The sequence below is a fragment of the Schistocerca americana genome, chromosome 6 (assembly GCF_021461395.2).
Source record: "Schistocerca americana isolate TAMUIC-IGC-003095 chromosome 6, iqSchAmer2.1, whole genome shotgun sequence".
Classification (NCBI taxonomy): Eukaryota; Metazoa; Arthropoda; class Insecta; order Orthoptera; family Acrididae; genus Schistocerca; species Schistocerca americana.
In genome coordinates this window covers 352,768,016-352,840,104 of record NC_060124.1, presented here as the reverse complement: position 1 = coordinate 352,840,104, position 72,089 = coordinate 352,768,016, and the positions used below count along the sequence as shown (strand labels likewise).

At 41.8% G+C, this 72,089-nt stretch overlaps 1 non-coding gene across 1 annotated transcript; it reads left to right on the top strand.

Moving 5' to 3' along the window:
- Window positions 1–45,297: 45,297 nt before the first annotated feature.
- On the top strand, window positions 45,298–45,372 carry Trnat-ugu. The gene has a single exon. It is a non-coding gene; the product is annotated as a tRNA-Thr (tRNA).
- The last annotated feature ends 26,717 nt before the right edge of the window (window positions 45,373–72,089 follow it).

Here is a 72,089-nt window from a genome sequence, read left to right as displayed (position 1 = left end):
TGTCCTGTTTGACACAGGGAAGCAATTTAAATATCTGGGCATAACGTTGCAAAGCCATATGTAATGGGACAATTATGTGAGAACTATGGTAGGTAAGGCGAATGATCAGCTACGGTTTATTGGGAGCATTTTAGGAAAGAGTGGTTCATCTGTAAAGGAGACCACATATAGGACACAGGTGCTATCTATTCTTGAGTACTGCTCGAGTGTTTGGGATCCGTACCAAATCAGAGTAAAGGAAGACATCGAAGCAATTCAGAGATGGGTTGATGGATTTATTACCAGTAGGTTTCAACAACATGTGTAACGGAGATGCTTCAGGAACTCAAATGGGAGTCCCTGGAGGGAAGGTGACGTTCTTTTCGAGAAATACTATTGAGAAAATTTAGAGAACCGGCATTTTAAGCTGACTGCCGAACGATTCTACTGCCACCAACATACAGTGCGTGTAATGACCAAGGAGGTAGGAAATTAGGGCTTATACGGAAGCATAAATACGGTCGTTTTTCCGTCGCTCTATTTGTGAGCGGAACAGAAAAGGAAATGACAAGTATTGGTACAGGGAACCGACCGCCACGCACCGTAAATGGCTTCTGGAGTATCCATGTAGATGTAGTAGTCTCATACTGACATGTGTGACAATAAAATAGAAAGGGGTCCTTTCAAGACATCCCCCTACATCTCCTCCCGTTTTTTCAGTCCGGCAGCACCTTCTGTGCATTTGCCCACCTAAAGAATGGAAAAGAATAGAGACAAACTCTGACGACTCAGTGTCGAAGGGGTTGCCTGTCTGCAAGCACATACAACTCTGACGAAGTTGTAGGTGCTTGCAGACAGGCAACCCCTTCGACACTGAGTCGAGATGGCCTTCTACCATGTCCAAGGGGAGCAGCGTAGCCTGTCTCCAGGCACCTAGAACTCTCATCTGTCTGTACTGTACATTTTTAAGGTGCTCAACAAAGGTGGTCAGTTGGCACCGACGGTGTTGCCAAGTTGCGTGGTCTTAGAGGGATCCTTTGCCGTTTTATTCACACGTGTGTCAGTACCGCACTCATATGTCGTCCCACCACAGGAGAGCGCGAAACACGAGAGCTCAGGAAGCATAAACACCCTTTGTTATTCCTGATCACATTCAAATTTGGTCTAATGGTTTTGAAAGGTGCGTAATGTTTCCAACCTGTTCACCAGAGCAAAAATTGTTGTCGTACTGCATTCCGAATGCGTGTGATAGCTTTCAGTGAAGTTGATGTCCAACGATGCCCTTAGAGAGGGGGTGTCAGCAGTGTCGAACTATATCAAGAATGTCGCCTTGTAGCCCATCGCCCTGCGAATTGTCATTTTCGACAACTAAATGCCCCATGGGTAGGAGTGGTTCCATAAACGCTCTTCATATCATCCCCCAATTCCTTTTCACGCTGATTTTGAGCGTCAGTGTGTGTGAAATGTTTTTCTCGGCCACCCATTAGGAAAAACGCGTGATTTAAACTTTAGTCGTTGCTGCTCGGAGCTCCATCGCAGAGCTGTCAAAACAAGGGATGAAATACGGGTGAGAGGGGGTGTGACGTCCTTCCCATCGTGTGATAGGTCCTCGTGGCGCTGAGTACTGTTGTGGTTAAAATTAGTGCCAAAGTGACATCACTAACCAACTTTACACCTCTGAGCTCTCGTCATTTTTTTCCTCGGTGTTGAAGCCTCTCCAAACCGGAATGTGACGTCTTAAGGCGCCAGACTTTTGCACCATCACAGAGGAAGTTTGTAGACACACCCTTGAGACAACTATCAAACTTACATGTTGAGTACGATTAAGGCTAAAAATGGCTCTGAGCACTATGGGACTTAACATCTATGGTCATCAGTCCCCTAGAACTAAGAACTACTTAAACCTAACTAACCTAAGGACAGCACACAACACTCAGCCATCACGAGGCAGAGAAAATCCCTGACCCCGCCGGGAATCGAACCCGGGAACCCGAGTACGATTAAGGTGTTTCCGAAAAACTGATCCTTCGTGTTGCGCAGTGGATACACAGATAGAAAAAGAACCTGCACCAAGAAGGAGCTGTACGTCGTAAGTGAAAGTTGGTATACCTTTTTCTACGTATGAAAAATAATGTCTACTCAAATTTCGCCCCAGTCGCATAAAAGCGACACTAGTAGCGCCGCTACCACGATGCAAACCAGGTTGACTTTAAATGCACGCTGTAACGCTCGTGATAAACTTCAGTTACCTTTGAGAATGAACGTGCGGAGTTGATGGTAGTCAAGAATGCCTTTAAGGCTACAAAGACGCCTTTGTCAAAGTACCAGAGAGTTGAACGAGGTCGATTAATAGGGCTACGAGAAGTTTTTATTTTCCCTCTGCAATACTATAGAAAGCCTTGGCAGGAATGCTGCCACTGTACATGATTGTTGGCATGGTCACGTGAATGTACCCTGGCTGCAAGACCGGGCTCGGGACGTCCAAGTGGCACTACCGATAGGGAAGACCTTCGTGTTCGGCGTGTGGCTCTGGCGCATCGAACTGAATGTACAGCAGCAGTGTGAGCAGCAGTTGGCACCACAGTGACACAACCAACTGTTACAAATCGGTTAAATCAAGGACAGCTCCGAGCCAGATGCCCTGTAGCGTGCATTCCACTAACTCCAAACCACCACCATCTGCGGCTTCAGTGTTGTCAAGAGAGGGCTCATTGGAGTGTAGTGTGGAGGTCTGTTGTATTTCCTGATGAAAGCTGGTTCTGCCTCTGTGACGGTAATGACCTTGCATTGTTTAGGAGGAGGCCACTCGAGTTCTGCAACATACCTATCTGTGTGCCGGCACATTGAACTTATACCTGGAGTTGTGGTCTCAGGTGCGATTTCGTATGACAGCAAGAGCACCATCGCAGTTATCCCTCCCAAAATTGTGCCGGCCGCTGTGGCCGAGCGGTTCTAAGCGCTTCAGCCCGAACTCACACTGCTGCTACGGTCGCAGGTTCGAATCCAGCCTCGGGCATGGATGTGTGTGATGTCCTTAGGTTAGTTAGGTTTAAGTAGTTCTAAGTTCTAGGGGACTGATGACCTCAGATGTTAAGTCCCATAGTGCTTAGAGCCATTTGCACCCAAAATTGTACGTCAGTCTGGTGATTCGACCTGTTGTTCTGCGATTCATAAACAGCATTGCAGTGGGTGTTTTCCAACAGGATAACGCTCGCCCATTACGGCTGTGGTAACCCAACTTGCTCTACAGTCTGGCGACGTGTTTCCTTGGCATGTTCGATCACCACATCTGTCCGAAATCGAGTATATATGGGACATTATCGGTTGGCACCTTGAACGACATCAACAACCAACATTAACCGTTCTTGTATTGCCTACCAAGCGCTCTAGTAGGGAGCTCCATCTCACAAACAGACATCCGGCACCTGTACAATACAAATCATTGACGTTTACACGCTTTCAGTCTGTGTTCTAGTGGTTACAACGGTTATTAATGTACCAGCATTTCACATTAACATTTTCATCATGCGCGGTGTATCGTGAACTTTAACTATCACCATCTACGCAGAGTTGAACAATATTCGAGTACAGCACTTCAGCAAATTTTACTGTATGTTTTCAACTTATTTATCCGCCCTGGAAAATTGCTATAATTTGTCATGTACTTAGTTATTCAACGTGTCACATATTTTATCTAATCTAAATTTTCTGCGTCGCATTTACACTGAAATAATCCTTTTCGTTTTAGTCCTAAATGAAAGACTTAGAACTGCCATCATCGGATACCAACTGACGTACTGCGTAGTTGTACGATTTTAAATATTTCCTTTCACCAAAATTTCACAGTCACACATATTTGTCTTTGTATCTGACGAAGGCGTAACAGCTGAAAACCGTTTGTAAGATAATAAATATTGTAGAACATTACAACATTGTTGTTTCATCCGTAATGATCATCTTTACTGTACCAATTACTATAGACTATGGACGGTGCAGTCCACGTTTTAGGTATGTTTTCCTAGTGTCAGTAGACGAGTAATTTTACCAGAAGCTGTGTGAATTCGAAGTGTGTTTTCCCCCAATCTCATAAACGTTAATTAATTACACGAATGCGAATTGTTTGTGGAGCAGGACTACATGGCTGACAGTGTCACGGTTGAACAGGTACGTGATTACAGCGATCCAACAACAGCAGTTTCTACCATACTCGCAGCCCGGGCGTATAATTTCCCGTGAAAATATATACGTAACTTGGAATTCCTGCGCCTGTAGAGAATGGACGACTGCCAAGTTAACTGAGGTGAGCAGCAGATAAGCTTCACTGTCAAGTGTGTGACATGTAATTGCTAATGAGATGGCTTTCAGGTACTGTTTACATATGTGGACCAACACACAAGCGGTTCCTATGAAAGTTAGCTGCAGTTACGCTACATTGACTTCATTCCACTTCGTTAAAAGGTTTCCTTTATTGTGAGATAGGTTACATTATTCATTCTCATATTTAATTTTTTGCGAAAATGTACTGACGCAATTCACTGGAAAGAGTGCGTGAGTGGGTGTTTCATTTACATATTGTTGTCTAATAGCAAGCCGTGTTGAGCTGTGGGCGTCATTACCTGCATTGTATTGAACTGTGTAGCATATATCAGTTTTAGTTTCTACAGTGTGGGTGTTGTCTGTGATATTATTGGATTTCAGACATTTTGCATATGAGAAAAGGATAGCCACCGAGCTGTAGTTTGAAATAATACTAAGCATGACAACGCGAGAGTAAAGAAACGAAATCTGTTTATAACGTGCGCTTATACCAAGACGCGCGGCCAGCGTTTAAAAGGTACTTTTAAACACTATGACTCGCTGGGCGCAGATATTTAAAATCATTGCCGCAGCGCTTGATAGCAAGAAGCTGCGAAACAGAAGAAAGAACAATTTATCATTTGTTAGGAAAATTCTAGAGTCTTTATAGTTAGTTGTACTTCTGGCCGCCGATATGTTAACATGTACTTCATTACCTTTGATGTTTGGTCGCCGACTTGTTAAGACGTGTTGCGTAGCACCGCTACAAGTTATATTTCATTTAGTGTGAAAAACCACGCTATCACCAAGAAAAACAAAACCGTTTTTGTAAACCTCGTGACGATAAAAAATACTTACGCGCACGCCATGACATTTAATTTTTACAAAATATCACACATACAAAAGCAGCGATTGTTGGACTGCTCCATGAATGAGAAATACATAAAAATGTAAGTTTTGTGTTCATTGTAAATTTGTTATTGTTTGTAGTTTAACGCCTTTGTTCTTTGAGAATATATTGAGGCTTCACTGTACAGAAAATCTATGCTTATTCTTTTCTTTAAATTAACCACAAATAATGTTTATGTTTAAATGAACTTTGTTACAGGTTCGCTCTTTATCGCGGTGTCTCGATTGTATTTGGGAGACCATTAATGTGTTCAATTTCCGATCTGACAATTTTTTTACAAAATTTCACTGTTTTGCATTTTTTTTATATTATTCAAATAGGTCCCTTAGGTAATTTCATTGAAGAGTCTGATTGCGCGAAAGCAATCCGGGTTAAGAGGTCATTTGAGAAACTATTTTCACGCAGTCAATCTGTACGTCTCCTGAACACAATCGAGAACCGACGCATCGTCGATCATTCATTAATTTTTTTCTCTTTCCTAGTCGTACAAAAAAAAAAAAAAAAAAAAAAAAAAAAAACCGGCCAAGGAGAACTGCCGTGAGTACGCAATCCAGTGTTAAAAGGTTGCATTCTTTATCTTGTCGGCAAACATTGCCATAAATTATCATCATCAATGTTATATTTGGTTAAATACAAAAAGCCAAAAAAACCTTTTAACGCTAGATGTCTTACGATAAAGGGATGATTTTTTCTAAATACGTCCATGGGATACGATCTAATTCATCGTGTCAGACAAACTGTTTTATTTAATGAAACTAGCTTAGCGCTTGTTGCTTTGCCCGCGTAGACTGCATGGTCTGCCCAGATTTTTTTTTTAAATAGAGTTTCTACACTCCTGGAAATGGAAAAAAGAACACATTGACACCGGTGTGTCAGACCCACCATACTTGCTCCGGACACTGCGAGAGGGCTGTACAAGCAATGATCACACGCACGGCACAGCGGACACACCAGGAACCGCGGTGTTGGCCGTCGAATGGCGCTAGCTGCGCAGCATTTGTGCACCGCCGCCGTCAGTGTCAGCCAGTTTGCCGTGGCATACGGAGCTCCATCGCAGTCTTTAACACTGGTAGCATGCCGCGACAGCGTGGACGTGAACCGTATGTGCAGTTGACGGACTTTGAGCGAGGGCGTATAGTGGGCATGCGGGAGGCCGGGTGGACGTACCGCCGAATTGCTCAACACGTGGGGCGTGAGGTCTCCACACTATATATCGATGTTGTCGCCAGTGGTCGGCGGAAGGTGCACGTGCCCGTCGACCTGGGACCGGACCGCAGCGACGCACGGATGCACGCCAAGACCGTAGGATCCTACGCAGTGCCGTAGGGGACCGCACCGCCACTTCCCAGCAAATTAAGGACATTGTTGCTCCTGGGGTATCGGCGAGGACCATTCGCAACCGTCTCCATGAAGCTGGGCTACGGTCCCGCACACCGTTAGGCCGTCTTCCGCTCACGCCCCAACATCGTGCAGCCCGCCTCCAGTGGTGTCGCGACAGGCGTGAATGGAGGGACGAATGGAGACGTGTCGTCTTCAGCGATGAGAGTCGCTTCTGCCTTGGTGCCAATGATGGTCGTATGCGTGTTTGGCGCCGTGCAGGTGAGCGCCACAATCAGGACTGCATACGACCGAGGCACACAGGGCCAAAACCCGGCATCATGGTGTGGGGAGCGATCTCCTACACTGGCCGTACACCACTGGTGATCGTCGAGGGGACACTGAATAGTGCACGGTACATCCAAACCGTCATCGAACCCATCGTTCTACCATTCCTAGACCGGCAAGGGAACTTGCTGTTCCAACAGGACAATGCACGTCCGCATGTATCCCGTGCCACCCAACGTGCTCTAGAAGGTGTAAGTCAACTACCCTGGCCAGCAAGATCTCCGGATCTGTCCCCCATTGAGCATGTTTGGGACTGGATGAAGCGTCGTCTCACGCGATCTGCACGTCCAGCACGAACGCTGGTCCAACTGAGGCGCCAGGTGGAAATGGCATGGCAAGCCGTTCCACAGGACTACATCCAGCATCTCTACGATCGTCTCCATGGGAGAATAGCAGCCTGCATTGCTGCGAAAGGTGGATATATACTGTACTAGTGCCGACATTGTGCATGCTCTGTTGCCTGTGTCTATGTGCCTGTGGTTCTGTCAGTGTGATCATGTGATGTATCTGACCCCAGGAATGTGTCAATAAAGTTTCCCCTTCCTGGGACAATGAATTCACGGTGTTCTTATTTCAATTTGCAGGAGTGTATGTTACGAACATTCTTCATGCATGAATCTACACAATGTAAAAGAGTTAGAGACCGTTTATATGTGCATAATTAAAGTGTCCCACCGGGTTTAATTTGATTTCATGTAGAGAGTTAAGAAAAGAAAGATACAAATCGGGTAAGTGATTCTGTTATTATTAGCGCAAATCTTACAGCCGTTACAGAATTCCGTCATCTCCAACGTATATTCCTGTGCATGGTATCCCATTTAAACGTGGTGTCTGTTTTGTATTCAGTAATAACTAACTTGCGTAGTAATTACAACAAAAATAATTGTATGAAAAATTAATATATTGAAGATTGATATCTTCTTCTACGCAATTCTGAGAAAGCCGATTTGTCGTGGTAATTGTTAAATATCTTTCCTTGATTTAGTTCACAAATGTCAAAGTCTTCTAAATTTTTCGCAATAATTAAGATCATAGAAACAAGGATTTTCCGAATGTATTTCTGACTAAAATGCGATTCTGCCTTCATAATGAAATTTTATAATGAAACATTTCATCCCCTGTTTCACCACTTTATGGGTTGAATTCCGATACACAATGAAACAAGTATTTATTATTGCTACCTGACAAGTGATATACCAATTTTCATAAATGTAGCGTCAAGTATACTTTAGGACTTCTTTAACAATTTATTTTTAAAAAAAAGTCACCTAGCGTTTCCCCCTTTGAGAGTGGAATTGAAGAAAATGGTCAACCACGTATTTTTGTATTTCTGACCGAGGAACCAAATGATAATTTTCGTCGTTCTAACTTCAAATCTAACTTCAAAACTGCTTCAATAGCGACATATTTTCAAAGAAAAACCTGTTGCCTTCTATTTGATCACGTACGGGTGGAATTTCGAAAATTCCTCTTAAACGATACCTAAAGTATAAAATCAATAACCTCTCCTAATTTCTCCATGAAGCTAGCCCAAAAAACTATCTTACTGCAATAACAATGTAAGTTACCAATCACATTGTGTTCAAAAGCTGTCATAAAAGTTTCTGATAGGCAGTGTGAAAGCGGCGAGCCTATTGCAAAGCCACGTCTTTTTACGTATTTGTTATCACCAAATTTAAAATAATAACTTCAGTAAGATGGGTTTTTAGTCCGGGTCCGTGGATGACATTTTCTAATATAACGGTTCCTTTGAGAATTGCAATGACTTTTTGCGGGAAATGAATAAAATGCATGATAATAGCCAATTCATCATGGAAGAGAGGATTCAAAAAAAAAATGGCTCTGAGCACTATGGGACTCAACTGCTGAGGTCATTAGTCCCCTAGAACTTAGAACTAGTTAAACCTAACTAACCTAAGGACATCACAAACATCCATGCCCGAGGCAGGATTCGAACCTGCGACCGTAGCGGTCTTGCGGTTCCAGACTGCCGCGCCTTTAACCGCACGGCCACTTCGGCCGGCCGGAAGAGAGGATTGGCGTGGTTGTTCCCGTTTTGGAGTTGTCCATCAGGATTAATAGTAATACAATTACCAGTACTATTTACAGGAAGCCAACTACTTCCAACTTAGTAATTCATAGCTCTGACTCCAACAATGTGAAGCTCATGACCGAGAATTTAGGAATTCCGACTTTTTCCACAGTATTGAGAGGAAAGTGTTGACGAACATGAATGTACGGAGTAATAATGTGGGTAACTCTGCTTCGTCTAGTACATCAGTTACGCTGATCCAAACAAGAAACAGGTCCTACTGTCATAATGCATATTATATGATACGTTATTACGGTGATATTTCTAGTAAGATTATAAGCGTCTAATCTCTAAGACGTTTCCTAGGACTTCGCCTCAAACAATTATGGCCTAAATTTACGCAAACGGAGGAGACATAGCGGGAAAACATTAAGTCACCATGTGTGTAGTGCATCACGTGTGATGATTGTGCCATAGGCCAGATGGGAAGATGCTTTGAGGTTCGTTAGAGAGAGCATCGAAACAACTCTGACTCAGGGTCAGTTTTAAGCACGCATTTGCATGAAACAAGCCGTTAAATTGCTAACATCCATTCAAATCTACAGGATTTGCACTATAAAAACGACGGTAGTATACTCAATATTCTATACGACGTCATTAAACAAGTTCCCCGTAATTACTCTTAAAGCGCAAAACGAGATGCGCCACAAAGCTCTGCTATCCTGTGTTGATTGTATAGCCAGCTAATATTTAGCCTCCCCATAAACACACTGCCGAATCAGTAGAGGCCGTTGTTATTCTTACGACGCCATGTTGCAGTGCCTGTGTTATTCTGAATTACGACGCGTAGTCTTTGGACGTGCACGATGGATAAAGGAACTTCGCATAGTAATGTAGAGCAACACAGGGCACTGCAGTATCGTATTTATCCGCCAATACCGGTCGAGCGGCTTTCAAGTAAAATATCTCACCTGTACGGCAATACAGGGTGGTGCACTGATCGTAACCGATCCAAATATCTCACGAAATAAGAATCAAACGAAAAAACTACAGAAAACGGAACTTGTCTAGCTGGAAGGGGTAAACCAGATGGCGCTATGGTTGACCCGCTAGATGGCGCTGCCATAGGTCAAACGGATATCAACTGCGTTTTTTAAAAATAGGAATCCCTTATTTTTATTACATATTCTACATCTACATCTACATTTATACTCCGCAAGCCACCCAACGGTGTGTGGCGGAGGGCACTTTACGTGCCACTGTCATTACCTCCCTTTCCTGTTCCAGTCGCGTACGGTTCGCGGGAAGAACGACTGTCTGAAAGCCTCCGTGCGCGCTCTAATCCCTCTAATTTTACATTCGTGATCTCATCTGGAGGTATAAGTAGGGGGAAGCAATATATTCGATACCTCATCCAGAAACGCACCCTCTCGAAACCTGGCGAGCAAGCTACACCGCGATGCAGAGCGCCTCTCTTGCAGAGTCTGCCACTTGAGTTTAGTAAACATCTCCGTAACGCTATCACGGTTACCAAATAACCCTGTGACGAAACGCGCCGCTCTTCTTTGGATCTTCTCTATCTCCTTCGTCAGACCGATCTGGTACGGATCCCACACTGATGAGCAATACTCAAGTATAGGTCGAACGAGTGTTTTGTAAGCCACCTCCTTTGTTGATGGGCTACTTTTTCTAAGCACTCTCCCAATGAATCTCAACCTGGTACCCGCCTAACCAACAATTAATTTTATATGATCATTCCACTTCAAATCGTTCCGTACGCATACTCCCAGATATTTTACAGAAGTAACTGCTACCAGTGTTTGTTCCGCTATCATATAATCATACAATAAAGGATCCTCCTTTCTATGTATTCGCAATACATTACATTTGTCTATGTTAAGGGTCAGTTGCCACTCGCTGTACCAAGTGCCTATCCGCTGCAGATCTTCCTGCATTTCGCTACAATTTTCTAATGCTGCAACTTCTCTGTATACTACAGCATCATCCGCGAAAAACCGCATGGAACTTCCGACACTATCTACTAGGTCATTTATATATATTGTGAAAAGCAATGGTTCCATAACACTCCCCTGTGGCACGCCAGTGGTTACTTTAACGTCTGTAGACGTCTCTCCATTGATAACAACATGCTGTGTTCTGTTTGCTAAAAACTCTTCAATCCAGCCATACAGCTGGTCTGATATTCCGTAGGCTCTTACTTTGTTTATCAGGCGACAGTGCGGAACTGTATCGAACGCCTTCCGGATGTCAAGAAGAATAGCATCTACCTGGGAGCCTGTATCTAATATTTTCTGGGTCTCATGAACAAATAAAGCGAGTTGGGTCTCACACGATCGCTGTTTCCGGAATCCATGTTGATTCCTACATAGTAGATTCTGGGTTTCCAAAAACGACATTATACTCGAGCAAAAAACATGTTCTAAAATTCTACAACAGATCGACGTCAGAGATATAGGTCTATAGTTTTGCGCATCTGCTCGACGACCCTTCTTGAAGACTGGGACTATCTGTGTTCTTTTCCAAACATTTGGAACCCTCCGTCCCTCTAGAGACTTGCGGTACACGGCTGTTAGAAGGGGGGCAAGTTCTTTCGCGTACTCTGTGTAGAATCGAATTGGTATCCCGTCAGGTCCAGTGGACTTTCCTCTATTGAGTGATTCCAGTTGGTTTTCTATTCCTAGGACACTTATTTCGATGTCAGCCATTTTTTCGTTTGCGCGAGGATTTAGAGAAGGAACTGCAGTGCGGTCTTCCTCTCGTGTAGTACGAAAAGAAATACGAGTGTTTTAGTTGGACCACTTTCTTCGCTTTGTGATAGATGGTGCTGTAATAGCCGCAAACGTATAAGCACGTGATATCACGTAACATTCCGCAGTGCGGACGGTATTTGCTTTGTTATACATTACCCGTGTTGAAATGGACCGTTTACCAATTGCGGAAAAGGTCGATATCGTGTTGATGTATGGCTATTGTGATCAAAATGCCCAACGGGCGTGTGCTATGTATGCTGCTCTGTATCCTGGACGACATCATCCAAGTGTCCGGGCCGTTCGCCGGCTAGTTACGTTATTTAAGGAACCAGGAGGTGTTCAGCCACATGTTACGCGTCAACCACGACATGCAACAAATGATGATACCCAAGTAGGTGTTTTAGCTGCTGTCGCGGCTAATCCGCACATCAGTAGCAGACAAATTGCTCGAGAATCGGGAATCTCAAAAACGTCGGTGTTGAGAATGCTAAATTAACATCGGTTGCACCCGTACCATATTTCTATGCACCACTAATTGCATGGCGACGACGCCGAACGTCGTGTACAGTTCTCCTACTGGGCACAAGAGAAATTACGGGACGATGACAGATTTTTTGAACGTTCTAATTAGCGACGAAGTGTCATTCACCAACAGCGGTAACGTAAACCAGCATAATATGCACTATTGGGCAACAGAAAATCCACGATGGCTGCGAAAAGTGGAACATAAGCGACCTTGGCGGGTTAATGTATGGTGCTCCATTATGGGTGGATGAATTATTGGCCCCCATTTTATCGATGAAAATCTAAATTGTGCAATGTATGCTGATTTCCTACGTAATGTTCTACCTGTGTTACTACAAGATGTTTCACTCCATGACAGAATGGCGATGTACTTCCAACATGATGGATGTCCGGCACATAGCTGGCGTGCGGTTGAAGCGGCATCGAAGAGCATATTTCGTGACGATTGGTCGTCGAAGCACCGTACTATGGCCCGCACGTTCACCGCATCTGAAGTTCCCGGATTTCTTTCTGTGGGGAAAGTTGAAGGATATTTGCTATCGTGATCCAACGACAACGCCTGACAACATGCGTCAGCGCATTGTCAATGCATGTGCGAACATTACGGAAGGCGAACTACTCGCTGTTGAGAGGAATGTCGTTACACGTATTGCCAAATGCACTGAGGTTGCGGACATAATTTTGAGCATTTATTGAATTAATGTGGTATTTACAGGTAATCACGCTGTAACAGCATGCATTCTCAGAAATGGGAAGTTCACAAAGGTACATGTATCACATGGAACAACCGAAATATAATGTTCAAACGTACGTACGTTCTGTATTTTAATTTAAAAAACCTACCTGTTACCAACAGTTCGTCTAAAATTGTGAGCCATATGATTTGTGACTATTACAGCGCCATCTATCACAAACCGAAAAGTGTGGTCCAACTAAAACATTCATATTTCTTTACGTACTACACGCATATGTAATAAAAAATGGGGGTTCCTATTTATAAAAAAATGCAGTTGATATCCGTCTGACGTATGGCAGTGCGACCTAGCGTGCCAACCTTAGCGCCATCTGGTTTCCTCCTTCAAGCTAGACGAGTTTCATTCTTTGTAATTTTTTCGTTTGACGCTTATTTAGTGAAATATTTGGCCCGGGCACGATCAATAGACCACCCTACGACGTATGGAAGTTTGGTTCTGGCCATCAGTCGTGCACGGGCAGAGAAATGGTAAGGCGACCGCTCGCTCTAAGCGGGAAATCTGAGTTCGAGCCCCGTTCCCGCACAAATTTTCACTCTCGTCATTCCCTTCCACAGCTCATGGTGGTCCATAGTCGCAACTGCGAATACATTAAAAGTGTTCTGTACAGCGTGATTGAGGCAACATCTGTGCTGACCTGAGCAGTGCGGCAGCCGCTTACGTGTTCGGTGTTAGAGAAATTTTCACATCGTCAGTGGCGACACTTACAATTATTTCTCACGAGTTCACTGTGGAAATAGAATAATTCTGCACTAGTCAGGACTCTGATGTAATTCTTTCAGCACCTAGGGAGAACTTGTAATTTTTGATGGCAAGAGGTTTGGGACTCTGATTTTGTACGCGGATGATGGACTTTGCCTCGGTTTGCCAGTGAGGGATTTTGTTTCTACTACTAATCGGCACTTAGGCCATGGCATTGTGTGTGTGTTAGTCTCTGATTATGTGCCAGTTAGTATGAGATTTAGCTTCAGTTAGCGCTGTCTGTATTTTCCAGCTTTCTTTAATTTGTTTTCTATAGAGGTTCCATAATCACTATATTGAGGGCTCGAGTCATTTTCACAAGGTAGCAAATTCATGTGTGAAAAAAATACTTTTATTAGTGAAAATTGAAATATAGTTATTTATATCACGTGCAGCCTAGTAACCATTTAACTCTCTGATCAGCTACATCAGGCGTGAATTTATTTATTTATATAATATGTGACTCACAAAAGAGACGAAATATCATAGACAAACAGGGCCGTTTCGTCATAATTATTTAATTTACTGCCATTTCTGTGGCAACTGTTTGCAAATCAAAAGAGCCGGCAGCATACATGGGAAAGGAAAAGCAGGAAGTTGTCGTCTGCATTCCACCATCGCCAGGCAGAGGCTGTGAAATCACATGTTGGAGTACCTACGAACAGGTACAGACCGAGTTCAAAATACTGCAGTGAAGAGGAGTGAGCTGCTGTTTAGTAAGGGAGTGGGACGCTGAAGTACTGAGAAATGAAGATGTGTGTTTGGTCTCAGAGGCTATAGGTACGTCGGTGTCCATTACCACAGCAACGGTGTTCAGTTAAGAAACGGACATCTCTAGAATGGGATATCGAAGAAGTTAAGCAGACAGCTGTAGGTACGAGACAGGTAGCAGCCAAGAAACCTGGGCTAACACAAGAACTACTTCAATTGAGCTACACTAGATGGGAAAAACAAAAATGTTCAGGAAAATACAATAATAACAGAAGTCAATTTGGAGGAATTACAAGGGCTGTTAAAGGATATGAGTATTATAATGAGCAGAGAAAATGAACTGAGATTGATCGAGAGAAAAACGGAAGTAATGTGGTGCGTGAAACATGAGTATTCAAGAAAGTTGGAGATTTCAAACGGTCGTTGTTCACTGTACAATATTTCAACTCGGTACCTGACAGGCGTTCTTAACGGAGTCACAAAAAATTAAAATTAATAAGAAGAAATGACGTCAGCGATAAGGCAATCATCAAAATTGTTCATCATGTACACGAAGTGAAGAATTCTGCAAAATAGGGTATGACAGAAGATAAGGAAGTAGGATATACGTAGCAGACCAGCAGAGGAAAAGAGAGTTTTCCTCGCTAAAACGAAACCAGTAGTAAACGTAGTCCACAGTTAGAAATTCTACGTCTGCAGCACACAACTGAAAGAAAATGAATCACAGCGCGAAGGGGAAACCAAACAAGAAGTTACTCGAAGCATTTAACGTGTGGCATTATTAGGGGCAGTCAAATACGAACAAGACAGACGGTAAAAAGTAAGCAAACTTTATTATTTCGAAAGTAGTGACCGTAACTGTTAATATATTTATCCTTATGTGAGACAAGAGCGTCAATACCTTCATAGAAAAATGTTTGCAGATGTCTACGGAATTATGATTGTACCCATTCTTGTACCTCTTCGTCCGAAAGAAATCGACGATCTCGAAATCTTTCTCCATTTCTCCAAAAATACGGAAATAGTACGCAGAGATATCGGCACTGAATGGAGAATTTGTAAGGGCCTCCCATACTAAAGGTCTGCAGTGCAGTCGAGACAACAGGAACGCTAGCTTCCGAGATGCCAAGATGACCTTTTTCTTTGACTTAACGGGACAACCGCTCCTTGACTTTCTGGAAAACGGATACACAATTAACGCACACCGGTATGTGCATACTTTGGAAATACTGAAGTGCGTCATCGAGCCGAAACGCCCTGCAACTTCAACGGACGGCATCATTCTGTTGCAGGATAATGCCCGCCCACATATTGCCTAGGTTGTGTCGACTAAGCTAAAGACGTTTCGCTTGGAAGCATCAGCCGTACATTACCAATTCCTCCTCCCACCCCCCGCCCTCCCCCCCCCCCCCCCCCCCCCCAGCCGGCCGCGGTGGTCTCGCGGTTCTAGGCGCTCAGTCCGGAGCCGCGCGACTGCTACGGTCGCAGGTTCGAATCCTGCCTCGGGCATGGATGTGTGTGATGTCCTTCGGTTAGTTTGGTATAAGTAGTTCTAAGTTCTAGGGGACTGATGACCACAGATGTTAAGTCCCATAGTGCTCAGAGTTTGAACCATAGCCAATCCTCCCCCCCCCCCCCCCCCATGGAATTTACATATTTTCGGAGCCTTGCAGAAAGACGTGGACGTCGATTCCATTCGGATGACGAAATCGCATGTCAGAGTACAACTATCGTTCCGTAGGTAGCCGCAAACATTTTTCGATGAAGTCACTGACCACCTTGTTTCACAGTAGGATAAATTTGTAGGATGTGTGTTATGACATCATAGAGCAAATCCCAGGGTACGAGAAGGAGCCAGAGAAAATAAAAACTACTACCTATGTAACAGTTAGTTATTCTGACAAGGGAATGGTCAATCCGAGATGCTGAAATCCACTGTTATATTTTGATCACAGGAAGAATACACCAAAAGAAATGCACTTCCAAAATTTTCGCTGCTAAGGCGCACTGAAAGTAATTTTTTAAAAAAATGTTTAAGCTACTGCTTTTTGCCGCACTGAGAACCGCCCACAACAGCAAGTTGTACAGCCATGTGCGCGAATCGGCGAATAAGCAGCCGTGACAAGAGGATGTAGAGTCGCGTAGTGCGAAGTCCAAAGTGCACAAACGTGATTTTCAATCATTTAAACCATACCAAAAGTCATTAATTATTTTAATAATTCGCAGTTCATATTGACAGCAACCTGTTGCACAGATTCGATTGTTACACAAGTGACTAGGAGAGGAAAGAAAATCATTGCGGACGACTTCTATTAATTGGGAGCTAAATTTGTTGATAATAAATAGTTCATGACAATTCCTATAGCACACCGCTTACGATAATTTTTGAATAATGTATATCTTATTATCAACGAAACATTTGCCTGTTTATTCCCTGTAGTTGCCACAAAAAAGGAAGTAAAATGTGATGCAAACTGACAACGCAGTGATGACTGACGTTTAACAACACTATTCCGTGGATAAATCTCCAATTACAAAGAGCTGTCGGAAATTATATTGTCTAGCACTCTTCTGAAAATTGCTTTACACTGTTGAAATTATTTTATCGAGAGACCCGTGGTGGAATGTTAATTTCATTTCATCGTCCTTCTAATGACAGACGTGTCACTAAATCCAGTCGAAGAGTCCAACGAAAGCAATCAAGTACTGTCTGCAATTGGTAAGAAGTCGTTTTGGATGTAACATTGAAAATTATCCTCGCAAAAGAAAGAACAACTGTCTTCAGCGACAATGGTGATTTCATTTCAATGCACAACGTATTTGGAGCCCTCAAGATTCATCTTCAGGTGCTTTGACAGTCTAAAGCCATTATTTTTCCAGATTTGGGTTTTCCTGTCATGGTAAGAATTAACCTAAATTTGGAAAAAATATTAGATGTAGACTGTCCAGCTGTCAAAGCACTGAGATGTCCACCCCCCCCCCCCCCCCCCCCCCCCATCAGCTCAAAATTCATCTAACATTTGAAATGAAATCACGACTAGGACTGAAGGCGATTGTTGTTTATTTCACGAAAGTGATACATAGTCAGAAAAAAAAAACACTGTCAACAATGTATAAAATTAAAAAAATTATTCTCGCCCATTTCTTTTAGGTTTTGCTACATCAATCAAATGACTTTGGTAAGTAAACACTCTTCTTTTTTAGTCATTGTTGTTCCTGAAGACAGAGATAAAAGAACAAAAACTTTAACCCACTGATACTTGTCATTGGCATTATTCTACGCATGTGTGACAAAGCTCTCGTCGACTGCACCAGCGACTCAGTTTGTTATCCGCTCGAAATAATAAAGTGCGGTTTGCACGAAATCTGATTTTCTGCTTTATATTCAGATTTTACGGGATAAAAAGAAGATTCGTCTTCAACCAGGTATGAATTTCTCTGTCGTATTACCTGTTAATGACATCTCCATACGTTTACCTGATGGAAACTTCGTAATTTTGCAGCTACCTATTCCGTATAATTTCCTGAATCTATTTAACCAAGTCGAAGAAGCCTGAAAATCAGTAAAGTTCATCTCACTTGCAATTCAGAGCGCCCAGTCTCCTAGATCTCTCTCGGTAATCGTGCATTGAGACTCACGAGCAGTTCCAATATTTCGAATAGTTTTCCTTTCACACTTATTCGAGTTTCATTTCGGCGCGTATTTCGTACTTGGTGTAAATCCTTCTGCCATTTGTACAGTTAATATCCAGATTTTACGAAACGAAAGCGGCTTTGCACATTGCTTAGTTTAAGCGTTTTCTTCCTCATTCATTTAACAAAAAAATTCACAGCCTTTTATTTATCACCGAAGGCTTTGTATATTTTCTTTTTTTTTCTGGCCCAAATGTAACACATCAATCATCGTTTGGACCACAGTTCATAGATCTTGGTTCCTCAGATCCACAATTTCTAATGAATTGTCATCACTAGAACGAATGTCCAATGATAATAAATAACTCTTATGTGAGTCTTTAGAAGAATTTGGTGACTTCGAATGCAAGCTAGTACCACGTGGTTCATATTTCATCATTGAAAAGTTGAAAACGCTTATTGGATTCGACATTACTGTGATACTCTGGAAGCTACACATGGTCAGATGCTGTTAACAAGCATATATCGACAGGTCATAAACAAAATTAATTTATCTTTATCTCCATTGTCAACAGCGATACTGCAAAGGCAACTGCAAATTATTATGGGTTTTAAATAAGTTGCAGATTTGAGTGAATATTAACTGTGAACAATTCTGTCAGAGAAACTGTCAACAAAAACTGAAATTCGTTTTACAAATTATGATCGCATTGTGCCATTTCATCTGTTTACCGGTGCGCTGTCAACCAAGGAAATGTATCCACTGTGTTGGGCATGTGCTGTCAGCTATGGCGGGGGTGTACATGTCTCCAGAACACTGCCGAGCTCCGAATTCGGAGAAAATACTTGCAGTGGGTCTTAGGAACTAAAATTCAGACATGCTGTTTCTTTCAGTATATTCTTCCTGTACAAAAAACTTCAGGACAGCTTTCGCTATGTCAGACTGGACAGTTTCCTTGTGAGATGAAGGGACTGGCACGGGATAAGAATTAGTGGCGGCCACGAAATATCATTCAAGAGGCTCTTTAGATATGAAGAATCTAACTAACGTAATAGAGTACTGAAATTTGTTTTTCAGATCCAACTTAATTGAAAAAGTTGTAGATGTGCTATCTAAAACGATATACGAAAATATGTGCCAGACTGGGACTCGAACCCAGATTTCTCAGTTATCGCGAGCGGTCACCTTGCTGCCCATGTAGACTCCCCAATCATCGTTATGTGACTCACGTATCTACTTGCTCTCATAGATTATTATTTCATTTGTCGCTTTAAGTAGTAAATCATCGATGCTAGAGTAAGTAAGATAAAAACAGCGTACTAGCTCACAAAGACATGTATAATAGAAAGTCAATATTCATCAATGCTAAACTTAAACACTACTCCACAGTAATTCGAACACAAGCACTTTATGCAGCAAAATGTTTTGCTATGAAAAAAAAGACAATTATGGAAGCACAGGAAATCACAGAAAGAAAAATACTAAGCTAAATTCTGTAACCAGTTTAAAATAGAACACAGTACAGAGGACATGATAACAGTGCAATTTATATACATATTGAAAAAATAGCAGGCATGTTCAGAGAAAGCAGAACAATTTTCTATGACCATGCCAAAAGGATGAATCATAACAGTTTGATAAAATGACTGTTCACCTACTTAGGTAAACTGAGAATGGACAACACATGGTTTCAAAGGAGATGGAAAGGACATGGACGAACTCCAAATAACTCCACAAGATATTGAAGAAAAACTGCCACTCAGAAATAAATTGCACCAAAAGATTCCACGGAAAACAAAAGGAGACTGGAGGCACTTGGATAGAAGAAGGAAGAGAGAGACACATCGAAAAGTGATAAGAGAAATGTGGAAGAATGGAAGGAGGAACAGGTGAAATACCCGTAGTCCATAGCGGCTCATACGTTAAAGAAGAATAGGGGCTTGTGTTAAAAATATATCATAATGTGAAGTGCTCCCTTGCTATAAGCCTATTATTTTTAGCTCTACTTCTGTCTAATCTTGACAAGTAGTGGGACAAACCACTATATTTTATCAATGTATGCCTGGATAAAAGGAAGTGTGCCTGATTGATTATATTACTTACGTCACTTTTTTAGCTGTTTCATCCTTTCGACCAAAAAACAATGGCTGTTTTACAATTTCATTTTACTTATGATACACTCGCCATGTATTTCAGATCCAATTGAAGCCAGTTATTCAGTGGAATGTATAATGGCGATGATCACATTACAAACGGAAATTTTACTCCAGTCAATGGCCGCCACTGTGGCAAATTGTCACCGTTCTCAAACTCTTAACACATTTTTAGTCACTGTAAACCATTAAGATTCGTTCTTACACTATATAAGTCATAGCGAAATGTTCGTAGCCCTTCCAATCAAAATTAATACCAAACGGTATAGGGTTTAATACATTAGATGGATGAGTGTTTCCGTACAGTTCCCAAACTTCTGTAGTGTGGTGAGAATGCTTCTTGGTTACTATTGTTTTCTGTCAATGAATTCGTTTTCTGTATGATCTTCGGTAAGCAGCGAAGAAAACTTATAGCAAGGAAGCTAGGGCGGACGGTCAAACATACGAATATATACACAGAATACAGATTTACTCTGAAAGAGAACGGGACGACGCGGTGCTCTTGGTACCAGTCGGTAAAGTAGTCGATGGATCGGCAGAAACATTGACTGTCTTCACAGTTGCAGTAGAGGAAATGACAAACGAGAAAGGGACTGCATATTGCGCTGAATGCTCTAAAAAGTCAAACAGGCTATCGTGCAGTGTGACAGGACGACAAATATACGGTTATGTTATGTACTTCTACGAATTTCTACAGGAAGCGTAGCTCCGCACTCGGGAAACTGATTGTTTCGCTGCCTGAAAACGATTTATTTGCGAGGAGGAAGTTATCCACTTTCTTGAGATGTATTTGATTCTGCCGGAAAAGTTTCTCAAGGAGAAATGTATTACCGTTCCACGAGAATATTATGACCTGTGGATACTATCTCTTCGATGCGACAGCAATACATTTGTGAATCTAATACTGCTCCATAAAACAGGAGTTGGGCGCTTAATGCACGATCCATGTGTCAGCAGACGAAAGCTTCTCGAAATAATAAGTGCACCTACTGGGTAGATGGGGAAATTTATTTAGGTTCACTCGGTGAATGGTTTTGATCTTGATAAGCTATGTAGATGATTTTCCAATAGAAACAGTTAAATTACTGAGAAAAAAGTCGAATATCTTTGACGACTTATTTATCACTCGGCTGCTTAAGTAATGTTTTAGCGCTGTTTTTGTAATTGATAACTCGAAGTGCAGTAAAAGCTGACAAGTGTTTCTTTTCATGTGTGAAGAGTGAAGCTTTTTGAGTCAAGGCCGGCCGGAGTGGCCGTGCGGCTCTAGGCGCTACAGTCTGGAACCGAGCGACCGCTACGGTCGCAGGTTCGAATCTGCCTAGGGCATGGATGTGTGTGATGTCGTTAGGTTAGCTAGGTTTAATTAGTTCTATGTTCTAGGCGACTGATGACCTCAGACGTTAAGTCGCATAGTGCTCAGAGCCATTTTTTTTGAGTCAATGAAAAGATACGGTCCAAAGTAGACGTACTTTGTGATTCATTAGCATATAAATACAGCGCTAATGTTAGAGTACACGTCGTACACCATACTACTGCCACATCAGCGCTAAAGAAACTGCAAACACTCAGATTAACGTTATAGTAACGGTAGTCTACAAACTAAATGGCTGTAACAATAATAATTTGGGTAACTATAATTATTTAGATTTTAGTCGTTTGGATATACAGTTGTAGTGTTTCATATTAGAGAAAAATGAAGACGACGTGGAGCCGTGGCGGCTTCCGCGAGGACGCGCGCCATCCTACTGGCGCCACTCAAGCGAACGTTCCATCGATTGTGGCCCTCTTCGTATTATCTTTGCTTCGTTGTGTGTTCCATGTGAGGCTGGGTTGTAGCAAGTGGTGTGTCGGACAGGTAGCTGGACGGGTGAGCCTGAGTACTAGGCGTACGGCCGTTTGCAGCAAGTTGAAACCATTGACCGTCGGATCGTGGGGCCCGTGTATTCCAACAGCGTTGAAAATTACAAGGAGAAAGGAGGCGCTCTGGTTTCGAAGTCTATCAGTTAGTAGTGGTGTGCTAAATACCCACATATGTGCTGAACAACTTGTTAGCAGCTACGAACAGGAGGGCAGTGTTATACGATGAAGTCCTGAAGCTACTGGCCTACTTGCCATTTACTTCAAATTATGTATTAAGACTGTTCAGGTGGTACTGTACCTTTAATTTTTTTTTGAGTCATCAGTCTTCGCACTGGTTTGATGAGGCCCACCACGATTTCCTCTGCTGTGCTAACCTCTTCATCTCAGAGTAGAACCTCCAGCCTACATCCTCAATTATTTGCTGGATACATTCCAGTCTCTGCCTTCCTTTACAATTTTTACTCTACAGCTCTCTCTAAAACCATGGAAGTCATTGCCTGTAGTCTTAACAGATGTCCTATCATCCGGTCCCTTCTCCTTGTCAGTGTTTTTCACATATTCTTTCCCTCTCCGATTCTGCCTAGAACCTCCTCATTTCTTATCAGTTCACCTAATTTTCAACGTTCGTCTGTAACACCAAATCTCAAATGCTTCTATTCTCTTCTGTTCCGGTTTTCCCACAGTCCATGTTTCACTACAATACAATGCTGTGCTCCAAATGTACATTCTCAGACGTTTCTTCTGCGAATGAAGGCCTGTGTTTGACGCTGTAGTCTTCTCTTGAACAAGAATGTTCTTTCCGCCAGTGTTAGTCTGCTTTTGATGTCCTCCTTGCTCCGTACATCATTGGTTATTTGCTGCCTACGTAGCAGTATTCCTTAATTTCATCCACTTCGTGACCATCAATCCAGTCTTTAAGTTTATCGCTGTTCTCATTTCTGATACTTCTCATTATTGTCGTCTTTATTATTATAACAGTATTAGTCAATACAACGATTAATTAATAACAACATCTTGTTGTATTCCTGTTACCCTCCACCAAGCTTCTTTATCCAGCGCACCTTCTTTGTCGATGCTGAGATATTCCATTACTCCATTCATGTGGTCTGTCCAAGAGCGTCGTGGTCTTCCTCGTTTACGTCTGCCGGGTTGTTTCCATTCATAAACCTTCTTTGGTCACCAATGATCTGACGTTCTCATCACATGCCCGTACCATTTTAATGATTTTCTTTCAATTCTATCTATCAATGGGTCATTTGCCTTCATTCGAGCTCTTACTTCATCATTAGTTTTTCTTTCGATTCTTGATATTCTGGCGCTCCTACGCAGATAATCCATTTCCACAGCTATTAATTTTCTTTAGAGATCCGCATTTAAGATCCATAGTTCTGATCCATAGACCAGCACTGGTTCAACCACTATCTTACCTACCCTTATCTTATTGCTGTTGGAAATATTTTTATCCCACCAAAACGAATTCATACACCCTAACACTTTTCTGCTTTGCTGAATTCTGTATTTTACTTCTGTATGGCCCAATCCACTTTTATCAACGTGTGCCCCGAGATATTTAAATTTCTATACTTGCGTCAAAACTGCTTTGTCACTGATGTGTACTCTAAACTTAGCGCATTATTCACAACGAGATAATCTGAATTTGTTAGACTCATTTGTAGTCCCCATCAGTTGCATTCCGGATATAATCGTCGTATCATGAACTCAAGGTCATAATCAACTTGTGCTATAATAGCTTGATCGTCAGCGAAACTTAATGAAATTATCTATACATCCCTCACAATGATTCCCATTCCGCTGCAGCTGTTCTTCCAATTTCGGAGAGCAACTTCTATTCATAGATTGAACAAGATGGCTACTTTCGTCTTCCTTCGATTTATTCTCGGTCCATATTCTGTATTCATTAGATTGTTCATTCTATTCAACATATCCTGTAATTCTTCTTCACTTTCACTCAGGATAGCAATGTCATCAGCGAATCTTATGACTGATATCCTTCAATCTTGAACTTTAATCCCACTCCTGACCCTTTCTTTTATTTCCATCTTTGCTTCTTCATCCTTCAATTTGAGCAGTTCGTTGTAGGTCATTCACTCTTATTATCCTCTCTTGGCTCTTCTACGTATTGTATATTACTTGTCTCTTCCTGTAGTTTACCCCTATAGTTCTCAGAATTTCGAACATCTTGCACCATTTTTATCTTCTCGAACGCTTTTTCCCGGTCTGTAATGAAAGACTGTTATTCCAGTGCTGGTGGGAGCTGGCTAGGAATCATGTTCCTTTATGCCTTTCAATGATCCATTTGGGCCTATATGTGTCAATCTGGAGGTTTCTGTATGTGGCAAGCTAGTATTTTGCAATGTTTATCATGAACTTGAAATCACTGTTTGTTATCATCGAGTATTTGGTACTACAAATTGTAATTTCTGTTTGTTGTAGACCTCATGGCACTTCCTGGGGCGAATTATTGGATTTGGTCTGTAACTTTAAGTTGTGTGCACTGAACCTAAAGATACGCATGTGTGGGTCGTGATGGTCGTGATTGGGGGGGGGGGGGGGGGGGGGGGTATGGAGGGTCGTGTGTGTGTGTGTGTGTGTGTGTGTGTGTGTGTGTGTGTGTGTGTTTGTATTTGTACAGTCTCTTACTGCATGTTGAGTCCTTCGGGCTATAGACGTTCATTTTAATTGGCCATCTCACATTTGGTGCGTATCCGAATTACAGTATTAGTCCCTAAGAGGCCCCAGTAAAAGTACACCTTGACCTCTTTAATCTTGTTATTGTTATTATGTAATTTTTCTTTTAAACGACTTTGTACATTGTTTCTTGTTATTGCTTGGAAGGTTAACCTGCAATCTTTATGAGCGTGTTGCTCGAATACTGAGGTTTTAATACATGTTTTCTTTGAAAATAATCTCTAATTGCCCGTTGAAATATTTCTGTGTATGTTAATTTCTATCAAACTTGTTTTCTGTTTGGCATATATGGCCAGATTTGTATTTGCAGCGGCTGGAGCGTTTCAGTTCCGCTACTCCGGGGCAGGTACGCGTTTCACTTTTGCTTCGACGGCTTTCCCATCATCGCACGAGGCACAGGTGTTGCCGGGTCACACGCGCTTCTGCGGATCTCCCGTACGGTCTCAAATCGAGTAGTTTACTGTCGTCCTTTTGCTACCGTGCCGCTGTGGGGGCGTCGCGAATTACGACTTGGCTTTAGTGATCTTGGGGAAGTAATTTACGCTGTGATTTTATTAATGTAAGGTCCTTGTGCCCGTGTAATGAAAGCCTTTGGCCAAACTCGGCACTGAGTTTCTTGATTTCTTTAAAAATAGTATTTTAAGGGCCGGTAGTTTATTTAAGCACTTCACTTGATTTATGTGTAACTGTCTTGTGGCCAGTCAGTACAGTATTACTGTTTGCTTCGGGTTTTACACATCGGTAGCGGCTCGCCAGCTTGGCTGTATCTTTCCTATATGGGAGCAGAATAACATTGTCTTATGACCTCAAAGTGTCGTTATTTGCCTTAAGCTTCCTAGTATTGTTAGTAAAAGGAAAATTAGCGTGACTGTGTACCTCCTACTGGTGAGGTGACTAACGGACTTTGGATATCAACATTCTACGAACTTTTCTAATGTCTTGCCTTGGAGTAGCCCTGGAGCTTACTGTCGCAGTGGAGATCTCTGCGTTTTAATGCATTCTGTTTAACGTTTGTTGAACTTATAGTCAACTTTGCTTTTGTGATGCTAGTCGTACGGACAGAGTGCCACCGCATGCTTCTTTAATCAAGTAACTGTTTGCAATCGGGCACCATTGAATTGCACAGTTGACATGTTCTTCGAGCAAAATTTGTGATTTTATATATAATGCAAATGTCCTTATGCATTGATATATTCATCTAAAAACATTAACTACTTGTATGAATTTGGTAAGAATCTTGGTAATTGCTAGTTGTCTTATGAGAGAATTGTTATTCACCAAAAAAAATGTTTGTCAATGATAAATGATGCATAAAGTTGGGCCACCTTCCCACGTATTTTCCTCAAATTAGTCCTGATACTTGTTCTGGGTCTCAGGGGTAAAAAGGGCAGCAACAGGAGGTGTGGTACTTCCTTTTATCAAATGAAAAGGCAGCAGTAAGGAAGATATCGACTCCGGGTACAGTATATCAACGACATTAAATGATCTTGGTGTTTAAGCTCTCAACAAAAAAAATTAAAGATACGTTCGTCATGTTGAGTGTAACGTTTTTTACAACTTGTTCTTCTCTCTGAAAAAGCTGCATTGTGTATGTGTGTGTGTGTGTGTGTGTGTGTGTGTGTGTGTGTGTTTGCGTATGTGCTAGCAGCAGAGAACAAGATGATGATCGATGACGTAAGAGGTGTGTAAGAAAAGTAATGAGACTGACAAAACAGTAATCGATCTGGCAACGCTCTGTTGTTCTGCTTGTGTAGGCTGGTAAGTTCATCCTTTCGAGATGCAAGGTCCGTTTCAGCTCCGTGCTGCCATCAAGTGATTCTTGAGAGCGCCGACACTGCAGTTGTGTTTTTGTTGTGTGTTACGAGAATGGCGGGCATGGACGAAATAGACAATGGCTGTGAACAAGTGGCGCTCGGTGGGATGAGGGTCGGCCATAAGAGGGGCAGAAACACTCGGCGCAGTTGCAATAACACGGTGTTCCAAATGGTGCAGAGGTTAATGTAGTTGCCCAGTAAGCAAGAGGTCCCGGGTTCGAATCCCTGTCGCCAAACATTTTCACTCATCTCCGCTTATTCCGCATAAAGTCCCAATGCAACTGACATCAGTAATCCGTTCCCTTTCCTTTCCTTTGTCCCAGCCTCCACCTCCAATTCACATGTAAGGGTAAAGTATCGTTACTCGAAAAAAGTACAATTTTGATAAGTAAAAAATTGTCTGATTCATTACTTCTCTCAAACATTTCGTATATGTTGTCTTATTACTTTTCTAAAACACTTCGTGTATTTTGCTAAATGAAATTATTAACTTTAAATTATATCATATGCCTAATCTTACGTTTACATTATTTACCGAGCAGTGTGAAGCTCTTGATTAATCACTAGAATCGCTTTAGGGAAGTGCAAAATTCGTCTCTCCGTTCAGTAATCAAGTCGTTTGTTTCCTGTGACTTTCCGAAGACTCTTCAGCAGGAGGATTCCGGGATGGTTTCTTTTGAAAGGAGCCGGCCAGTGTGGCCGTGCGGTTCTAGGCGCTACAGTCTGGAACCGCGTGACCGCTACGGTCGCAGGTTCGAATCCTGCCTCGGGCATGGATGTGTGTGATGTCCTTAGGTTAGTTAGGTTTAAGTAGTTCTAAGTTCTAGGGGACTGATGACCTTAGAAGTTAAGTCCCATAGTGCTCAGAGCCATTCTTTTGAAAGGGCATGATTATTTCCAGCCTCATCTTCTTCATTGGAAGGTTGTGCTCTGACTCTGGGCTCTGAGCACTACGGAACTTAACTTCTAAAGTCATCAGTCACCTAGAACTTAGAACTACTTACACCTAACTAACCTAAGGACATCACACACATCCATGCCCGAGGCAGGATTCGAACCTGCGACCGTAGCGGTCGCGCGGTTCCAGACTGTAGCGCCTAGAGCCGATGGCCACCACGGCCGGCTGCTCTGACTCTAACGACCCTTTAGTACTCATGTTGAAATATAAGCTGCTAAGAGTCATTTTATAAATTTCTCTCGTTAATGTTTCCCCACAAACTTCTTTTTTTTATTGATAAGTAATTTTTGGATGATCTGAGTTTCATGTTTTTATATTTTTCGTTACTGTCTACCTTCAAGTCCTACATTTCCTCTAAATGATAATGAAAATAATTGATACATTTCGTGCCTACTTGCCCCAGTGTACTTTGTTTAGCAAATATCTACCCTAAATTGTATGTTATATCCGAGTGAATTACTCTTTTCTCTAAATTTGTTAAGTATACTTTCACCTTTAATTGCTGCATTACTCATAATTTGATTTATCACGAATTTGGCCCATTGGCAGTGTCTTCTACTACACTTTGTTTTCACGTCTGTGAGTGAGTGCGCTGATGCCTCACAGAACAGGGCGGATAAGCATTGTTGTAATGGTTGCAGTTCGTGCCAGGCCACAAGTTCACTTACAATAGTGAACCTAAAAATGAGCTCCTACTAAATAGTTTTCGTAAAGGTAGACTGTTGGGCAAAACGGGTCTGTTCATTGTTACGAATAATTGGTCTACTGGCCGAGCATCCTGGACGTACTTTTTCTCCGAAAAGGTAAAATACGCCAAGGTTTATAGGCAGTTGTTACTGCTCTTCGCTAATATAACGCTAGCAAAATAGAAGCAACTGCACCCAGTTAGAAAAAACCTTGAGCATTATGTTTCTAGCGGTTCCATAAGCATCCACTTCTTGGTCAGAGCGGCTTTAAATTGACAGTATTTCATTACGCAGAATGGAGCTTCTCTGGAGAGGCTCACTTAAAACTTTCATGAGCTGAATGACCTTTACGAGCTTTTGATACGCCAGCTTTAATTTTAAACGATTTTCTGCGTGCCTGAAGCAATTAGTTTCACCGGAAGTTAAGCGGCTCTAAGTCTTCCCGGTTCCTAAGTTTCCACAGTCTTTGTGTTTCAGCTGTTAACGTGGAGGTGCGGCAACTTCTCCGCGCTGTAGGTTGATTCCCATACCACGTGTAAGAACTAGCTATAGGAAAGTTCCACTTTGCAAATTAATTTTATATTAATAGCAGGCTGCCAAGATAAGTTTTATGTCGCAGATTGTCTAGAGGCTTTTGCGTTCCGCTTCAGTTTTGAATGTTACAGATGCGTTGACTCTTAACAAGATGGTTCGTGTTTAATTTGTCCGTGTTGTGTCCTAGCCGTGAGCTGACCTCATTTTATAAACTGCTATTTTACCTGCACCTGAAATTGTGATTTTCTATAAACCATCAGTATTTCGAGTGGTTTTACTCTCTTACTCATCATTTCGTAGCTTGTGTTATCCATTCGTATCTGCATAATTATCTGACAAACATCTCCTATAATATGTCTTGGATATCACACTATTTCCCTGTCTCTACTAATGTTCCTCTTTATAGTACCTTTCGGCGCCAACCTATCTATTCTTAGGGGCAGCAGCAGATGTTGTACTCATTAGGAACGTTCTTCATGACAGATCCTCCATAAAATTCTTTATCATCTATTGTTTTAGAGCTTCTTCAATACGTACTTCACCTGTCTACTCAATTCATAATACTCTCTGACAACACTACATTTCAAATGATGCCCTCTTGACCGGATTTTCGATGGATCTTTTACATTTCCAGTTTTGTGAGGTGTACGAAATTTTTCAAGATCTCGTTTATCATTACCATATCAATACCGAGTAACATTCTTGTACTGAAGAAGGCTTTATTCGCCTGTTTCAGTAGATTTCTGAAATATTGGGTAATCTTGCTCCATACGAGTATTTTTCCAACGACTCACACCTTCCCACTTACGATGTTCAGAAAGCCCTTATTCTCCATTTTGGTATAGTTCATCACATTCGTCCTTGCTTCGTTTATTCTTAAATCTTTTACTCTAATAATCATTCAGTTAATTCGTTTCAGTAGGTCTTTGTCTTACGTCGTATTATACAGCGACGCGTCGTTTGCGGACCTTAGCATTGTTGAAACTTTCTGGAAGATTGTAATTGCGTGCCAGACCGATACTCGAACTTCAGACCTTTGCCTTTCGTGGGCAAGTGCTCTACCAACTGAGCTACCCAAGCACGACTCACGACCCGTCCTCACAGCTTCAATTTAACTAGTTCCTCGTCTCCTACATTCTAATATTAGCATTGTTGTCTAGTCACCGTACACTTTCTGTAACTTCCTTTATTGCATCTTCGACGTACAAAATTAAAAATGACGGTGGCGAGATACAAACCCTGCCTTACCACTTTCTACCATGATCGTGTCTTTGCTCGACTTCCACTATGATTGCCTCAGCTTCCTTTTGTACGTGTTGTAGATTATTCACTCACGTCAATACTTAATCCATAATCACTTATATACGTTAACGTCTTACTTCACTTATCATTGTCAAAATCTTTTTTCTAGTAAAGCAAATACTAGATGGGTATCATCATTTCTTTTCGGTCTGCTTTCCATTATGAAGCTAATACAACTGCTTCTCTGGCACCTTTTCGTTAACTCAACCAAACTGCTATTGGCACGATGTGCTTTTCTTCTTTCTATCAGTCAATGCATTCGTCTAGCCGGGAATTTTCAAGCGTGACTTGTTAGACCTGTACATCGATAGATTTTACATACAACCACATACTCGCGTAATTTGGTAATGTGGTGACGATTGATACTCATCAGTCTGATAGCAACTTACACATCTCATATAATGCTGATACCAGCACAAATAATCCTTTAGTTCTACATCTCACACAAGCTTCAGTAACTCCGAAGTTGTATCTTCAACCTCGTTACTTTGTTTGCAGATCAGTTAGTGCTCCATGTGATACGTCGTGTCATGTTAATTCCACAGCACGCTTCTTATGATCCAATATAGAATAACAGAAACAAAAATAGTGACTAAGATAAGGAAATACTGGTATCGCACATAATATTCAGGACACTGGTGGACGCAAGTGAACTTCAACGTAACATTTACATGGACAGCAATGATCCGGTGATCAATACCTTCATACGACACTCTATGTAACCATGTCCGATCTGAATTCTAAAGATCAAAAACTCAATTTTAAGCTGCTTCTGCCTGTGATTGATGGTCGTTGCTCTACATACTGCTTACATTGCGCGTTATTGGTGGAAGCCACGTTATGCACATTCTGCATGCAGCAAACCACTGTAGAATACAGTGGCATTGTGACCGAACAAGGAAAAGGTTACAAAATTTCTGCATCATGTTCCAGAATACGAGAAGAGAAACCGTAGGAACTGTAGACACGATCTCAATAACATTGGCCGGTAGAAGAACATGTTTCAATTACGTTACGTAGCATATGCCTGAGGTGCACGGTCAACACAGTTATCTTCACCATTCGCGTTTATTTTACATTCATTGACATACAGGGTGAACCGAGATTTACAAACTCTGAGGCCACAGCACGACTGCTTACACACTAACAGTAAAACAGTGCCTTTCACAAAATGTTCGTCAAAGGAAGGAACTTTGTCAAAATGAAAATCATATTTACGACAAGCATCTTTAGTCAATACCGTGTAGCTGTCCTGCTGAGCTGATTCAGTATTAGGTTACAGGAGTTCAACAGTACGATTGCGTGTCTAAGTGTATTTGTTCTAATTTTGATCTGACAAATAATGGTTTAGTACACGTTGTTACTTAAACAATTCATTTTCTACAACTACATTTTCTAACATAGATTTCACAATTGTGGGTCAGACACGTCAGAGATGTTGAGGATGATTAACAATAAGTTGAATAGATTAAGCGTTTAAAAGCAAAATACTCCTCGAAAATGGAATAATAACAACGTTTGTACTCGCATTTCGTGTCTGTGTAAATAATTCACAGATGCTCTAAGCACTATATAACGATTAATCTAAAAACCGAAATAAAAATACTATGAAATATGAAGTGAATAGAAACAATGGGGTAAAGATAAACGAAATTTCTATCGAAATTCTACGCTAACGTGTCGGAAGACATAACGAAATATCAATCTTAGATTTGTTTGTCTAGCTTAGTAGTTAACCTATCTATCAGGAAAATTATGAATTTCAAATTAGGTCAGTTTGTTCCTCTATGGCAAACATGAGACGTAACGCTGAATTTGCTTGCTTCGAACTTCATTTATCAATACTAGTCTAAACTGTGGTTTTTTATAATTTTTAAGTACCGTACCTGGACACAAATAAGCTGCCCCGTTTCACTAACCAAAAGTCCAATTTTACAGTGTAGCTTAATCTTAATTGTGTTTCTGCCAACTCAAACTGTAGTGCTGTAGATTTAGAATTTTTGAGATGAATAGGAAACTTCAGAGGTTCTTCAGAAGACAATTTTGATGGAAATGCAGAACCAACTGGCACTTTTCTCGACCCAGGAGGTTATGTTGAGATTAAAGTATACAGAAAAATTAAGTAAGCATGTAGACTGTGCACATGTAAAATTTGTTATTTAGAAAGCAAAGGTTATATGGTGTCTGTTTCAAAAACAAGTTTGATGAAACAGGTTCATATTAACAAATGAGACTTATTTTAGTCAAGGAGACGTTATTCGAAAGCTCTTCATTACTATATGACGTATGAGGACGACTTGTCGATTCAAAGAAATCGATTTTAAACATGATGTCAATGACGTTCTGTCATTAGTGCCCTTTCAGATGATTATGAAGCATGAAATACAGGTTTCTCCAGGTGCGTATATTGCAGCCGGGCAACATTAACCATACCATGCTTCAGTAATTCACTTCGCAGTAAATGCCTGTCAACACACATCATAAAGCACAAATTTAGCGCAGCGTGTGATGCTGTCATGTAACTATCAGGAATTTCCATGCACCGATATTCTCCGTTTTTTACCGTTAACGAATGTAGTTCACACGCGGTGTAAAATACAGTAAGTGTTTTGTTCTATGAAATATTATTTCAAATTGTAAGATATTCCAACTTCTAATATGTCAGGCCTTTTTATTCGGAATGGCTCAGGGTACGAAAGTTTTCTTTGTAACACAGCATTATTTTGAGTAATTCTCATATATAACGGTAGCTATGCGGATGGCAAGCTACAATCCAAGTTGCTCCTATATCAAATGTAGTTGATGAATTGGTGGGCACCAACTAACACCAAATAAATATATAAAGCATAATCTAAATGTATGTATTATATGTACACTTAGATACATACACAGTTATTAATACTCATACCAAAATGAAATTAAATGTCGATGTGTGAGTCATTTACTTTGGTTTCTATAATGTGATACACCCAAATATTGTTCATATTAAAGAATACGCTAATGAATGTAGGTATTCACTAGGATAACTTAAGCTGCTGTGTTCTGTGTTCTGTGTTTATTGTATGCTAATATTAAATGGTGTCATCTTCACCGTCGTGACAGCACGTTAAGGAATCATTACATTCTTTTTACATAGGTCATTAGGGTAACATACATCTCCTATTCGCATTCGTATTATGGAACTGTGGGATCATTCACTCATTCTGACTGCTTCAGATCGCATTTCCTCGGCTGTTCCGGCTGAATAAGGTATAAAACCCACATCTGTTCCGTTTTCTTAGCGTCCACACGCTATTCCATTCATTCTATGTTTGTTAGCGTATTTTCTGTATAAATTGTGCCTTAAGCTCTGCTTTCTTTAATGTATCTGTTGACTAATTCGTTTACAATCACGCCTCAATGTCCTTTTCTTGCAGTCTGAATCAAACTCAGTGTATATTGTATATATAAACATGGGTGGTCGCTATACGATGTTTCTATTCTCTGTAGTGCAGTTTTAGGCTCTATTAAAATTAACACTTTTTGAATTTCGTTCCTTATTTCATAAGTAGGCTTCTCGAAATGATAATATTTCAGAAGTGTAATTGAACGCCGCTTTAAGTATCTTAACGGACAGCAGAAAGAATATCTTGTTCCTTCATTTGGTTTGGTGTCGTCCGTGTCCATCTGAAAGTAATTTGGCCAACTGTTCGCTGCGAAACACATTGTTTACTTGTCGTCTTCTGTACTGTTTGCCAGTGAGGTTGAGTAAGAGTCGGCCGGAGTGGCCAAGCGGTTCTAGGCACTACAGTCTGGAACCGCGTGACCGCTACGGTCGCAGGTTCGAATGCTGCCTCTGGCATGGATGTCTGTGATGTCCTTAGGTTAGTTTGGTGTAAGTAGTTCTAAGTTCTAGGGGACTGATGACCTCAGAAGTTAAGTCCCATAGTGCTCAGAGCCATTTGGCTGTAGTGCCTAGAACCACTAGGCCACCCCGGCTGGCTTAGAGATATTCACTAGATTCTTTACTTTGATCTTTACAATTTAAGCAACACCACCTAACCATAGCAGCAGGGCATAGGACATGGTGTGCCACCGGAGGCCAAAGGTTATGATATCTTGAAGGAGTTGTAGAACATTGGATACGTTATTTTAAGACCTGCAACATGAATTGTATCAATGGATTCGGCAGTATTTATCAATTCGACAAAATCCAGCCTCGCAGCCCATTACGAATTATTTTAAAAGTTTACTATGCATTCATCCACTGGATGACGTGGCGGAGCAACTGCGGGCCGGCCGAAGTGGCCGTGCGGTTAAAGGCGCTGCAGTCTGGAACCGCAAGACCACTACGGTCGCAGGTTCGTATCCTGCCTCGGGCATGGATGTTTGTGATGTCCTTAGGTTAGTTAGGTTTAACTAGTTCTAAGTTCTAGGGGACTAATGACCTCAGCAGTTGAGTCCCATAGTGCTCAGAGCCATTTGAACCATTTTGAGCAACTGCGAAAGTTTTATCCGAATTATGAGAATAATTTTCTACTTGGCAAGTTAGCAATTGCCATCGTGCTGTCATCCATTGATCGTCAAAATACAACCACTTCTGGATGGTGGCTATGAGTATCCTTCACTGTGGTATAACTGAAGGAGACTCATATCCAAGCCATCCATATCAGCCTTTCAGAAATTATCAGCCAGCCGCCATCTTTGTCTTGCACTGTATGAATAACAGAATCTTGAACCAACTAGTACATAGTCGTGGACAAAGCGAGATGAACCGTGTCAGCCATGGGCGATGGCAAGGGGGGGGAGGGTCTATGGGGAGGGGGGCTATGGGGGGGGGCTATAGGGGGCTATAGAGCTCCCCCCCCCCCCCACACACACACACACGGAGCATCATATTACACTGGATAAAATGACTTCAGAAATCAGCGAATATATTACTCCAACAGACGATTCTGTTTTTTATAATTATGAAGCAATATATGTTGCAATGTATTTCAAACACATTTTAACAAAAGAATAAGAGCAGCAAACAGCTTACTATCTAAACCAGTAAATATCGTTTAACTTAAAATGGCCGTCTTATGATTTATTGATACACATTTTTTACCCTTAACTCCAAAACAGTTAACTGAAACTACTTTAAGCAATACCAAATTTTACCAATTTGTCGGTGGAGTACCCCAACTCTCCTTTTTTTTTTTAAGAGATATTCCATTCCCCCAGACCTCCTCCGTTCCCCTCACTATCCCTCCCCCCCCCCCCCCCCACCCGCCATACGGACAATAGGTAACAGAATTTCATAGTAATGCACTGCATTACATTGATCTACATAAGGTTATCTGAAATTTTCTGAGCTGAATTTGTCACATGTGGAGGGTTACGTTGAATTAGTTAAGGTTAGTAATGTATTCTTGTGTTCAAGTTGTATGTTACGGTGCTAAGCATTTACCGCTGCCACTGGCAGGTCCGACCATAAAGGCAGAAAGCTGTAGTGTGCAGCAGTTTTTTTCATTTAGCCTGTCTGCAACTCAGAGAGGTATATTTGCTAATACTGTTGATATTCCGACTTGGAGTTTCCATCGTTTGATTTTACACATTATTATAGCAGGCCAAAAGAACTTTCAATGAATGTTGCAGTATGCTTTAAAGTGACACATATAAATGTCGCTGTTTCTCAACATAGTCACGAAATGATTGTAAACAATGGTTGGAAAGAGTCTACCAATTTTTCAGTTCAAGGTCGAAGGAAATCCGGTCCTTGGTCACGGAGACATTCGAGAATCGCTGTGTGAACGATTAGATCGTTGGTAGATCTGCCCTTCCCGTGAATCAATTCCTCCACTGCCTGTCATGTACGGTCGTTGTCGATGGCTTTCCTTCCCTATCAGGATCATCCATGTCTATGCAGTCTTGGTCAAATTTTTAGCATCATTTAATTGATACTGGATGTAAAATAACGTTTCGTCCACACAGCGACAGAATTGGAAGGTGAACCTGTGTACAATTGAAATATTTTGCTCACAAGAATCGTACTGTCCCGCGTACTTCAACGGTGGATTGTGTTTCCAGTTTCCAAACCACTTCACTCGCACGCTGTGATGCATCTATTAGCTGTAACGTAGCAGAATTGCATCTGCAGCAAATCCAGAACACGTACTCTCTGCTAACGATGCACCATTCTTCTTGCGCAATGGTGGTAGTGTAGAGTCTTGTACCGCAAGGAAGCAAGGGAGAGGATGTTGTTATGGGTGGCCGGTATCCTCTTTCTACAACACAAATTCACACGAGGATTAATGCAGTTCTTTATTTACATGAACTGGAAACTAACCTTGACTATAGTCCATGTGTTGTGGTACAAGCTCATCAGTAATAGTCCTCTTGCTGACTGGTGTAAAGTACTAGTTCCACTACAGCCACGATCTGGTCGATATGTACTGTTGTAGCCTGTCTCGAACTAAGTCCACCCTGCGAGCCTTTGACAAATGCCAAGCTGGATGCATGACTGAGTGAGGCCCTCCAGTCAGTGGCCACGGCTAAATACATATCGCCGATAGGGCGTTGGCAGCATGTTGCTTGCCGGTGTGTCTATGGCCTCTCTTGTGAAAGGCGCTCTTGATCCTGCGTTTACTTATCGATCTTCTCTTCATCTTTGCCGACCGGTGTGCTGGGGACAGCTTACACCAACACCCATAGCGTGGAACGACATGCATAACTTATTTCACTGTAAAAATACAGCAAGCAGCCACTTTTTAATGCGTTTGGCATAAGTAAAACGCATAAAAAGTGGCTGGTTGCTGTATTTTTACAGTGAAATATCATTATCCACGGCCACGGAGCTCAACAGTCCAAATAAAATGGACAAATTGTTATGCATAACTTAGTTTTCCAAGTACCCACGTACTTCCTCCAAAGTATTGAAAATTTAATGTGCATTGTGTCTGTTCTAGATAATTAGTACTACAGATCAATACTGAATATGGCCATTACCAAATTCATCTGCTTCATATTCAGAGACGATAAATTGAGGAAGTAGTATCATAAAGTAAGTTATTCATATAAGGACATATTTCATGGGAACCTCACAGATTTTCCTCTACAGGATCCATACCACACATCCTATGATCGAATGGTGCACCATTGGCAGCTTCTGTTGCGATGACCGCTTCCAATAAACTTAGTAATCACACAATGACAAAGTACTTCTAATAGCCCTCTAGGAGGGTTAATGTTACTTTGTTAGTGAACTCACAAGAACTGCAGGCATAATTGTAGTGAACATGAAAAACTGTCAGGCTGAAAGTGCTGTTGTGCCAGATCAAAGCTGTTGGGTAAGCACTGGTGATGGTATGCAGACACGATTCCCTGTTACATCTACATCTACATCTACATCGATACTCCGCAAGCCACCCAACGGTGTGTGGCGGAGGGCACTTTACGTGCCACTGTCATTACCTCCCTTTCCTGTTCCAGTCGCGTATGGTTCGCGGGAAGAACGACTGTCTGAAAGCCTCCGTGCGCGCTCTAATCTCTCTAATTTTACATTCGTGATCTCCTCGGGAAGTATAAGTAGGGGGAAGCAATATATTCGATACCTCATCCAGAAACGCACCCCCTCGAAACCTGGCGAGCAAGCTACACCGCGATGCAGAGCGCCTCTCTTGCAGAGTCTGCCACTTGAGTTTATTAAACATCTCCGTAACGCTATCACGGTTACCAAATAACCCAGTGACGAAACGCGCCGCTCTTCTTTGGATCTTCTCTATCTCCTCCGTCAACCCGACCTAGTACGGATCCCACACTGATGAGCAATACTCAAGTATAGGTCGAACGAGTGTTTTGTAAGCCACCTCCTTTGTTGATGGACTACATTTTCTAAGCACTCTCCCAATGAATCTCAACCTGGTACCCGCTTTACCAACAATTAGTTTTATATGATCATTCCACTTCAAATCGTTCCGTACGCATACTCCCAGATATTTTACAGAAGTAACTGCTACCAGTGTTTGTTCCGCTATCATATAATCATACAATAAGGGATCCTTCTTTCTATGTATTCGCAATACATTACATTTGTAATGTTAGTGTGGGGCTGTGGCGGTACAAATACTGGCAGCTGATATCCGGTGGTTATGTCTGTGGCGAGAGGGGTGATGCTACCGGCAGCGCCGGTTCTTGCAGTCACGTGGGACGTGCAGCATTACTCAGCTGACTGGACTATATTTAATTCTGAGGCAGCATTAATTTGCATAGTTACACATGATAGCACCATAGAGGAACCACAACAGACTAAAGCTACTAATCGAACGCCAATAGTCATTAAATTCCTCCTCCATTCCATACACGTAGACGGCTTTGACCTGACATATCGTCCCCTGCGTCATTATTGCCTGTATATCCATCGTTTAATTTCTATTCGTCACTACATAGCCGCGAACACCATGCGGTCTGCCTTGTTTGTTGCATCCACTATCCGAATAATTTGCAATTCATCAAATTCTGATTTCTTCTCATCCGCAGACAGTATTTCAGACTATCCTATAAAAACCACTCCGTCGTCAGGCCACGAATGGCCTACCGAGACCATCCGACCGCCGTGTCATCCTCCGTGGAGGATGTGGGTAGGAGGGGCGTTGGGTTGGCACACCACTCTCCAGGTCGTTATGATTGTGTTCTTGGCCGGAGCCACTACTAATCGGTCGAGTAGATCCTCAATTGGCATCACGAGGCTGAGTGCACCCCGAAAAATGGGAACAGCGCATGGAGACCCGGATGGTCACCCATCCAAGTGCCGACCACGCCCCACAGCGCTTAACTTCGGTGATCTCACGGGAACCGGTGTAACCTCAGACATCCTATAATTCCTGTAAATGTGATTCCAACGACACAGTTGTTTCCACCAAGTTAGCAAATTTTGATATTCTACCTGCCCAGAACTTGCTTTCTACCCTCTAACTACACACTATCTGTCTCCCACCTCCAAATAACGAATTCCATCCTGATGTAAGTCCTTATCAGATCTAATATCCTGGCACACGTCAGTGTTCCATTTGATAACATAACCAGAGATTTACATTCATCCTACTTAATTCCTATATCCTAACCTTGCTGTCACTCATGTTCCGACACTACACCTACCCAAATATTTACTCAGTGACCTCTTAAGCACTCACCTCGTCTCAGCAAATATAATCCAGTTCCCACCTTTCCTTCCCCAATGTCGGTTGTACAAAAAACTGACTCAGTGAAGTTGCTCCTTCTTATTAAAATGAGTAGTCCTGAGTTTCGTATAAATTTTGTAAGCAACAGTGACATACGAAAGTTTATGCCAGACCATTACTCGAATCCTGATTTCCCTGATCATCACTTTGGCTTTCCATGCATACTCCCCGAACTGACCATAACTTCCATATGTCACGCATACTGTCTACATTCTTATGTTGTTGTCCACTATATACATCACATTTTGGGACGGTCTGGTGAAGGTGAAGGTGCACGGATAGCCAAAGTGGTTAAGGGACTACTCGTCCTAAGAGGGAAATTCAGTTTCGAGTCCCACTCCGGCACAAATTTTACGTCATTATTGGGTAGTAAAACTGTACCTAACACAGATGACATTCAGGAATTCGCATTAACCGAATTAAATTCGAAGTACTTCATAGAGCTGCGGAACTTCAACAGTGTCCGTTCCCTCAGACACACATATAAGTAAAAATGAGTCGTATTGTAAACCTGAGACTTTACTGCGAAACATCACCCACACACATGAAGAGGTTTGAGCATCTGTGTCCTCCAATACCTTATAAGCCATGGGTACTTATTTGACAAATAATGAATCCCGTCACGGAGTCATACAGGAGTCAGTACTACAAATCGATTGACAGTAATCATGGTCTGATTGCGTGAGTATTTAACAAGTCTAAAAACTAAATAGGCAAATTTCAGCTACAATTTTTCTCGACATTCTCAATCCATCTAGATGCAGGTCAATCGGATTTTGGGGGCGAATCAGTTTTAATATCAGCCAGACAGTTCGAGAAAGTCACAAGATTGCGTAAATTAGTAAACACGGGAGGAGCAGCATTTGCATTGGTGATGAAGACACGACAGTATGGAAGGAGTTGGCTTTTCGTCGGCACTTGCTCTCATGGCACAACTACAGGCTGACCAACCCAAGTGCCATTGATTCATCCCCAGCCTCTCCGGCTGCACTCACTTCGCTTCCCCCTCACCCACAGTAAGGCTGGCTACAGGAACTAGTTTTCTGAGTAGCCAGTCCAGTGTGTTTTCTCCAAGACCATAGAGCCATGCAGACGTGCTCATTGAGCACCTTCAATAGCAGTGTTAAGGTAGAATCACTCAGATGAAGGTTCATGATTGTGTTGTTAAATTGTTAGACTGGTAATTGCCGCCATCTTTAGTTACCATAAAGTCCAGTGCACAATAATATCAGTAAGTAGTCGCTAGGTCCACAAGAGAATGTGTGACGTAACCTCGATCGTTGTAACTATACACACCCTCAACTTGCCTTGAGAACTGCTCGCACACTATTCGCCGAATCTGATGGTGTTACAGTTGCTGCACTTCCCCACCATTTTATTGGAATCCCTTATTTCTCATTTTGAACAACAGCATCCTCTGTAGCTTCTTAACATGGTTTCCCACGTCCCAGCAGTTGGGACTCTTTACGTGATAGACAAGCATTTATATCTTGTCAGACCGTTTTTACTTGTAACTTGTAATTCCTGTAGAGGAGTGGCTATCCGATTAGGAATGAGAAATTTCTGGATTTACGCCGTTCCACGATGTAACGTGGCTACCTCGGACCAAAACGTGTTTTTTAAGTGATCAATTTATATTTATTCCGTTTATTTAGTGCTTATCTGTTATCTGCTTATGGCTTTCCACCTGTCTCTTATTATACGAAGGCGTGCTGGAAACTAGTAACTATGAATCTTTCATATGAAAACTCTTAAAGCTTTTTAAATAAAGCAAGTTTTATTAAAATTCTACATCTTTATTCTTAATGTGATAGTATTGATTTTCAGCATAGTCACCCTTACTCAACAAACATTTCTGTCAACGGCAGACCGGTTTGCTGACACCGTCACTGTGGAATGGTTGAAGACAGATACGCAACCCCCCATCTCTACTTGCACCGCTACATCGCTACCAAGGTGAATTCCTCGTAGGTGATCTGTAAGTATTGGAAAGAGATAAAAATCATATGGGGCCAAGTTGGGACTGCATGGAGGATGATCGATGACAGTGCACTCAAGGTGTCGGATTATTGTATATGTGACAGCGCTCATGTATGGTGTGGCATTGACATGCTAAATGAGGCTGCGCTCCATGTGTGGACGAATTCCTCGAATTCGTGCTTTCAGTTACAATCTCGATCACAGCACGCTGTTTCTTACGCTGCAGCATAATTAGGTTATACACTGCCGTGTTACATGCTAGGCTTCTAGCAGCGGCGGGGGGAGGGGAGTTGCAGCTGGCGTCAGGGATGCAAGGAAGTTGACCGACTGAGTCTTTTCAACTCTCCCTTGTACAGCTTCTGGCGTAAGCACTTGCTGTAGGGTCGACCAGTTGCCACGGTCGACGGAATGAGGATTTGAAAGTAAGAAATCTTTAATCTGCTGCTGGGGAGTGGTATTAGATAGGACAGGTAATGCTATGTAAGTCTTTTTTCTTTTTTTTTTTTTTTAAAAAATCATCAATTTCGTGCACGTACACTATCATTGTTCGTTTTACAAACTAAAATTTCAATTTCAGTATCGGTGTAACAAGGTCCGTTTCGTAATTAATATGGAACGTGCAAACATATTAAACCCATATTTTTTAAATCATAAACTTTCAATCCTCTGGAAGGGCATCTGTGCCGTTTCCAACTCGGCACGTCCTTTAGTGGGTGAGAATAAAAAAATAAAGGAAAAGAAAAGCGAGACATACCAGCGCACGTACTCTAATATGGTGGCACAATGCATCTAGAAGATAAACAAAAGACATAGTTCCTGATGTGGCGTGACATGTTGTGTAGCTAGTGGCTGCCCGCTGTAAAAGCGGGTGCCGTTATGATGCGTGCTTCCATTAATGTCAGAGTAGACACGTCCAGCACATCACACACTACACAGAAGCGCACAGCACAATGCCAAGGCTTCCCATCACCCCCACCCACCCTCCGAATCGTATCGAGTGTAGGCCAATTCCGATGATGTCAGCTACCCCACGATCCTTTGCATATGGACCATTATTCACGTACATCCTATCAAACTATTTACCCTACCTAAAACAGTAGAACGATTCTTAAGAGAAACACGGGCATGTCCGTAAGAAATTAGCCACCGGGCATAAAACAATCTAAACTGAAATACTGCTGAGGCCAGAATGTCAGTCGTCTACTTGTGTGAAATATATTTTTCTGAATGTTGTCTACAACGCTTGATTTTTCGTTTAGATCCTCTATTTTCCCACAGTTACATTGGTAAATGTGTAACAAATTTTTCGACGAGTTGGTCGAAGTAAACATCTTTTATGACTATTTTCGGTGCAATACATGATTTAAATGGTGATTAATGAAGCGCACATATACTGGACGGAGTCAACGACTCCCACTTTTGGTAAAATAATGTTGCTCTACGTACAATACCGTCTGAGGTAGACAGATTGGAAACTAGCGAATTTATGGACAAGTTTAATGAAGCTGCATTTTGCGATTGGTTGGCTATTATTTAAGATCAACTGGCGCTATTGCATCCACAGTTCTTAAAGCGGAATCAGTTTCAAAATCTTAATACCAGTTTCATTGTAGCTACATCTGTAACGAGCAAATTCCTGTCCGCTAACTGCAGTCGAAACTACTGACACATATTCAATGTCATACCAGCAACAAGTATAGATATCAGCAGGATTATGACAAATCCGCAGCTGAAACTGGTCGTAAAAGTCATTTCGTTTGATATGCTGCAAAGAATGGGAGCTTTGTTTTCCATCAGTCAGTAGACGTAACATGAGTAAGCGAAGCTATAAAATTATTTACTTCTTCTTGTACTCTCGATGTAGTAACTATCAGAGACTTCACGTCAAAAATAAAATCGAAAAGCAGTTCTTCCAGAAAACTATGATGAAAAGGCAATTCATTACTGTGAAACTGCGATAAAGAATTAATGCTGTGTGGTCACTTCTTGAGCAAGTGATCAGGGCCATTTTCAGTGTTAGCAAAAGATGAAGTGGAAAATGACGGCCTTCTGCTATTGGCTAAACTTAACTTACGAATTTGTCTTCAAAGATTTTAAATTACAGTGATGAGCAAAAACATCGAGGCCACTTGGTCAGTAACTTTTTGGTACACCATATAAACGCAATACAGCAGTGAATCTACGTGCCACGGAGTCGTTAAGTGGTTGGTAACTTTCTGGATGTACATGGCACCAGATGTCTGCGCAACTACCGTTCATTACAGGCCAATGTTTTGTTCGCGCGGAGCAGTTACCCGATACCGTCCCAGATGTGTTCCATTGCGTTAAGATCTAGCCAGTTCAGTAGCCAAGGCAACGTGAGTTCACCACCATCCTCCGCAAGCAACTGTAGCACCATTTTGGCCTTATGCCAGGGGCTGTTTTTTTGCTGGAAGACGCCATCGTCGCCGGGGAACACATCAAGTGTGAAGGGGTGCACGTAGTCTGCATTAATGTTTATGTAAAATAGGCCAAGTGCTTTAGTTACTACCGCAGTCGTAATTGACGATATGATTGAGTCAACAGGGAACACGTAGGGGTCCTCAGCTGCTGAGCCCGACGTTCAGCAGTGTGCGCTGAACCGTGTGCACTTGTGCTTGCACCAACATTGTGCTCTGTCGTCAGATCGGCAGCAGATCGCAGCCTATCTACGAGTTTTAAAGAGTAGTCTTAAGGAGATCCCGACCTTCACGTTCAGTGATGAAGTGAGGACGTCTAACGCTTTGTCACCGACTCATGGTTTATCCAGGTGTCAACTACGTTCCATTGATGTTCACCACAGTAGCATGCGAAAAGACAGCCAGCCTCGCGACAACAATCTGTTATACAACTCTTTCCCGGGGTGCGGATTTAAAAGCATAAATTCGCCGACAGTGTGGGGGGTGGTGGTAGGACACAACATTTCACATTCTCTGGGCCGTTTCAACTTGTCAACAGTGAGAACTATAACAATGGGAACAGTACGGAATGCAGAAACACCAAAAACACACTAATATAGCAAATATAACATAATATAATATATAATATAAATATAATAAACACTAATATAGCAAATATAGCAAAATAGGAATCCTAGAGATACCCCTAACGAATATATGAAGATAGTAACTGTTCTAGAAAGAACAGATAACCGTGAAGCTTCTATAGAATACATGATCACTAATTGAAACCCTCAGCTGCCGACAGATGGTGTTGATATATCTCAATGTGGACAGCTGAAAATGTGTGTCCCGACCGTGTCTCGTACCCGGGATCTCCTGTGATGTGTCTGCGTAAGCAGAAGAAACTAACGATCAAAGTCCGAAGCAATTTATTGGACTGTTCAATTAACCAAAACAAATTCTCCAAGTATAACACCAACACAAAACAGTGATCGGTCTTCGAATCACAACTACATACAAGAATAAGATAGAAAACAACTGAAATAATTTCCTACCAGTCTCCGCCAGAGACTTCTCCGATATACCAAGCCTAATCCAGAGATCAGTGAGAAAATCCAAGCCGGGCTGCCGGGGCGGCAGCTATCCAAATCTGCTGGCGGTCGATGAAATGTCGATGTGCGGCCGAGCGCCGGCCTTTATAGCGCTTCGGCGGATGAGTATCTCGGAACTACTTTCCATCACGTGGTTGACGTGTGAAAATAGTTACGGGATCTGCAGCGACCTCTTCCTTATGTCAATGTGGGCCGGTAGTGGCCCCTGCTGGCCGCTGGTGTCTTTGCTGTGGTGTTGTTGTTGTGTTTGTTGCTGTGGCCGTTCATCAATATTGCCTGTCGGTTGTGTAGTGCTTCGGTGTGCCTGCGACGGCGGGCAACCCGCGGCTGCCGGCTGTCAGTTTTGTTGCCGATACTCTAGGCGCCGTGATGTCCGGTGGAGAAGGCCACAGCATCCTGCTTACATGGCAGACGCTCTATCCATCTGAACCACCGAGGACACAGAGAAATAGCGCGACTGCAGGGACTTATCCTTTGCATGCTTCCCGTGAGACCCACATTCTAGCGGGAAGCGTGCAAGGGATAAGTCCCTGCAGTCGCGCTATTCATCTGTGTCCTCGGTGGCTCAGATGGATAGAGCGTCTGCCATGTAAGCAGGAGATCCTGGGTTCGAGTCCCGGTCGGGACACACCATTTCAGCTGTCCCCCATCCAGGTATATCAAAAACACCTGTCGGCAGCTGAGGGCTTCATATAACAATCATTTACCCCTAAAGGAGCAACCACCTATGTGTGGTAGAATATCAGTTGGTCTGGCTTCTAAGCTATCGTACACGCAAATGTATTGAGTCGCCTCGCGCCTTTCCTTGTCGCCTCAGACACCAGAGCTGTTTCCAATACACACGGCGCGGATGCGCCCCGTCGGCGACCACCGTAACCAGTTTGGCTGGCTGCCAGCACCGTCGGATCAGCATCCTCTGTTGCTATGGCATTATCGGCAGGCGGTTACCGAAATCTTCTGTTTGTCAAAGTCGCTCATGTCAGTAGATCTCTCCATTTGCTGCCTGTATCACTACTAGACTGATTCCCCATATTTCTCTCCTCCGCTTATATACTCTCCTTACCGTGGCATTCTGCGGAGAAGTGAGATATTTTCTTCAATGTTGGTGTTCAGTTGTTCGTATCTGCACCAAGCTCCACCGCAAACTAGGCAGAATACGACGTGTCGGCATGATTCCTGTCCGGAATATAGTGCTTGAAATACTAGATAACGTTTTCAATTATTGTTTCGATACCGGGAGGAATGAACAAGGGGATGTTTACCAAGGCCATTTCATTCCCCTTATTTCACCACTTAGACTCTTTTCCTCTGGGAAAAGCTGAACGCCAGATGATATGAAACAACGTATTACTGTTACATGCGCTGATATTTCTGATGAACTACTCCAACGTTTGTATCAATTTTGAAATGGCGACCCCATAAGCCTGTGTCGAAACTAGTGGTCAATATTTTGAACACCATCTTCAAAATTTTATTTCTCTTTCCTCCGAAGAATCTAAAGCACTTCTATGTTCACTTTTCTCCTTTCTCCCCTACCCAAGTGCAGACATAAGGAGTAGACAATTCTCGCTATTTAGAATTTTCAAACTAGGATTGCTCGTGTACTGCATGTATTAGGATCTCAAAAAAAAATTATCTTCTAATTTGCTCTAATTTTATATTGTTAATGTCAAATTGCATTGTCCCACTTGGAAATAATGTGACTTTTTAAAATAAATGAAAATTATAATGATTATTAAAATCCGCTTTGGGCACTAAATGTACATACTTGGCTACTCTCCATTTCTATGGAAACAATACATCAACAGCACCTTCCAACTAACTTTCTTAATTGTCAAGATGTATAATGTCGTTCCAAAATGTTGATGAAAGGTGTAACGGTTATTTCCTTTCTGTAAACGTGGAATTTTCATCTAATGGTTGACGAAGAATGGCAAGGAAAACCTTCTCGGGTTTGACATGAAATTTATTGGAAGTGTTAACTGCAGTAATTACTAGTAATTAACCAACTTCAGATCTCTTTCCGCACTAGTTATAGACGTAGCGCATTACTCAGCTTATGGGGTAACGAGAATGTAATTACCGTTTGAATGTGATCATAAAATGTCTTTATTGACGTCAACGGCTGTACATGTATTTATGCCAAACAAAGAAATAGAAGACGAAACCGTGAAATTTATCATAATCGCTGATATGGACCCTTCTATTCAAATTTGTTTTTCCCTTCAATAATTTTGTAACTTAAAAAAGCATTTTGTAGAGACGTTTTCGCATATTCTCAGCTATAGTGATACATATTGAATTTAATTCTTAATTACTGTAGGTATTAAAAAGTGCACATCATGTGATAACAACAATTAAACACGAAAGCGGAGCCTACCGCAAGCAAACTGGAAGCGTGTAATTATGTTACCAAAAAATTAAGACACATTGTGTCTCGTTGGAGCGCGACTAAATCCATTTTACTTTTATTTTGGCTTTCATAGTTTAGTGCAAAGTGAAAGTCTGTTGTTTCACATTTCAAAATAAACAATACTTAAGAACATTCACTGAAAAAGAAACAGAATTGCATTCCAAATAAATCACCATTCTATGAATGGTGCCATTTTACGACAGCCTTTAATAGGCGCCTTACCTACGCATAATTTGATTCTTTCCAGTTTTAATACATGTATTCGAAATGTAGTTAATTAGCTTGCTCTTCACTGCTGACCTGGTTACGACTCTTTGGAAACGGTGGCCGTATGCCATCATCCAGCAGGTTGAAATGATATCTCCAGAGCAGAAGTCGTGATCAGAAAATAGGAAAATGAAATCTTAGAATTTCCATTACTCGATGATGCGTTAGTCGAAGAAATGTTTCACATCACACCTCTCTCTAATTGTATCTTCTTCACGTTTCTCCACTAGTCTCACTATCAGTTTCACACTTCTAAATCTTGCTAATCTGATGTGACGCTGGCTGATTTCCGTTGCCAAATATAAAAATGAGTTTACGAAAATCTTTCGATGGCCTTCAGTTTCCCAAATCTCACTATCAGTTTTACACTTCTGAATCTTGCTAATCTGATGTGACTTTGGCTGATTCCTTTTGCCAAGTACAAAAATGAGTTGACGAAGTTTACCTAAATCTTTCAATGGCCTTCAGTTTAGCTTAACATCCTTTTGTACTGGTGCTCTCTGTATCTCAGGTAGTGAGATGCCTAAGAGACAACGCGTTCCATATCAACAAGAGAAAGTTTGTTAACAATTATGCAGGACACTGACAAAACAAAAACTTCTTCTCTGAAAAATTAATACAAAACTCTGCCTGTCGTCAGGCTTGCGCCTGGAAAATATAAACGTGAATGAAGACGACGGGACACACAGAATAATCCAACAAAGGTGCCCACGGGATGTACTCGGCGGAAGGTAGCCAAAGGCACCTCTCCTGGGCAACGTAGAAGAGGACAGTACCTGTTAGCCGTCACGTGAGTAGGCCCAGAGCGTCGGCAGAGAACTCACTATGAGTGGAACTGCGCTGATATAAATAGCTGCTGCTCGGAGGTACACTTATGAATCCATTTCCGCGCACGTGACTCAGCGGACGGAAGTAGATCCCAGCGTGGAAGATTGCCTCCGATATGTCTGTGTCGAAGTCCCAGGAGGCGACGCCTTGGGGTTATGTATACTTGCGATGCCTGTCCATCCGAAGGGTTCCCAAACATTCAGGCGTATTGCTAGTATGTGACAGGTTCATTCCGCTCTCTCCGTGACGGGCACAGTCCAAAAGTTATTTAGCAGCCATCCGATTTAACTAGATATCTGATCTGCGACCATTCCGTCATTGATAATTCATCCCTTATGTCCCTTGTGCAGTTCCTACCAATCTTTACCATATTTCTCGCCTAGGTACTGTTTCTGCAGGCCTTTTACAACTTGAAACACATATTTATGGAATTTTGTTGTTACTATCACACGGACCTGCTTTAGTTCATGCTCAATCGCAAAGTTTCAGTTCTTCAGTCTCTGTTACACATTTTTAATTATATTGAATGTTTCGTTCACTCTAAATCATCTTCAAATCCAAGTAAATGCTACAGCAACCTTTCCTGTCTGTTCAGAACCTCATATCAGAGTATTGCCTTTTTTCCTTTATGGAACCTTAATTAATGACACTTGGGAATTAATTTTCACAGTTAAGTTAAATCTATTGCTACTGAGTACCGAGAGAGGAAAGGCACCATAAGCGGTTGATTTTCTTTCCTTCTGGCATATTTATCTACAAGGGAATTTTGAAGTGATCCAATTCAAGGCGATTGGACAGACGTTCATTACGTCTGATATCGTTAGAACTTAAATTGATCACGCACTTGTGCTAAACGTTAGGCACAGAGCTTATAAACTCGAAAGGAATTGAAATTATAAGCAGTTTTAGAAGGCAGCACATCAATCGCGGTAGATATTGGGACTGTTCGGCGAGGCAGGTGAGTGCAATGATATAACGCTTTGTACCGACCGTCAAAACGACAGATGAATGACATAAAAGCACGACTGGCGGCGCAAGCAGCCAGTGTGTATATTTATGGCTAATTGGCCCTTGCTGATGCCTGAAAAATCTGAAACATGAAGTAAATTTGCTGTGCGACACTCATTCTCGTCAAATAACGCAGCTACTGAATATTGTAACGTTGTACAATATGAAATAAAGCCATCTGGGCTATAGGTATAGCCTACGCCATCGTAACAACGAATTGGGTGCGTTATCGAATAGGTGAAACGCCTGGAAAATATTTTTTCTTCTAATTGACTATCCAGAGTATACCCGTTTATGAAAGCATTGCTTTTCCTGGTATGTGACGGGATAGCGTTCGATATCAGAGAATCCAGAACAGCCAGACGCGAATGGGAGGCTAACAGTCTAGGGGTGAATGTGCATGCAGAAAGACGTAAATACTGAGGGCACATGTTGTAAACAGTACTAATGTAAATTAGGTTATCTTTCAATTAAGTGTTGTTATTGTTCAAAGTAACTGTGAATAAAAATCGTACAGAGTGAACAAGGATAATTCTAGTGATAAATAAAGAAAATTTTTGAGTTCTCACAGCCAATAGCTAAGTAGCCTATTAATTATTAGTAGCGATCCCCGTTGCAGACAGTGTGAATCCTGTCAACAGAACTAAGCTACTGTGATATCTTCTGCGCAAAGGACACGTCCATAAAAGGTGCAGGGAGAGTGGACAGGACATTGGAGACGTGTGTTTGAAGCAACACCTCAGTGAAATGTCCGACTGTTGGAACTAGTGCACATCACTTTTTTGGCAGGAATGCCTAGACGGAACGTTGCCAGTTGAATACCGACGTCAACAAGTAATGCACCGTCTCACCAAGCAACTAGTCCTCGTTAGTGATTATGGAGGCCAACTGTCACACCTTGTCGAAGGGTAAAGAGATTATCCTGGGCGCAGGAACACTATCATTCGACACTCGATGGGCGGAAAAAATTTCCCTAATTGATGAGTTGCGGAATACATTGACAGTTGGCTGCCACGAGACAGGAATAAATTAAACAGTATCAAGCATGTGTAATAGATAAAAGCTGGAAGTCCTTAGAACAACCTGAGCGAGCATGGGAAGCCACAGACGGAGGAAATATGAATGTCCAGTCCAGCAGTATCACATATAAAATATGGAAATGCTGTGCAGTAAGAGAAATGATTGCGCAAGCTAGAAAGACTTTCAGAGTTTAAAAACTGGCAATCAAAAAGCTGCAGTTCCATAACGTTACGTTACCGAGTGCGGGTAGGTTTGTGAAGAGTCAGTAAAAGGAGGAGTTTTAATACGAGACGGCCACAGTCACAAGGCTGGTTACCTATGGTCGCAAGGACAACGGCGCGAGATGGCCAAAGCTGTAGGAGCCACTGGCGACAGTAGAGCACTTATGAAAGCGGTGGTAGACTCGCCTTCTGGGTGAGACGAGGTTCCATTTGAACTCGTATCGTGTTAACGGTGAATTATTTACACAACTAATTCAGCTACGAGTAGGGTGTGTCGATAACAAAATGAGGTATGGTGAGGTATTCTTGTACCTGTTTCTTCCTAGTCTCTGATGTCATCTATCAAACATAAATTAATCAGTCTTCTAGGGCTTTTCCTATTATTACATACTAGTCATATGCCTGGTTACATGGGCAATCAATCTCAATTTCACTTTCATTGTCATCACCGTTAAGACGGAAATCTCTTTGCTTTTCTGTGTCTCAAATATTCTTCATCACTGTCGTTGAAACGGAGAAAAGGGAATAAAAATGCAATATGGAAACAGAAGAACGTAGAAGGATTGGTCGACTGTGAAACCAACGCGTTCAGAACATCGACTGGTATGTAAATGATTACTTTGTGCGACACGTGAACGGCCAACGGAGTGAACTAGTGTTGCTCCAGCTTAGTGTTGTTAATAGGTATGCCAGAGTATGTAAGTTGCATGAACAGCCTTAGACGTTGAGCGAGGGACACCGAGAAGCCGCGTACTGGTGAGATACAGGCAGTGCAGAGGTTGAAGGCGGCCTCATTATGAGTCCCCATATGGCCAGCCACTCCAATCGTGCAACATCCAGATTTCAGGGGAATTTGGACTTGACAGTGACTCGAAGTTGGAAAGCATAATAACGTGGTGCAGGCATGCTGTTATTCCGGTCCACCATGTATGACCAAAACAAAATACTGTCGCCGTATAACGCAACAAACCTATCGTAACACATTCACGTCTGCGTCACCGTCTTTAAACAAGTAATGAACTGCGAAATTTACTCCGTGCAACATCTTGTATCGTCCCGACTCATTGGTAGGAGACTAGTAGCAGACATTAACAGTATAACACAAGTGACACGGTTTGAAGAGGTGCCGTGTCTGGGAAGATGGACTGTTGAAGAATGGCGTTGCACTGTGTTCAGCGACGAATCGTGTTTCTGTCCTACCACAGATGATTATCTTCGGCGAGTATGCCATTGTAGAGAGCGACTTCATTTTTTCAATTGTTTTGGAGAGGTACAGCGGTGTGATGGTGACGTGAGCCACCAGGTTTGGTTTCAGCGATCTCTGATGTCACTACAGTGCGGAACGGACTTCCTGCGTCTTCGCATGTTACCTCTGATGTGGTGCGATTTTTCAACAGGACAAATCCCGTACACACATGGTACTTATCTTCATGAAATGTCTGGGTGATGTAGAGATATTCCCCTGGTCTGTTAGGTCCCAAGTTCTGTCCTCAATACAAAAGGTGTGGGCTCAGCTGGGAAGTTAATTGGGACACCTTGTAATTATACGGGACATGAAGGACCTGTTACTACAGTTGTGGGCCAGAATGCCCTAGGAGAGGATACAACGGTCTTATGGTTCCTATCGCAATTATTTACAGTTACACGAGATCTTCTATTCCCGATAGTCACACTCTATGTTAGTACGATTAAAGTAATAGACGGCTAAAAGAATGGGGTCGTAATCGACTTTCAGACGTCTTGATTTAGACTGAGTTTAGTTTCTCCTATATCTGTAAAAGCTAATGCTAAGTAAATATTTCTTTTCTTTTGTGAGCTATTTTTTCCAGGTGAACCTCTTGAGCGTTCAGCTGTATTTATTAACAAAATGTTCCAAAAGTTCCAATCTTTTTTCTTTGTTTGTGATTTTCAGCTATATATTATACTATAGATTTTGAAGTTAACGCTAACTCAATCCACAATCGTCCAAATGGCTGTCCAAATCATTCGATTGTGTAGTAAATCTTTTTCTTTTGTATTGTCTCGTTTTGGCACACCGGTCCTCCTAGTTCACCCGCCGGACAGATTCGATTCGGAAGTCGTGCTTTAACACTCACGGCTGCCCGGCCGGGTAATCGACTACACAGTACGTCAAGCATCTGAAGTACACCGATCATAGAAGATAGAATCTGTAACCCAGCATTAGATACAGACAATTCAAGAAAGAGCCAACAACTACTATACTGGCATGGAGACCCATACACCTGTCTGTTTCTGTTATGTTCAAACAACACCGAGAACTACCGTTTTACTTTTGGTCAACACTCAAGATATCCAGCACCCATTTGCACAAAGCCTTCTCACAGTTGCCATGTATAACGCACCTTTCTTTCTTTCTTCTGATATGTCTATGGCATTAGCCATTTAATGAACCTTTCAGCACTGATCGCTCCACTCCATGATACGCATTTTTTCGAGGTTTCGCACCTGTGGTTGCAGGGTTGGAATGTCCTACCAGTGGATAACCTTCAAGACAAGTACGGTCACCTTCGAGTTCCTAAATTTAGCAAATTTCGAACATTTTTTTTTATTTACATTTATAGCATGCGAAGTTCAAAACTCAAATATCGGTCCTCGAAATCAAATCGAGGCAGCTCTCAAGAACTCTCGGAAAAATTGACTTTTAAATTTTCTGAGCCTATTTTACAGGCAGTGTGCCTCTGTGATAAATGCTCTCATTTCACGTGGGTGGCCTTTGCTTAATTGCAAGCTAGGGTAACTTTCAAACAAACTTACAAGTTTCACAAGCGTTTCCGTAAAGCCTAAAACACAGAGATAAAAAAATTATTTGGTAATTTCTTAATTTTACACACTCCCTATTAACAATATTTTATAAAAGATCAATAATTAAGAGTTATATTTGAAATGAAACAAGGATTTTTTGGGTAATATGTGATTAGAACTAAGAAGACGAGCAATTTTTATAAACACAGCAATTAGATACCCTATTTAATGAATTTCGTATATAAAGGGTGTAGGTATTCGAACTGAATGGAAAAAGATATTTAAAAAATTAGAACCGAAACGAGACACTAACCAGCGATACAGCGATTACCAGAGTCGAGCGGTACCGGAAATGACTGAACTGCGTGGGAGGGGGTACTTGCCACTCTACGAGCTATAAACTATTCTTTCCGCTTCCACTCACGCATGGAGAGCGGACGGAATGAGTGCTGAAAGGTCCTTGTGTGCACAGTAGTAATTGGGCTAATATCCTCTTACCGTTCCTGACGCAGCGATACATAGCATATTCTTAGATTATCCGTTTAGTACCACTAATTGAAACTGCCTAGTAGACCTTCACAGGACGTTAACCTATCCTCAAGCGTCCGTCAGCTCAACTTTTTCACCACATCCTGTGAGTCAAACTTGTAGGTACCGAGGTGATCTGGCTAGGACAGGCGGGAATGCGGGCACATATAGAGAATTTTTTGAAATAATCATCGTTTTCTTCAGGTGCTAGGCTCTTTGGTCTTTTCCACATTAGAATTGTTCACACCATCTCTTTAAGGAATGATCAACATTCCTCTGTCCTATTTGGTTATCTAGTACTAGTAAATCCACCCATTCTTCAAATAATGGAATTCCCATGTATTAAAAAGCTTCAGACGTCAGATTACTTTAGAGATGAGTTATTGTGTTAAATATTTGACTTTAACCGTGTGAACGAGAGGTTTAGGAATGATTCTAGATTATGCTTGAAGTTTGTTGAGAGTCGTTAAGCAATCTCACTATAAAACACTGGATGAATGTAGGTCAGGTAATTTTCGCTGCATTTTAAACAACAGCTAATTTTTGTCGCATCTCACTGCTTATGACATCACATCTCCTCAATTCTGCAGCTACAGCTGGTAAACAAACATGCAGAAACACGGAAAACGATAAATTACCATGATTTATACAGTGCAGGAAAGTATTTTGTGTTCAAACCAACTTTGTCTCCTCGGAATGGATAAACATAGGTCCTGCGTGGTTTTGAAGGGAATCAAATACCACTCTTTCTGCAAGATGGTGTCAAGTTCGAGAAACGACGATGGAGGTGGATAATACTCGTCCTGAAAGTAGATCACAACGCTCCAGTAATACTGAGACCTGGTAACTATGATGGCCAGAACACATGCGACAATGCCTTCTCTTAATCAGAAAAGTAGTTCTGGACGTTGCGAGCTGTGTGAATAGGGGTCCTGGAAGTCAGCATCACCATTGAGGAACAGTCGTTGTACCGTGGGATGGATATTGTTGTTGTGGTCTTCAGTCCAGAGACTGGTTTGATGCAGCTCTCCATGCTGCTTTTCATCTCCCAGTACCTACTGCAACCTACATTCTTCTGAATCTGTTTAGTATATTAATCTCTTGGTATCCCTCTACTATTTTTACCCTCCACTCTGCCCTCCAGTACTAAACTGGTGATCCCGTGATGCCTCAGAATATGCCCTACCAACCGATCTCTTCTTCTAGTCAAGTTGTGCCGCAAATTTCTCTTTTGTCCAATTCTATTCAGTACCTCCTCATTAGCTATGTGATCTACCCGGATATGATCAGCAAAATGATCTCGTAATGAAGGGCAATAATACGATTTTACAGAGTATTTAAGTAGCCCATGGAATATCACGACATGGCTGTCCAAATTATCGCCAAACCCCGTAATGTTTTACTCTTGGCACGTTAACTTAGCCAGAAGTTGGAAAGACTGTGCAAGAAGACTCATCCGACCGAATGACTTTCTTCCATTGCTCCTTACTCAAGGTTTAGTACCTTCGGCTGCTTGTTCTCCTGTCACGAGCCTTTTCGTCAGTGATGGGTCGTTTTGAAATTCCATTTCGACCTGCAGTTCCCTGCTGATGGAGCTTCCTTCACGTTTTCTGGGTGGTACAAGTGTTCACGAACACGCAATTCAGCTCTGCGGTGTTTTTTCACCTGTCGTTCTCTTATATTTAGTCACAATCCTCTTAAATGACAGTGCCTCGAAATACCAAACACTGAAGCACCCACCAAATCAGCACCAACAATGTGTCCAAGCTCATTAACAAAGCTCCGATATAATGTACTCACAACTACACGGAACGCCTTCGTAACCACGGCTAACACTTGCAACCTACTGAGGCCATTGCATTGAGGATACTGCAAGGTGCCGGTCGCGCTCAGGCGTAACGGCGCAACATGCAATCTTGACTAGTATCTGCATTTATGTTCAAGCATCAATTTCTCGCGGTGTCGCCATACTTTTTTTCTGCAACGCGTGTACACACTGTGGTATATGTGGAAGCTGTCTAGAAAATGGATTGCGAATTGAGACAGTAGAAAAAAGTAAGAAATTAAAATGCTATATCTGATGCTGTAGTTTAATGGCATGAGCAGTGGAAACGTAGTAAGCAATTAAATTCTTTTCTTTGACGGCGGGGGCGGAGGAGGTTGTTAGCAAGAAAAAGTTTCACGAACATTCTCAATTACGTGTAAAGTGCATTAGAAGTCGCTAAGTGCTCTCATTCTTAAATAATTGATGAATATAATCCAGGTATTCGCGAGCCTTCAGTTACGCTGCCTAAAGACTAACAAACGGTTTCTGGCAGTAATACTTGTCTTTATTGTCTTTAACTTATAACATAAGATTATCCTCTTTAAGAGTATATTGTGGCAGCACTTTGAATATTTAATTTTAGAAAACAATTACTTGAAATATTGAAAATCTAATTTTAGTTTCCCGTCCTAACTGTCAGGTACGCAAAATGCAAGTGTAATGTGTTCTGGGATAGCTGTTCAAAAAATCTCTATCTGTTTAATAAAATCCCTACCCTATCCCATTAACGAACATAAAATGGACATTGCCTCTCCTGCTCAATATGTATTTTTCAATTCCATTTATTTCATTCAATTCTTGTCTCATATCGGTGATTTTCTTATGGCCCAGTGATGAATATGCCGCACTTTTTGTAACATAAGAATTCATATAAATTTACAGATTATATTCTTTAGATGGATTACAAATATTTGCGCGCCCAGGTTGGCTTGTGAGACCGTCATCTGTTCGATGTGCTCACGATGATACACCCATTTTCACTGTCGGAAAAAATCCAAGAAATAAAATAGGTAGAACTGTCACCGCCAGCTGAAAGCCAGTGCTAGATAGAGCGTTCAGCCTTTATTCTACGCTCCGGGCGACGTTCAGTTGCCAACACGTGATGGCTACCCGCAGCGGTACGTACTTGCTTGTTTGTCGGCACGTTCCGTAGGGATAGACTAACCTTACTGGAGCGACTATACTATTCAGCTCACAGATTACGACGAATTGTACTTGAACATTGCATGGGAATATGAAAGTGAAATATTTGGGGAAAAAATGTAAATTTTAAGTAGAAATTACATTGTTCAGGAAACCTGCACACAAACGCCATTCGTATTGTGACCATTCGTGCTGCTCTTCCCTCAATATGTTCAATATAACTCGTTAATCATATTTGTTATAGATCCCTTACACTCTTGTAGGATAGGTCGCACGACATTTCTGTAAGCAGTCTCCTTTGTAGACTGACTCATTTCCACTTTGTACTGGAATAAAATGAACTCTGCTACTCGCTTTATGTACGGCTTCATATCCACAATAGTTTATCCACTTGACTACACAACAGTTTCGGAGGCAGTGTACACAAATTTATAAAGAAGTCAGACCCATTTCTCACCATGGCTGTATTTCGATCATAACAGTCACTGATTTCTCACAGTCGTCTGATTTTTGTGATGTGTCGGCTCCAAGTGCTTGCACGTAAACTTGTAATTTTAAACAGACACCCAACGCGAGTCTATGGAGAGTGCATCTTCTATTAAAATGCATAATATGTGTAACTTTGTCACATGTGTAAATGACCTAGTAGGTAATGCAGTTTCTATAAGACTTTTCGTGAATGATGCTGTTGTTTACAGAGAATTCACAACGCTAGAAAATTGCAGCGAAATGCTGGAAGAGATACAGGGGACCGACGCTTAGATCAGGGAGTGGTAGTTGACGCTCAACATAAACTAATGTAACGTGCTGCGTGGACATACACAGAGAGATTGTGGTATGATTACGTGTTTGCGGAACATCACTGAAAGCAGTTACTTCTGTATATCTAGAAACACGCGCAAGGGGCGATTTAAAATGAAACGACCATATAAAATGAATCTCAGCTACAGCAATCGCAATCCTGGAAACTCTCAGGAAGTGTAGTCCTTCAAAAAGGGAAGTAGCTTACAGAACGCTTTTTCGACCAATATTTGAACAAACTAGACAGGATTGATAGAGGAAGCAGAGATGAAGAAGTAGAAGAGCAGCAAATTCCGTTACAGATTCATGTAGTAAGCGCTAAAGCGCCACGTCGATGCTGAGCCAACTCCAGCGGTTGCAAGCGATGCGTTCCTCCACACAGTGTGATTTAGTATTGAAGTTCGAGAGCATACATTTTTAGAAGATTCGAACACCATATAGCTTTGTCCTACGTGCATCCGGTCAAAAGACCGCGAAGATACAATTATAGTGAATTGAGTCCACACCGAATCTTACCAGAAATCGTTCTTATTGCGAACCATTCGTGATTGCAACTGGAAAAGCTGAGAGTGAACTGTGCACAAAGTAGCCTTCACCACACACCTTACGGTGGCTTGCAGAGCATGAGTGGAGGTATAGCTACTGCGGTATTAGAGCAAAACTAAAACGCCCATACGCGTTGGAAGTTGTCTTCTAGAAACGTCTTTCGTAAACTGAAGCACCAAAGAAACTGGTATAGGCTAGTGTATTTAAATACTGAGATACGTAAACAGTCAGATTACGGCGCTACGGTCGGAGCGCCTATACAAGATAACAAGTGTCTGGCGTAGGTGTTAGATTCGTTACTGCGGCTACAATGGCAAGTTATCAAGATTTAAGTGAGTGTGGACTCACTCGGCGCATGAGCGGAGCGACACAGCATTTCTTAGGTAGCGATGAAGTGGAGATTTTCCCGTACTACCATCTCAAAAGTGTACCGTGAACATCAGGAATCCGGTAAAACATCAGATCTCAGACACCGCTGCGGCCGGAAAAAGATCCTCCGAGAACGGGACCAACGACGACTAAAGAGGATCGTTCGATGTGACTGAAGTGCAACACTTCCGCAAGCTGCTGCAGATTTCAGTTCTTTGCCATCAACAAGTGTCAGCGTGCGAACGATTCAACGAAACATCATCGATATGGGCTTTCGGAGCCGGAGGTCCACTCGCGTACCCTTGAAGACTGCACGACACAACTGCTTGCGCCTCGCCTGGGCCCGTCAACACCGACATTGGACTGTTGATGACTGGAAAGATGCTGCCTGGTCGGACGAGTCTCATTTCAACTTTTATCGAGCGGTTGGATGTGTACCGGTATGGTGACAGCCTCTTGAATCCATGGACCCTGCACGTCAAATGGTTCAAATGGCTCTGAGCACTATGGGACTTAACATCTGAGTTCATCAGTCCCTTAGAACTTAGAACTACTTAAACCTAACTAGCCGAAGGACATCACACACATCCATGCCCGAGGCCGGATTAGAACCAGCGACAGTAGTAGTCACGCGGTTCCTGACTGAGGCACCTAGAACCGCTCGTCCACCGCGGCCGGCCCTGCACATCAGCAGGGGACAAGCTGGTGGAAGCTCTGTAATGATGTGAGGCGTGTGCACAGTTGGAATGATATGGGACCCATGATATGACTAGATACGATTCTGACAGGTGGCACGTACTTAAGCATCCATTCACGTCCACTGTGCATTCCGACGGACTTGAGAAATTCCAGCAGGACAATGCAACACCCCACGCGTCCATATTTACTACAGAGTGGATCCAGGAACACGCTTCTGAGTTCAGACACTTCTGCAGGCCACCAAACTTCCCACACATTAACATTATTGTGCATATCTGAGATGCTTTGTAACGTGTTGTTCAGAAGAGATCTCCATCCCCTCGTATTCTTACGATTTGTGGACAGCCCTGCAGGATACATAGAGTCAGTTACCTTCAGCACAACTTCAGACATTATTCGGGTCCATGCCACGTCGTGCTGCGGCACTTTACGTGCTCGCGGGGCGCTACACGATATTAGGTGGCTGTACCAATTTGTTTGGCTCTTACTGCTTTTATGAAGCGATACGCTAGTTGCTAGACACTCACAGGGCTCAAAGACTATCAAATCCCTGGTCTCGTTTGCTAGTGAAGTCACATCTTTGGTTGTGTATTACGCAGTACGTCTGCAAGCTTGCTTTCAGCACATAGCCTTGTCAGCAAAATCAGGCTACATGGCGCATAGGTCGTATTAGGCCATGTGGACCGCTCTTATTCTGCCGCTTTACATCGTCGCCGCCTGAATCAGTTAACATTGTTGCACTTGCCGGTGATATGTTAAGATCTGACATTTTTGCCTTGTGTATTTATAAGATGGGTATTTTAGCTGTAGTATTCAGGATTTTTTGTTAGTCTTTTGCTTCCTCACGTTGCATTAGTGTAATTCTATAAGCCTGTTACATGATATTTTAGGTTTTCAGAGGTCTTTTCAGTGGGAGCGAGGTCAGCCCATTATTTGGTGACATTTCTCATATGCCTAGCGAGGATTAGTATCTACTTCGGATTGATCCATTACCGTATATTAGTCATTTTTCATTTTAATGCCTCACTCACTAATTACTATTACTGGCACGTGATGGTATATGGGAGACACCTTTTCTGTTTTTGAGAATCTGTGTTATAGCGTACTCACGTGGTCCCTTGGAAGACGTTGGTATTTACCATTCATAAACTTTCGTGCCTATTTATTGAATAATAGATAAATTTAATCTCAAGTCTCTCATGAATTATTTTCTTCCAGGAATTATCTCTCAGCTTACGACTTTTATGTTCAATACGCATGTCCTGGTTAGGCTGTGCTCAAGTTAATATCGGGTGCGTGCACAGCCTACTGCAAATGATTTGCAGTCTTGAAAACATCGAGATTTGCATCTTTTTCTGTATTTCATGCTTCACATCTATGTTTCACGTGTCTTTGCTACAAGAATAGACTCTGCTACACTTGATGGTTGTGTTATAATGGCTGATTATTTTGTATGTAATTTTCTTTTAGTTCAGCACATATTGCAGGCCCCTATATATATTGCTTCGCGTTACGCAAATACGTTTGCCACCTAATATGTCTTTAACAGAGGTCAGATCAGTTTCAGATCCATTGAAGGTCAAATTTTTATACAAGAAGTAGAATATTAACGAGGCGTTATCACCGGAGCCATAAATGCTATCCATTCAGGATAAATTGAAACGGGTAATAAATGAATTTCATAAAATAACACGACTGCCGTAATGCTTAAACATAAAAACTCATGATACATCACACGTAACACTGCTTTTCGCCCAGTGTCACGTATCACGAGTATATTTATGTAGATACACTGCTACGTCAGTATTGTTATTTAAATCGTTGACGACATTGGAAATCTGTTCCCGTTCGAGTCTATTACAACAGCATTTTATATATTTAAATTACAGAAACACGTTATATGCATATTGGGTTACTTTGTGAAATTGCAAGTGTAAACAACTGAAAATCACGTATCGCCTAGAGCAGTTGATCGTGTGGAATAATTAGCAGTGATCCCAATAGGGCCAAGTTGGAATATGTAATTGTCTTTTAATAAGTTCGTGATAGTTGTGAAGAAAATTTATGAAACAAATCCACCCTGCAGTTTAACTTGACAGAAATATTCACTATGACTAAAAAGAAACCAACTTACGAGAAACTACATTTCATTGAAGTGGTCGCTACCTCTTTGTCTTGACTAGGAGATACTATTTTACTTGGGATGTGGGACTAAGTAACTAGTAAAATAGTGGAGGAATTACGACCGTTATTCATGATTCACTGTGTTCATAAGTCAACGTTTATGCTTGTAACAGCAATGGTAATTCCTCATACTTGCGGATTCACACCCATCGACACACTTGTGTGGAAGGAGAGCCCAGTAATAACTTTCCGAGAAACGTTTCCTAAATTGAAAGTCAAAAATGTGAAAATATGTGTGCGAAGTACTCGTATAAGTCTATCACCCGTTACTGAACAGGGTCGGGAACACCCTCTTCCAAGGATTGAAAGGTAAACCGTGAATGGAAAATTATCTCTAATGGAACCTCCTCATTGTGGAAATGAACTTCAGATGTCAAGAAATGCGCCTTTCAGCTACCGCGTTCACGCGGAATGCTGATAAATTAGTCATCTTTTAAGTGAATGCGAGTGCACTACTGTGACTGTCATGTTTCAACTAACAGCGCACCCATCTCGGAATATCTGATTTAATAGCAGCAGCTGTTTAGTACGTAGGAATATGTCCAAGCGACTGAGATACTGATGAGTCTGAGGACTATTAGTGCTCGGTAAAGAGGTACTTCGTATCAGATGTGTACTTTCTGCGCAAAATATTCGTACCTAGTAGGAAAGTGTACCAGGGAATTGGAAACAGAAACATGTCGCTCGAAAATAGTGACGTCCGAAAATGTCTGATAAAGACAAAGAAAGTGTTATGTTAGTACTGAAATGGCACAGACCAAGATAATAGGCAAGATTTATCTGACACAGTCATGTAATCAGATAGAAGTTACGGTCTACCGGCTGCCTTACAGAGTTCAGTCCATAACTAAAATGATCGATAGTGAAACAAAACATTTCTGACATCAGATAATATGAGGTGTGAGAAGCAACAACATTGGTCTGAGGATTTAGTATCGCCCTTAACACGCTGAATGTTTTCGGTGTGAAATTCTGCAGCTAGAAGGGAGGAAGACATTACCTGACATAAACAGCAGGTGGTAAGTCTTTCATCATAAAGAAGAATGATAACTAATTTTCACTTACCTGCTGGATAATCGGTTCAGTACTTCCTCGCAAGCATAGCAAAAATAATATTTTTGGAAAAAGTTCATATTATATCTTCATTGCGAGCTCTACTAGAAATATCACAACTGACGCTAGATCTTACCAGGCAGGAGTAAGATGGAGCATTTCTTTTCCTAGGTTCGCAGACTATTCTCGTCATTTGCATACGGACGAAAATGAACGGCACTAGCGTTAATATACTTCGGAGGAGTTACAGAACTGCGGCTGCTCTTTCTAAAGAAATGCTTCTCTCCTTAGGTAACAATTTAAGTAATTGTTTTCAAAATACATCCCTTGATCTTAGTTTTATTGTGTTATACATCATTTATCATCATATATCGAAAATTTACGAATAACATGGAACTACAGCAGAAATTCGTGTATTTAGTACAAAGCAAATAGAACAATGTACCGTAGACGACTGCTTCTCCAGTAACCGTTTCGGGAGTTTCTTCTGGAATAGGACCATATTAAAGGAAATGAGCTACCATGAATATTAAAAACATTTGAAATACTTAACGAATGAGCACTTATCTACATCTACATCTACATGACTACTCTGCAATTCACATTTAAGTGCTTGGCAGAGGGTTCATCGAACCACAATCATACTATCTCTCTACCATTCCACTCACGAACAGCGTGCAGGAAAAACGAACACCTAAACCTTTCTGTTCGAGCTCTGATTTCTCTTATTTTATTTTGATGATCACTCCTACCTATGTAGGTTGGGCTCAACAAAATATTTTCGCATTCGGAAGAGAAAGTTGGTGACCGAAATTTCGTAAATAGATATCGCTGCGACGAAAAACGTCTTTGCTTTAATGACTTCCATCCCAACTCGTGTATCATATCTGCCACACTCTCTCCCCTATTACGTGATAATACAAAACGAGCTGCGCTTTTTTGCACCCTTTCGATGTCGTCCGTCGATCCCACCTGGTAAGGATCCCACACCGCGCAGCAATATTCTAACAGAGGACGAACGAGTGTAGTGTAAGCTGTCTCTTTAGTCGACTTGTTGCATCTTCTAAGTGTCCTGCCAATGAAACGCAACCTTTGGCTCGCCTTCCCCACAATATTATCTATGTGGTCTTTCCAACTGAAGTTGTTCGTAATTTTTACACCCAAGTACTTAGTTGAATTGACAGCCTTGAGAATTGTACTATTTATCGAATAATCGAATTCCAATGGATTTCTTTTGGAACTCATGTGGATCACCTCACACTTTTCGTTATTTAGCGTCAACTGCCACCTGCCACACCATACAGCAATCTTTTCTAAATCGCTTTGCAACTGATACTGGTCTTCGGCTGACCTTACTAGACGGTAAATTACAGCATCATCTGCGAACAACCTAAGAGAACTGCTCAGATTGTCACCCAGGTCATTTATATAGATCAGGAACAGCAGAGGTCCCAGGACGCTTCCCTGGGAAACACCTGATATCACTTCAGTTTTACTCGATGATTTGCCGTCTATTACTACGAACTGCGACCTTCCCGACAGGAAATCACGAATCCAGTCGCACAACTGAGACGATACCCCATAGGCCCGCAGATTTATTAGAAGTCGCTTGTGAGGAACGGTGTCAAAAGCTTTCCGGAAATCTAGAAATACGGAATCAACTTGAGATCCCCTGTCGATAGTGGCCATAACTTCGTGCGCATTGCACAAGAACGATGTTTTCTGAAACAATGCTGATTACGTATCAATAGATCGTTCCCTTCGAGGTGATTCATAATGTTTGAATACGGTATATGCTCCAAAACCCTACTGCAAACCGACGTCAATGATATAGGTCTGTAGTTCGATGGATTACTACTACTACCCTTCTTAAACACTGGTGCGACCTGCGCAATTTTCCAATCTGTAGGTACAGATTTATCGGTGAGCGAGCGGTTGTATATGATTGCTAAGTAGGGAGCTATTATATCAGCGTAATCTGAAAGGAACCTAATCGGTATACTATCTGGACCTGAAGACTTGCCCGTATCAAGCGATTTGAGTTGCTTCGCAACCCCTAAGGTATTTACTTCTAAGAAACTCATGCTAGCAGCTGTTCGTGTTTCAAATGCTGGAACATTACATTCGTCTTCCCTGGTGAAGGAATTTCGGAAAACTGCGTTCAATAACTCCGCTTTAGCGGCACAGTCGTCGGTAACAGTACCATCGGCACTGCGCAGTGAGGGTATTGACTGCGTCTTGCCGCTTGTGTACTTTACGTACGACCATAATTATATCGGATTTTCTACCAAATTTCGAGACAATGTTTCGTTGTGGAACCTAGAAAAGGCATCTCGCATTGACGTCCGTGCCAAATTTCGAGCGTCTGAAAATTTTAGCCAATCTTCGGGATTTCGCGTTCTTCTGAACTTCGCATGCTTTTCCGTTGCCTCTGCAACAGCGTTCGGACCTGTTTTGTGTACCATGGGGGATCAGTTCCATCTCTTACCAATTTATGAGCTATGAATCTCTCAATTGTTGTTGCTACTATATCTTTGAATTTGAGCCACATCTCGTCTAAATTTGCATTGTCTGTTCGGAAGGAATGGAGAGTGTGTCTTAGGAAGGCTACTAGTGACACTTTATCCGCTTTTTTAAATAAAATTATTTAGCGTTTGTTTCTGGTGGATTTGGAAGAAACGGTATTGAGACTAGCTACAACGACCTAGTGATCACTAATCCCTGTATCAGTCATGATGCTCTCTATTAGCTCTGGATTGTTTGTGGCTAAGAGGTCAAGTGTGTTTTCGCAACCATTTACAATTCGAGTGGGTTCGTGGACTAACTGCTCGAAATAATTTTCGGAGAAAGCATTTAGGACAATCTCGGAAGATGTTTTCTGCCTACCACCGGTTTTGAACAAGTATTTTTGCCAACATATCGAGGGAAGTTTGTAGTCCCCACCAACTATAACCGTGTGAGTGTAGTATTTATTTGTTACGAGACTCAAATTTTCTCTGAACTGTTCAGCAACTATATCGTCGGAGTCTGGGGGTCCGTAGAAGGAGCCAATTATTAACTTAGTTCGGCTGTTAAGTATAACCTCTACCCATACCAATTCGCACGGAGTATCTACTTCAACGTCACTACAAGATAAACCACTACTGACAGACACAAACACTCCACCACCAATTCTGCCTAATCTATCTTTCCTGAACACCGTCTGAGACTTCGTAAAAATTTCTGCAGAACTTATTTCAGGCTTTCGCCAGCTTTCTGTACCTATGACCTTATGGATTTAGATAAGTTATAAAATAAACAACATCTTTCTTTTGCAACTTTTAAGCAATCTTCTGCCGCGACGCTTTCCGGAAATTTTACATATTACGTTCTACTTCTGTGTTAAGCTACTCCGAGTTCGAGCAGGAAATACAGAAGCTTGTGCGTTTCAGCTCATTCACGTTTTATAATACTGAAAAAGCTATATGACAGAACTTCGTAGCTATTTTGGAGCTTAAGTCGCCTTTATCTAGCTGCTATTTACTTTCACTTCTTCACATTAAAAAAAAAAATGGTTCAAATAGCTCCAAACACTATGGGACTTAACATCTGAGGTCATCAGTCCCCTAGAACTTAGAACTACTTAAACCTAACTAACCTAATGACATCACACACATACATGCCCGAGGCAGGATTCGAACCTGCGACCTTAGCGGTCGCGCAGTTCCAGACTGAAGCACCTAGAACCGCTCGGCCACAGAGGCCGGCCACTTCTTCACATTAGTTCTTATTACAAAATATTCGTTGTCCAAATACCAAACTCAAGAATAAAGATAGCAATAAAATACAAAGTGGAATCATAACAGTGCTAATAAAAAAACTGCGTGTCTGATCCAAAACTACTCGCAAAACTGTCACCTGGCAATGAGCGAGCAGTTCGACAACTTCGTGATATCTACAATAAAATACAAAAAGAGTAATTCTGTGATGACACTTTTAAATTGTGCAAAGTACACATTTTCTCATGTCGTTTCGACGTAAAAGAACGATTAGAATATCCTAAGATTAAGTCGTACAAAAGAGGATTGTTTCGTCTTGGGGCATGACCGACGCAGCGTCATATGATCAGAAAAAAATATCATTGACGAAGGATCTACGTAAGCCTATCCTAAAAAAAATGCAAGACAGTATACATAATAGATTTTCGTCGCATAAATGAACTCTTAACGTATTTGGAGAAGAAACGGTAAAACGTGCGGAAAACTGTCAGCATCAAGATATTTATTGATTAGGTGGTCTTGAAACAAAAGTTTCAGCGTTGTCTTTACTCTTCGTGTAGTACTGTTATCAGAACTTTACTTCAGAGCTTCAGTGCTGAAATCACATGCTAATGAGCGGAATTACTGATTTGCACATTAGTCGGGCAATAAACGCTTCGCTCATCGCATATGTCGCTTAGGGGACATGATACATGACAAAGACCGGTAAATAGCAACTTTTCCCTCGCTTAATATACGGTGGGAATAACACAAAAATTCGCTGATTTTGGTAAGGAATACCCTCTGCCACCCACGGCATTGAGATGTATGTCTATATAATTCACTGCGACAGCTAGAACGGCCACATGAGTGCATAATTTTGTTCTTATTTAGTGCTTTTAGCAGAACTTGTAGGACATGTAAGTAGCGTGAACAGCGTCAGATTTTGGTTGATCATTGTGAAAGACACGGAGCTGCTGCGTACTCGTGTGAGAGATTGTTACCAACACTGTGTGCCTCCATTTGGCCGGCTCACCCAAAGTTCCGGGTATATCTGTCAGACTTTCCTCATTTATTACAAGTAAAACTTAAAGGAGACCTCATATTCTTAAAATGATGTTGGACTGCAACTTTGGCTAGCTCTGTGAGTGAGGGGTACGCTTTTGTATCATTCACGGATCATTTAACTAAGTTCTTCGGCAACGAAAGTGATACAAATTTCATTGCACTTGCAGTCAAGGTGGTGGAAAAGTTCAAAACATTACGTGTTCGACGTGAGATTCGTATTTCAACAATCCCCCCTGTTTTTTACTTGACTGTCTAAGTGACGAGTGCGAGGGATAAGGCAATCGCTCCTGCAAGAGTAACAAAACTAAGGAAAGGTATAGGAAATCGATAACACGGCCACTGACATACTAATACAATGGGAGATTACTGCTGGTCAGTTTACTGACATGTACGACAAACATCGCGACTGGTACGATAAAGAATGAGGAGATTCTTTGCAGAATCGGAGAAGAGAGGAACACATGGAAAACAATGACAAGAAAAAGGGTAGAATGATCAGGATGACAGGGAATGTCTTAAGGCATCAGGAAATAACCTCCATGGTACTAAAGGGAAACGTATGGGGTATCAGTACCATGGGCGTAGGGGAAGACAGAGATCTGAACACACCCGACAAATAAATGAAGATGTGGGGAGCAAGTACTACCCTGAAATGAAGAGGTTGTCGCAGGAGAGGGATTCCTGGAGGGCCGCAACAAAACCAGGTATAACTGTGAGGAGTAAAAGAACCAAAATAAGGTCTTCATTGGGGAAAGAAGCTATAGTACATGAATTAAGGACGACAAAAGCAAATATAAATCCAATGGCATTTGATTACTACACAATTGAAGAAAGTGTTTCTAAAATTCAATAATACCATCATAATACTGAAAAATTAAATTTCTTCATTCGAATTACATTTATTTGGCTAAGTTCCTTCTCAAGATGAACATCAACTGCTAACATCTATTGTGAGAATCTATTGTAAATACTTATTATCCATCGTGATCTAAACACGAGGATATAATCAGACAAAATTCAAAATAACTCCAATCAGGTGACATTATCATCATATCACTCTTTCATTTTCTTCTTCCTCTATTTAGGTTTCCTAGGCTTGACATGAGCGAATAGAGTACCAAGAGGTACGAGCAGTCTCTGCACGTAAAAGAAAACGAATACTTTTATTTTTTGTCTTTCTTTTTACTTTCATAAATGTGCTGTCGTGAAGTGTCATAAGGCCTTCAGGTACCGGAAAAACACCTGTGATCTCTCATAACTGTAACATATAGTAGGAATTAAATTATATGGTTCCAGGGATCTTTTAAGGTCTAAAACACCTATTGTGTACATACGAAGACTGAAGCAGTGAATGAAAATTATTACGAATGCCGAGATTCGAATCCGAGCTATCTACCCACTCAGCAGACGCGCTCTCAACTACGCTCTAGTGACCCTTGGCTTGCACAACTCCAGAGACCACCCTTGAAGGCTTGCAAATTGCCATTCGCACGTCAGTCCATTTGGTACCCCCATAAACTGGAACAGCATTGTAGAGGATCTCCAACTTTACTGAAATATCACCTCAACATCAAAAGAAACGGAGGATATTGTCTCAAACATCTGTGATGTACTGATCAAGGAGGCCTGGAAGTGCAGCCCGTGCTGTTGTGTAAAGCATCGGTGCCAGTGTGGCATAGTGGCTAGTGTATCTACTTAGTAAGCAGCTGACCAGGAATAGAATCCCAACCATATAAAAATTTTATGTCGTTGTTTCAGTCTCCATATGTACGTACAGTACGAAGCTACATTCTTATTAGAGCTACACTACTTCATGAGTTCTCGTAACAGCAGTAGTAGGGCTACGCGTAAAGTTCTCAGCCAAGTTAAAGGAGACACGAAAGCTTTGATTTCGTGTTGCTGTTACGCGTTATACAGTGACTGAAAAAGTTTATGATGGATGATATCACACACATTGTTTGATGTTCTCGTTTATTTTCAACAATGAATAAAGGGGCAACTTAGTTCAAACGATTTTATTGAAGATGAAAAGCTTGAAACGAGTCCCAGAGGAAGCCGCCCAGATTAAAAATCGAAAAGTAGCGGATTACCATATTCCGATAGACGATTAAAAGTGTACGAAATGACGTGAAGAGTTAACAATGGGAAACGTATACACGGATTGGCTGCGCAGTTCTTCAATTTTGAGCTACGTACTGTCGCGAAATTAACTTCTCAGGAATATTTAAACCGATTTAATGAGGATCAGCAGATTCTGCCAACTGTTTGATATTGCGTTTGAAAATTGAATCCACTGTTTCACTCTCTAAACGAAACTACTACTTGGAAGCTAGTATCCGACACCCAAATCGATCGATATCATCTGCTGACAAGACGATGTTCGGTCTTCTGTGGTACGCCAAAATGTTTATTCACACACATCATCTTTAAAAGCGTAAAATAAAGATGAACACTGGATGAGTATTCTGGATGCGAGAGATGAAATGAATTAGGAGCAGAGTGCTCGATTGTCAAAGGAGAACATCACATTCTAAAGAATCATTTCCCTGCCTGCAGAGGTGGTTTCACAATAGTAAAAGTAAAAAATTTGAAGTGCGAATGATGGAACGACCACAGAATGAACTGTACAGTGTACCTTACAACTTACAACTCGTTACACTTCTGAAGAAAGTTGTCGCCGTGAAAAGGTTTGTAAGTCTTTGTGAAATTTTGTCATAGACTAACGAACCAAAGTTAAGAAGTAAATTAGTAGTTTAACTGCAAACGACTTCCTTCGTGGGTGAACAGAAGTATCTTAGTATTCGTTCGACCAACCTCAATTGTTGATCTACCTTTCCCGTGGGTTAATCATATAGTCAGTCCATCTTGTAGTCTGATTATGTATTAGGAAACTGTTGACGGTAGTCACTGTTTCCAGCAACTGATAAATCGTCCAGTCCAATGACATCCTGTATTTTCGTTTGTAAACCAGCGTCCATCACATTTATTTGGGGTTGGTTCAGCTACTAGTCTGTGCACCAAGTAGTGGAAGTCGTCTTCCTGGTCCGAAGCTCGTGGTCTCGCGGTCGCGCTCACGCTTTCCAAGCACGGGGTCCCGGGTTCGATTTCCGGGAGTTTCACCTGCCTCGAGATGACTGGGTGTTTGTTCCGCCCTCATCTTTTCATCATCATTCATGAAGGTGACGAGATTGGACTGAGCAAAGTTTGGGAATTTGTACGGCCGCTGATAACCGCGTAGTTGAGCGCCCAGCAAACCCAACATCATCATCGTCATCATCGTCTTCCTGCATACCGAAACATTTTTCTGACTTCGTCATCATCACCTATACAACTGCGTTGCTTGCTTGATGAGGACCACGTTCGATTTTCGAAATTTCGATCTTGAACGCTGACTCTCGTGACTTCGATTTCATCTGGCGTTTTAATTTATCTAAACATCTTTTGGAAACAGAGTGAGCCCAAAAATCTAACATGGTGTGCAAATACTAGACAAAGCGGTGCCTGGCGAATGATAGTCGAAATGGATAAATTATTGAGACAGTGGTGACTAAGTACGTTAAATTTTTAAAATATTATTAACTGTACTGGATCTTTCGCCAGCAGCTTTCAAATTACTGGAATTTCTTTACTGGTTCAGTGCACACTTTAAAAGATGTTCGTACCGTACACGAGATCTTAACTCCCAGCTTCGTATGTGTTTTCTACAGTTGCAGGTAAATTATAAAACGTTAATAAGGCAGGAAGAGCTCTTCAAACTAGTAATGCAATGTAATGTTTGAGGATCTGTGATAGGGGCGCGAAGGTAATAATGCACATAATGTAAAAATGTTTGATTTTGGACTTACATATCTAGTTAAATTGTTATAGTAAGCTAATAACAACAGTCGTTGTTGCTTAATACAGAATCAAAAAGACAGTCAACCACATAGAGAAGGAAGAAACATTGCAGTTTAACATTCAGTCAAAGATGCCCCAATTAAAGACGGAGCACCGTTTCCGATGGGACAAGTTTGGCTTATAAATCAACTGTGCCCTCGTTAAAGAAATGATATGTAAATATGCTGGAGTTAATTTGAAGAAACTGTGCGAAATGTAAATCAGGATGATCATACTGGGAGTTTAACTTTCATTCACCCGAATGCGATTCTGTTACCTCAACCGTTTTGCAACGTCAACCGTTTTGCTACATTAAATAATATATTTGTGGTGTCACCGCCAGACACCACACTTGCTAGGTGGTAGCTTAAATCGGCCGCGGTCCATTTAGTACATGTCGGACCCGCGTGTCGCCACTGTGTGATCGCAGACCGAGCGCCACCACAAGGCAGGTCTCGAGATACGGGCTAGCACTCGCCCCAGTTGTACGACGACTTTGCTAGCGACTACACTTACGAAGCCTTTCTCTCATTTGCCGAGAGACTGTTAGAATAGCCTTCAGCTAAGTCCATGGCTACGACCTAGCAAGGCGCCATTAGCCTTACATAGTTTGATAGTTTTCGTATGAAATGTCTCAACAAGAAGAACGATGTATACAACAAGGATAAATAAAAGTTAAGTATTCGAGGAGCTGCATACTTTTCTTATTAGTTTTCACTACTTATCCTGTTCCAGAATTCACGCCCGTCTGCGTTAGATTTCGGCCTCCTCTATCTACAAGGTGATGGCACATGTACCAACACATCAATATTCACACCGTCTATTGCGTCAAAGACATTGTGAGAGTGCTGTTATGGAAGTGGACCGTCCCTAATGAAACAGAAGTAACATTTCGTCCAACAGTAGTTCCCGAAGGATGTGAGCGCTGAATTGAGATCGTTGATATCTTTTTGGGAGAGAATAATGAATTTCTGTGGGTATTTAGGAATTATTGCC